The sequence below is a fragment of the Mangifera indica genome, unplaced genomic scaffold, assembly GCF_011075055.1.
Source record: "Mangifera indica cultivar Alphonso unplaced genomic scaffold, CATAS_Mindica_2.1 Un_0017, whole genome shotgun sequence".
Lineage (NCBI taxonomy): Eukaryota > Viridiplantae > Streptophyta > Magnoliopsida > Sapindales > Anacardiaceae > Mangifera > Mangifera indica.
Genome location: NW_025401109.1, coordinates 5,277 through 77,365, shown reverse-complemented (window position 1 = coordinate 77,365; position 72,089 = coordinate 5,277). Strand labels below are relative to the sequence as shown.

The window sequence follows — 72,089 nt, the reverse complement described above, 5'->3', positions numbered from 1 at the left end:
TTAGCAGTAAACTTCTGTTGATTCAAGAGAAGTTCATAAACATGTGATTCCAATTATCATTTTAGTTTTCATAGTCAACCCTTGAAGATCTACCTGACCGTTTTTGGAATACAAACAGCGTTTAAAAGAAAAAAAATGAAAGAAAATAAACCCTGTAGTTCTTTGAATGTGTTTCATACGAGCTTTATGCGCATTGCATTGCTTGCTCTGGAACTTGTAGCTGATACAACTCTGCATTGTCAATAACTTCCTTCAGAGCATCTCGACCCAAAAACATGAGAACCTATCGCCACAAACCAAACAGTGTCATAAAAACGTATGCAGATCATCATTTAGAAACAAAACTTTTCTGGGTTTTGATGGAAAACTAAATGAAAATGTTTCAATTATAATTTTGTCCAGCTGTTTCAATCCAAGGCCTCGTATTCCAAGCCCTCAAAACAAACAATGAGTAAATTCCATTCATGCACGAATTAAAAATTATGAGAGAAGGAAATGCACTTAAGAACTGTTACCGATTCTTTTATACTGGTTGGAGAAAGTGCAGAATAAAACATTAAAACCCAGATGGCAAAGGCATTGATTAGTGGATATAACCAAATACTGTAAAACTGCTTCATCATCTCTCGTGGCCAAAGAAAAACAGGAAATGAAAGGAGGAAATAAGAATCAAACCTCATTCGCATCCTTGAAGCAACAGAACTCGTCCTTCTTCGGCCACTGGACACGCCAGCATCTGAAAACCGACAAACAAACAACGTAAAGAGATAACTCTTAAGTATTTGGATACTACTTTGTGGGAATAGAATTCGGTCTCAAAACCTTAAAGATGATGATTATAATGAGACTCTGTAATATTGTAGTAAATATTTAAGGTTTCACCGGGTCAAGATTTTGCACTGTCAATTTGATGATTCAGTGCCAATTAAAGCAAAAGCTTTGAACTCTAGACTATTGATAATAAGTTTGTGTGAGGAGGTGATATACTCTGATGTCAATAACTATGCGGCAGCACTAAATAAAACAAATATCATAAATGAATTTAATAATTGAAAGTCTTTGTGAAACAGATGATTTGCATGTATAAGTTTTCTAGAAGGATGTACATGTTACCGAAGTACGTGAAAGGAATAAATTTATAATTGGAACCTCTCTTTTCCAAGACGGCGTGCTAGCTCTTCAGCCAAGGCTTGGCCTGGTATATCACCATCAGTAGCCAGGATAATGCGAGAAACCTACATGATTTATTCACACATAAAAAATAAGATCAACCAATGAAAAGAGTATGACCAAATTTGCACATCAGCTCTATCACTCAAGCATGCATACGCATTAAGTTTACCTTATCCAAGTGCTCTTTGCAGTTCCATACATACTGATATCCAGTATCCTATGCTCCCAAACAACATGCACAAAAGAAAATGTAAATGCATATTCAGAAAGAAAAATCTACAACAGACAACAAAAAATGACTTTAAATTCAGCACAGAAGATGCTAATTGCAAGCCAAAAAAAATCAATGAATGATTTGTTACTCTTTTGTAAGAAAGATGCAATGAAACCTCATATAAAAAGGAAGAACTATTTTTTATTGAACACTTACATTATGCAAGATTTCTTGGTATGAACACAATACAAAACATACATCGGTTCAAAACAAATTTGGAAAACTTAAATGGGCTACAAATAGAATGGAATTGATCCTTGTGAAAGAGAAGATAAATCCAATTCAATATGATATCTTAATTCAAATCAATACCTTATTTGATACTTAAGAAATTGAGTTGAATGTCGGGATGTATTTACGTTCACAGAATATCAAAGTTCTTTCATATTTTCCAAATAATAAAAGGCCCTTTTACTGATGCACCAAATAAAATTCTAGCACTTAAGCTTTTTTGGTCAAATTATTTATAACATATGACTTCTTTGCATAAAGGAAAGGAATACATTTATACTAATCATCATCATGGGCAAAAAAATTTCCAAGGCCAAACCAAACCTTTTCCTGTGGTGGTAATTCTTTGGCAGAAACCTTTTGTGGTGCTCCACAGGGAACACTTACACAGTTAAGGAAACCAGCTTCCTCCATTGCAAGCTTATCTATTTCACCTTCAACCTTTGATCAGCAACAATTAATATAATTCAGAAGAGAAAGAAATTTAAATTACAGGATAAAAGAAACCAAAATATGAAGCAGTGGTACTTACAATGATGATTTCATCAGCATCCTTTATGTCATCAAGTCCAAATAACCATTTCTGTGTGCCCTTCACCTAAATTGAAAGGAAAACCATCTCAAGCCCAATGTTTGGTGGTTGGTACTTAAAACATTCCACTGCCTCAACATGAAAATTTTTAACAAGTGATTCTTTTACCATAACATTTGCACAAAAAGATAAAGTCAACCAAAAGCCTGTACTCGGAGGGGTTGGCCCTCTAAAAGGTAAGTTTAAGTCACTTCCAAACATTTGATCAACAAGATTGTGAGGATATTAGCATTTGTAATCTCTTCAATCCAACTAAGGCATCGTTCTATCAAGGTTCTTGGTCTATCTATCTAAGACTTGAGAGTAAGTTGTACTGCATGTGTTCTTAATCACCACTGTGGAATTCCTTTTCTAAGAGCCAAAATACATTAATTATAGCATTTTATGTGGTTGTGCTATAATCAAAAAATACTTCCCACTTATATTTCTGTTCATCCATTGGTTTATCAAACTATATTACCTATTCAACAATCCAAGGAAAGGATGAGCACAAATACCTGCCAAAATTTTTTCTCCCTGCAAGTTCGGTACTTGCAACCAACTAGCACCCCATTTTGTTTGAAAGGTAAAGCTATGACATCCTGTTGACAAAGATTATAAAAGTGGTTAGGCGCAAACTTCAAGATGTGGGCAAGTTCCATCATACATGTAGATATATTTTCTGAGGTCACAGCACCTGCCATGTGCTTGGTTGATAATATAAATATAAATTGCTAGATGTACATATACTACACTAGTAACTAACCACAGCCAATAACTCAACAGATTGATCAAAACTGTGACCAAAGAAAACTTTAAGCTGCCAACATACAGGAGCCAATAGGAGTAGAGAGGAAACTGAATGTAGTGACGAGTAAGGTAGATTAATTGTTACGTACATAGTTGATCAAATCCATAGTTATCATAAACTCATATAGCCTATCAGTTCTATCATTCACCTGGGCTTCTGCGAGGACCACATGGCCAATTGGCTACTTCAAATGAGAACTGAACCTTTTAACAGGCAAAAGTTTACTCATCAAATCAATTATAGCAAAATCCAGTGTCTTGTGCTCATCAAATTTTAGGTATTCTAACAATCGATTTTGCATAAAGGATCCATAGTACCCGATATTAGATTAGGGTTGTTTCAATGCATTCCACTTAACAAGAATTCTAATAAACATTACCTCAACTATAATCTATTTTCACTCATCCATGGTATCTTTTTTAAAAAATGTCTAAACTCAAAATTACTGATCGTAAGATTAATGATAAGAACTTAGTAGCTAATGCTAAGAAGGGACCTGATCACCAGATAATTGCATAACAGAATTTCTCCGCAGAGTTCCCTCAGATATCATCCGCCCGGCAAAATATGCAATTACCTGAAAGAAAGAAAGAATATGAAATACTGAATTCTTATCATGCCCAACAAAGATTTAGACTCTTGCAAAGTATATAGTATGTAACTTGGCTATTCCTTCAATATAGCATGCTTCAACAAGGAAAGAAAGAAAGAATCACAAAAAATCAATAGTATAAGAAAAAGAGTCAGCATACATGCCTTGTCACCCAGCGGTTCTAATCCTAAGCTCTTTTCTGTGATTTCTCTCGATGACATAACTTTTCTAATGTTGTTGCTGTCTGCAAACGCCTAAAATTGAAGTTATCAATTGACCAAGAAATTGCATACACCTAATTCAGGTCAGAGAAAAGCACATAACAATATAACACACGGAAACTTGAATCTAGATTAGTGAAATGGTTTAGCAAATGAATTATGAACTTATAAGAAGGAAAACTTGGCATAGAAGGTTTGAAACTTTCAATTTTTCTTTTTGATAGTCAAAAGCAGAACCACTTCAACAAGACGCAAGACGCAGAACCACTTCTACGAGAAGCAGAACCACTTCTACAAGACGCAGAACCACTTCTACAAGAAGCAGAACCACTTCTACGAGAAGCAGAACCACTTCTACAAGACGCAGAACCACTTCTACAAGAAGCAGAAACACTTCTACAAGAAGCAGAACCACTTCTACAAGAAGGTATCACCAGGCCAGCCCATCCAAAATTACCCCGGAAACACCTCCACATTGCAAAATCCCTACAAGTAAAACCAACCCGGTCAACCACCAACAACAAAAGATTCTACACAAACAAGTCAAATTAAAATTAAGGGAAAAAACAACCGCTTTCTGCTTAATCATCTTGGATTATATGAAAAGACAAACTTCTCTCCATTGATTGACCACCTTTACACTAAAGTCACAAAACCACTCAACATTCAAACCAAAATCAAAACAATAACATATAAAGATAACAATGAAGCTGCAAAGAGTACACACCTTTGGACAAAACCAGCGAGTATACTGTCCGGAAATGCAAGGATCGTTGCAAATTATCCCAACAAGCTGCAGTTCGGCATCGCATTCTTAAGTTTTGAGTTAATATCAACGTTATTATGTTTTTCTGTGAGATACACCTTATCATCTTGAACAACAAGAACCCATCAAAATTATGAAACTAATGAGAGCAAAGAATGCAAATTTTTTGGGGAAAAGGAATTACTAGGAACATAGGCTTGGCTACACAAAACCCTGTTTATTCCTCTTCTGGGTAATCTTAGATATGAAAAGAAACACCTGTGAATCATACCAAAGGGCATATTTTTATCGTTCCACTGAGTTTAAAGCGTCAATTTTTACCTCAACTCTCTCAAATGAAAATGAGAAATCCCTTCATGAGATATGAATAGCCATGATAATTTTGTGGTGTTACTGTCCTGGTGGTTTGTTTGGCTGCCCTGCGACCACAGGCTCTGGCAGAGTGATGGGCGCAATAAAATGAAGTTGATAATATTTATAGGATATCCATTTGCCACCCAAGGTTTGTAGAAATTACCGCTCACGCTCGTTCGATTCCTAAACTATAATTTCTACCCAAAACTTGGTTCAGTCAATTATATCTGATAACCTAACCCAACTGATTTTTGAACCGAAAATTGAATAGAATAATGGGTTATTTGAAAAACCAGTTTTGATACTAATTCAAAAAATATAAAAACTGATTTTTGATTTGATTACTAATTTATCTAATTTTCAAAATTAGTTAACTAAACCGAATAGGTTTTTAAACAATTAAATAAAATATTGAATATATTTCAAAAAAAGGAAAAAAATAAAATATGATAATTTTTTAAATTTAATTCAAAAACCGATTAACTAAAAATTTGTTTCAGTTAATTGATATTTTCATTTCTGTTTAAAACTAGTAAATCTTTAAATCAATTCAATTTTTTTCAAACTCAAAATTTGATTTAGTTCAAAAAATTGATAAACCAGTTTGATTAAACAATTTTGAACACCCTTACAGTCAATTAAAAAATACATTGGCATGGTATTATAAAGAAAATGATCATATCACCCTTAACTATTTAACTTTTGTGCAATTAACATATTGCTTATAATTATATTCATCGATGATCTAGTTAGATCAGTAATTGGAATCCCACCAAGAAGGTGAGATTTTGTTGGATTTAATTTGATCTCATTTGGAGAGCCCTGAGCTGATGACCAAATTTGCATCTAAGGTATAGTATGATGGATGGAATCATTTGCATCATACCAAACATACATGATCTTGCGAGATTGCACCTCCTTATGTGCAATTTTGCCAAAATTATATCAAAAAATGTGTAATTCATGTGGAAATCCAACATTTTTAGGTTCAGTTTTATCGAAATCACATCGGGAATAATGCAATCTTGTTAGATCATATGTTTAGGTTCATTCTAATTTGATCATATCTTAATTGGAACGGTTTAGTTTCAAATTTTTGGAAGGAAATGACGGTTACGGCCTTGTACCATTAGAAATTTTCTTATGGAGTTGGGTTTGACTTGGTGATCAAAATCATACATCTTTTTTTTTTTTGTGCAGTTATATCAAAATCACACAAGGAAATATGCAATCTTGTTAAATCACATATGTTTGGTGTGATTCGGTGAACTACGCTAGCAAATTTCATTTTTTGTTCATTTTGTATATGGTTAAAATTTTCCATAAGGGAAAAATAATGGTTATACACTTATGCCCTTCTACCATTAGCATTTTTCTATTGAAATAGGGTTTTAGGTAAATGCCTGTAGTCTAAATAGGTGAAAACATTGGGTTCCGAAAATAAGTCACTAGATCTGTTAATCAAGCCTACTAAATTGAGTTTAATTTGTTTGAATTTAACCATTAAATAAAAATTGAACCTTGGGCTTTGGGTTTGCCATTTGAGAATCATATTTTTTTTATTTAGACTCCGTTCATTGCTAATATTTAGGTTTCAAACCTGTTTCAAATTTATTTCAAGTCTATCATTGTAATTTTAAAAATCGACATATTTGAAAACCTGCAAATACACTTATACCCACAATAAATTTTTTACCTTATTGGTCTCACACTTGAACAACATTTGTTGAAGCTCGAGCTCGATAACGTAATAGACAAAATTTTTTAGCTAGGCTTGCTGGAATTCTATTTAGCCTAAAACTAATTTTTTTGGCCAAATAATCAAGTTTTGACTTTATTTGACCAAATTTATTGGGTGTTATTTTATTTTTTATTTAAAATCACTTAAATATATTATGATACATAATTTAAATACTTAATTCAATATTTAAAATAAATACACATAATTCTATAACTAGAACGTATATTATTATAAATTAATGAATATTACAAAATTGTCCATTATCCTTCATTTTAATACCTAAAATTTGAAGTCAAAAATTTGTAAATGAATCATAAATTTGGCAAAAAAATGCCTTTAACTCTGTGTTCGAGCTCTTATTATAATTTATTATTTTCTTTTACACAAGAGAAATCAATTTTGATTAATTCATTTACAATATTATGTACATTAATAACAAGCACAAATATAAATAAAATAATGACAAATTATTATATAATTGAGTATTATATATATCTCTAATTCAAACGATAATTATTATTATTATTATTAAAAATAACTCTTTTAATTATATTTAGAACAAAATTAGCTATTAATTAACAGTAACGGTTGCTTAATTACAAGGAAGGTTAAACACAAGAACTAGAAAGGCAGCCGCCATAACCCAAAACGGTTTCTTAATTGACCCACCAACAACCAGTAAAACCTCTCCACGTGTCCCTTTTAACCCAACTAATCAGGAGTTAGTTACTCCTCAATCACCTCATTTCTCTCCGCAAAAACCCTAGTACTCATCCCCCCCCACTTTCTTCTCTAATTCGTTAGTCAATTTTATAAATAAATATTTTATATATATATATTAAATAAATTCTCCTTTCAATTCCAATTCAACAGACAAAAAGACAATATCTTCAAATTAAACTTTCATTTTCAGCTATTATTCTAAACTTCTCTCCTCGGTCTTCTTCGTTCTTTTGACTTCATTCTTGCAAAATTTTTCCTCATGGCTTTGAGCTTTTGGGATAATGGCTTCTCTCTTCAGCATTATTTCAACCAGGAAATGCTGAGCTTCCCTCCTCCGGAAGCTGAAAACATCAACAACAACAACGACTTGGACTTGGATTCTTATTTCAACTGGTTCAGTTTCAGCAACAATAATGGCTTCGGTTTCGATAATGATTATGTTCCAGATGACTTCCCTTCTTCTCTTTCCGATAATTTCATCTTCCCTGTAGAAGATTTTCAGCTAATTTATCAGAACTATTCGAAGCGCCAGAGGAGTTGCTACTATGGAGATGGGCTTGACGTTGATCATCATGATTCGGTTGCTTTTTTGCCTGAATCCTTTTCCGGGTGTATCACAAATGTTGTTCCTCCTCCACCGCCACCACAGCCCCTTTCTGAGTTCCTGCCAGATATTCCGCCTCCTCCTCTGGCAGGTTTCAGCTTTGGAAAGAATAGTACGAAGAAACCGAACAGCGTAAGCTTGAAGGCGCAAAGCGTTGCGGCGAGAGAGAGAAGAAGGAAGATTACGGAGAAGACTCAAGAGCTAGGAAAGCTGATTCCAGGCAGCCATAGATTGAACACTGCTGAAATGTTTCAAGCTGCTTCAAAATATGTCAAGTTCTTGCAGGCTCAAGTCAAACTTCTTCAACTCATGCAGCCAATAATTGCGGAAAAAGAAGAATTTTTTCCATTTCAAGAGCTTCAAACTCTTCTCGAGTCTCCAATAATTCAAGAAAAATTATATTCAGAAGAGAAGTGTTTGGTTCCAAAGAAAATTCTGCAAACCCTAAAAAAGGATCCTGAAATCCAATCAAAACCAGCCATTTTTGGGAGCATCGATGAATTGCTGGAGACAAGTAATGGCTGATTATTTTTATTATTAAATATCAAATTAATTTTTTCTGTTTATTTATTTATTTATTTATTGTTGTAGATTTTGAGATAGATGGTAGTTAATTAAGTTGATTAACCTTTGATTTGAGCTATCAATCTGACCATTTTCTTGTAAAATTTTCTTTTCCGAGAAATGGAAAATTAGTGCTCTTTTGTATCCAAAGTTTAGTTTGATTATTTATTGCCTTAATTTAGACATTAATATGTTTTGATTTTTGTAATTATATAATGAGATAAGAAATACTAATATGTATTAATTTATGTAATTATATATTTAATGAGATTATTAATATTATTGGAGGTTTGTAATTAATTTCTTGGTGGCTACTCGAAGATTAAGTTGTAAGCCAGAATTTGATTCCTAATTTTATGGGTTTATTTTTGTAATTATGTTATTGGCAGTTAAACATAAATGAATTAAAATCTTAAATAATATCTTAATATATGTATCAATAAAATTATGTGTATAAACAATGATATGTTATCGTGTGATTACATTATCTCTAATTTAAATAACTTAATCATATAGTAATATATCATTATTTGTATATAAAATTATGCACATAGTACTACTTTATATATACATATAAGGAAAGATATTAAAATAACGTTAACAGAGTAGTGTCCATTAGTTTGGTACATAGGGTTGAATTTGATTTGAGTTATTTGAATTCGAATAAATCGAGTTTAAGTTAAGGATTGAGTTCATTTAAAATTATTTTTTATTCAAGCTCAAATCTCAGCTCGTCAATCTCAAATTGATTCATTTATATTTAAACCTATCTCTAACTGAACTTTATTTATACTTGACCCAAATAAAATTCAACTCTAAGTAAACAAATTCATACATAAAAATTGTGGATCATTTTAGGATTCATGGTTGGGGATGAATTGATTTGTAACATTGTTAAAAAACAAATTATTAGATTTAAGATCCACCCATGATAGGTTGACCCAATCTGATTATATTAACTATTAATGGACAATTAGAGGAATTTGGATAGTTAGATAGTTACTTGGTAATTGGACATATAAAATATCTCAAAAATGTCATATTCCTACCTACACAAAAGTATAGAAAGCATATTTCTTCCTCTCTTTTTTTAAGAACACATAAATGCAGCGGTCTCCCTCCTTTCACTAAACTCGAACTAGAGAGTATTTAAGCTCGGTTAGGTTTACATCCACCCTTACGAATTTGAGCCAGAGGTTTTGTCTTGTGTAATTATGAGAGATGCGAAAGTTAGTATCATGATAAATCATTGTAACAGTGGGGTAGTGGAGAAAGTAATTATAAAGAAAACACATTCTCATAATTGAAGTGTCTTTCTAATAAACCCTAAAAAATCATTGGTCCAGTGATTTAAATTGAAAGAACTACCGATCATTGTGAAAGCTCAAATGATGAGACAAAGACAAGCACTGACGGAAAAGAAAATTAAAATGAATGGAAAATGAGGTCAATCAACAATTTGAATAGCTTCAAGACGACCCCATAATTTAACTTTACGGCTTTCGAGACTGGAAGTGCATGGCCCTTTTGCATGGAAACAATATCTATAATAATAATGAATTTTGGTTTAAAATGTTCAAAACAAAAGAAAAGAAATGCAAAAATAAAGTCTTTCAAGTGGCAAAGGGGAGAGATTCCAACATAAAGCAAGAGTTTAAATAAAATTTATAACATACCAAGATTAAACTTTTAACTTATTTAATGTAATAGTTACAGGATTGATTACTAGACTCAAGATTTTATTTGTTTGACTAGCAAATTCAATATTAAAAAAATAATCTAACCCAAATAAGATTTTCTTGTTATTAAAAAAAAAAAAAAAAAAACCAAAACAAAAGCTGACCATCAATTTTAGTTGAGAACGTGACTGACAGGGCTTCCCTGTGGAGTGTGTGGCTCTTCTTTAGGCTTTTAATTGCTGGAGCTTCCATCACTGTAGGATCTGCAATTCTCTACCAACCAGTTCAAAACATAATTCTGACCACGATGTTTTCTTTTTCTCTTTTGCTTTTTATCTTCTTCCTCACTCTCATATTGTTACATTACTTTGAGGAGTCTCAGGCCTACATGGGTTGTTGTCAATGACAATATTCACTCAAGTCGTCAAGCGAGTGAACTCTGCCATTGACAATAGCTCATATTAAAATGACAACGAAGGTGACGAGGATTGAAAGCGATAAAATTGTTGCAATGGTGAAAGAGGGTCATTGGTAATTAGGGTTTATTATGGGCATAATTAACCAATGAATTAAAATCTATATACATATAACTTAGAGCAAGATACATGAGAGAACCCAGATTATGTGCTCTAATTTTGTTGCGTTAATTCAATCCCCGAGTTCGCCGGTGTTGTAATCCCAAAGGCATTATCATTTACAAATATTTAGAATTTAATAATAGAATAAAGATATGTGTATTTAGTTTTGAATATTTAATTAGATACTCAAGATAGATGAGTAAAGGACTATTTCTCATTCAAGTTTTAGCTTGATCTCAAAAATATACTAGCGGCAGTTGAAAAATCTAAACACACACCCATAACCCAATTGTTGTTAAATTTTTCTGTTAGAGATAAGAGTAAAATCGTCATTTTACTGTTAATATTAAAAAGATATAAAATTATTATATTTTTCCTCAAGGTTTTAAAAACTAACAATTTTATCCTTACTTAAACTTTTTAAACTTTGAAAAGTAACATTCCCCCCCCCCCCCAAACCTAAGGTTTTCATATTTTTCAAACTATGCTACCCCCTAAAACTTTCAAAAACAGTAATTTCACCCTAATTTTTGAACTTTAGCTTCTAGCATCTCTTCCGGCGTCCTCTCCAATAATCTTCTCTTGATAGTTTTGCATTTTGTCTCATCTTATTGGAATCATAAAAATAGGCCCTAACAATTGCACTGTGACTTGCTAGTAAAAATAAATCCAATCCGTTTGAAAACATTTTCAGAGTTAGACTGAATCAATATAAATAATCAAATTTTTTAATCATTATTGAGATTTGAACCTAAAATCTCACTTATCAATTTTAAACAAATATATTATCAAATTATGTTTATTCTAATAATAAAATAACTCTGAGTATAAATTCAATGTAAATTATACATAATTTTTTAATATTATTTTTAAATAGTTTATCGATTTGATCACCAATCAATATGTCTAATTATCGGTTGGATCAAACCAATCCCTCCACCAGGTTAATGTTAGATTTAATTTCAAAAACATTGGTTTTAAGTATTGAAAATGATTTGAAATTGAATTTTAATTGAATGAGATATAGAAATTTCAATTGAGTGGGTGAATAGATGGACAAAAATTTCACTACTCTCCTATGAAATTTTAGTGAAAAAAGCTCTTGTTTTCATTACCAATGGATGCATCATCTTTTCAATCTTTAATCATCTCAGCAGTTATATATGTGTGTGTGTGTGTGTGTGTGTGTGAATTCCATTGTGTTACAGTCATATAAATATGTAATTTATTGAAATTTTATCTTTAATTTAAAATTAATTAATCACATAATAATACGTCAATATTTGAACTATATCTTCATTTATACTCATTGTAATTACATCAAGTATAACTGTTTCATTTATTATATCCAATCATGTGGTGACACATCATTATTTGTGTATATAGTTTTATTGTTTATTATTTAGGCCAAAGGACTTATTCTCACCCAAAAATTAGTCTTTTTTCAAGTTTTCACCTATTAGCATTATAAAACTCAAACACTTACTCATCTATTAATTTTTACAATTAATGTCAAGAGTAAAATTATCGTTTAGTAAAAATATTTAAAAAAATAAAAATTTATCACACTTCTCTCCATTTAAAAATCTAACAATTTTTCCCTTACCCCCACCCAAGGTTTGAAAAGTGACAAATTTCCCCCTAGGGTTTGAATTTTTTTGCAAGTGCTTCTACAATGATTGGAGCTGACCTTCCCCACCCATCTTCTGTCGTTGGCTTAAGCAGAAGAAAGGGTGACCACTTTTATCTTCGTCCAACGCTTGAAGGGGGATGTCATATGATTCATCGATATCAGCCATGGTGCTTGATTCGACTACAACGATGACCATATGATGCTCAAGTGACAATGGGGATGGTTGGATAATGTTGGGACGACAACGAAAGATGCTCGGATGACATCGGAGAGATGAATCATGGGACTAAGATCTAAGCATTGCCCTAATTTTATTTTTTATATAAACTCCTTTCAAAAAATTATTTCTAACAAACCGAGGCAACAAATATACTTGTTTAATGCAATCTCTCTAATTTTTTTTTTTTTAATCTCTAATATGAGGTGAAATATTCATTTTACAAAATTAATTTATATAAAAAATTATAAATAAAATATTTGTACATAAAATATTGTGGCTAAAAAAATTTGATATCAAACATGTAAACTTATTCTTGAATAGTTTACATTATTCAAGATTTTAATCCATTATTCAGTAGCATGTTAGGAATACAGTGGAATGATTATAAATAATGTTCTATTTTATTTGTAGGCTAAATGACTATTTCCCACCCAAGTTTAAGTGCTATAGCAAAGACACACCCATGAGGTTTGAAAAACCCAAAATTTTACCCATCCTTTAAAAATCTCAGTTAGGGTTAAGGGTAAAACAATCTTTTAACGAAAAAACTAAAGTTTTATTACTTTGGTCCCCCTCAACTTGAAAATCTCATAATTCCCCCATCTGAAGTTTGAAAAATCAAAATTTCCACCCTAGGGTTTGCAAATCATGGTCAAAGTCACCGAAGATAGTCTTCTCCAGTGGCATTGGCTCTCCATTCGGGCTCAACTATCCTTGCCGATCACTTTCCAACCATTGGCGTAGGCTATTTCCTCCGACAAAAACGAAATTATCTTTGTCGGATTGTCTTCATTTGAGACGAAAATGACCCTCAAAGGTCTCAGATGGAGATGATGTGACCGTCGAAGACTACCAACGATCGTCTTTGTCTCTGACAAAAACGAAATCATCTTTGTCCCAGACAAAAACACCCCGATTTTGTATTTGTCGAAGGAAATAGCCTACACCGGTGGCTAGAAAGTGATCGGCAAGGAGAGTTGAGCTTGGATGGAGAGCCAACGCCATCGGAGACGGCCATCTCCGACGACTCCGACCATGAATTGCAACCCTAAGGAGGAAATTTTGATTTTTCAAACTTCAGGTGGGGAGAATTGTGAGATTTTCAAGCTAATGGGGCTCAAAGTAATAAAACTTTAGTTTTTGTTAAAAGACGATTTTGCCCTTTACCATAACTGTGATTTTTAACTAATAGATGAGATTTTGGGTTTTTCAAACCTCATTGGTGTGACTTTGGGGTAGCACTTAAACTTGGGGGGTGAAATAGTCCTTTGGCTTTTATTTGTATATAGTTAGTTTTTTTAATATAAAGGGAGAGGTAATAAGAAAATGAGGTGTGTTACACTGAAAACATTTTAAAATTAAACTTTTGACTAAGTTGCACTTACAGTTTTTGCCTTAAGCTTGTTAGGTAATGCTTCGATCTAATGTAAGTTTCTCTGAAACAGATACAGAATGATAAAACCAGAATTACAAAAGCCATGAACAAGAAAACTAAAGAAGTTTCAATATACTAAGAATCAAAACAAGAATTAAACTTCATAGTGGCAGTAGGCTCAATTTACACACCTCCATAAAATTAACAAAAGAAAGAAAGAAAAAAAAAACAATTAGCCCACACATTTCTTTAGAGAAACCTGAATACTAGTTCTAAACTTCGTAATTTACAAGCTTTGGCGCTATTGATTCTCAGCATTTTCTCAGAAACCAACAAATGATAAATGTAAGTCAAGCCAAGAGACATAAACATGTTAGCTTATTCACTTTCCATTTCCCCACGATTGCACATGCAAAAAGGATAATTCAAGCTAAAATTAGTTAATTTTATCCTCATACTTTCCTTTCCAATACAAAATTTTCTCGAGAACCAAACAGCACAGCATTAAGTAAAGACCTCAAAAACTAGAGACTTTCATTCTTTACTTCTTAGTAATTCTCGGAAAGCAGAGAGTACGACAATGTGCAAACCCTAACATTTTAACTTAATTCTCTGGAGAGAAGGGAAAAGAAGCCACTTGTTTGAGAAGTTTCAAAAAGGAATGAAGAAGATCAACTGTACAATTTTCCAGTTATGATATATGATAAGTATCATATGATAAAATACAATACAGGTAAAAATAATATGTATAATAAATTGTATTGTATTAATACAGTATGGTAGATATATCGTACAATACAAGATATAGTACCAATACATATTAATATATTTTTTTAGAGAAATGATGATATAATCAGAATGTATCTAAAAAATTTTTAATTTTAGGGATTGTTTGTGATGTTTTCCGAAATGATGATATGTTAATTATTTTTTATTACCTTATTTTCAAAAAAACATATTTTGCAATATATGATACACAAAATTAAGTTTTTGATACATAATACTATACGTGTTTCAACTACTATGATAACAATGTTTCCTAACCAAACCTAGATCAGGCCTTAATCTGATTCAATGACCTAGCTGTGGGTCAATCGGACATACAAATCAATGATTTTAGTATCGAATATAATTAAAATTTGAAAAGAAGATTTGGTCATATTAATGTTATGTTGATGTTATCATATTAGTCAAACCAAACTGACTTAGCAGTTAAATTGTGACCCATCATGATTACTTAGTTTAACCGTAGCCAATCCAGATTGATAGCTTAAACTTTTACCAGTATTCGATCAAACTTGTCAATCCAATCTAGGTTTTATAATACTATTTCATAAGTCCAATACGGCTAACCAAGTCAAGTTTACGAAAGGTCACGTATACGTATGCCACCCCTAAGGTTTGATGTTAGAACTTCCCCCTCTTAAGGCTATGCACAATTCGATTTAGAAAATTTTTTAAATTAAATTGAAAAAAAGAAAAAAGAAAAAAAGGGTTTGACAAAATCTCAAATCAAATGAAATCATTTTATAATTAGAACTAGAAAATTACTATTTTGTCCAATATGGTTTATGGTTTAGGTATATAAAAAGAAAATACAATATTATAAATCAAGGATGTGTGACCAATCACATTTTCAACATTTTTTTTTCTCTATCTATCAATCTATAAAGTTTTTGATTAATAACAAAAAAAAAAAAAACATTTCCTCCTTTTCCTTTGATAACTTTTTTCCCTATGGTTTATGCATTTCCCTACAAAGGACTTTTTGAATATGAATAGATTAGGAAATATGAATAAAAAGGCCACCGAGGCCCAACTGGTCTTGTCGTGGGCTATATCACAGGTCTTAGGCTTTGGTGGGCCTACATTTTTCTGAGGCTTTGTCATGGCACAACCCATGACACGTCAAATATTGCCATTTTCGGCCTTCCATTGCCACCTTTAAAGGGGTGCATGGCTAAAGGCGTGTGTCTGTAGCAAATTATACGTAATTATTTCAAATTTCAACTTCTGTTAAAACCATTGTTTTAAAACTTGAATTTATCATTGTCAAACGTTGTAATATATTAAATATAATTTTAATTATATCATATTAAAGTTATTAGTCTCATTGACCAGACGGATTAGTCGATCTGCAAACCAATCCTTCCGGCGGTTGAAGGCATGATTCTGGCCTAAAAATTTTGATGGAACCAGTCACAAAATTCATACAATAATATCAATAGAAGATGAAACTCCAACCCATGGGCCAATTTTAATTTTGGGCTTTTAATTCCTTCTTAGCCCGTCCGAATAATCTTTTGATAGATTTGTCCTTAAGAATTAAGTTGAAGATGGTTGCTGGTTGGATTGTAAATTGGGTTAGATAAGCCCGAAGCCGGATTTTTAGGCCCAACAAAATAAATTTCAAGCGCAACAAAATTCTGGCCGCAAACAAGCTTGGATAAAATATTTTTTTAATTAAATTATCAGGTTTGAGTTTAAATAACCAGACACAAAAATTTATTATAAATAGGATTGTATTTATCAGATTTTCAAACTTACAACTTTACAAGAGTGTTTTTGCAGGTTTTTTAAAATTACAAATTGGCCCATAATAAGCTCGAAGTCCAAAATTTTTAATGACCTAGATCTAAACAAAAAAATATGAAACCAAAATAGAAGGTCCTAAATTTTAGTCTAAAATTTTTTATGGGCTTAACTTCAACAATCAAACCAGATTTAATCACCCTGGTGTGGTGTCGGAGACCCACATAGGTTGTACCACAAGGCTGAGCCAGTGTTCCGATTGCATAGATATTGTTAGCATCAATCACCATTTGACAACATCATAATTTAATTTCAATCTCATTCTCATTTTTAAGGTCTCACAATATTAATCTCTAATTAAAATCATTTTTTAATTATGAATAACTATCATAAAAATAAACAAAAGGGTATTCAAGAATGCAAAAGGAGATCTATATTTCACTGTGTGACATTTTGTTGTCGATAAAATTAAGTTGAACTGTTGAACATTTTTGCTGAGCTAGGGGTCAACCCCAGAAACTTTAACTAGCGTAAATCAATTCATTCTAAAGACGAATTTGTAGGGCTTGACTCGAACAAGCTAACTAAGTTTCAAAAGTTGGTTGGCTCATCTCAACTTATCTCGAATTCATTTACATCGTATTCAAATCGAGTTTGAGTTAAAAGGTTTAACATATTTATCATGAATACAAGTTAAACTCAAGATAGAGAGAGTTCGGTTCAGTCTAATTTATAAGTCGAATGATAATTTGATTTGGTTTGAATTTGATTCACTATTTGATTCGAGATATATCAAATAATTATCAAAACAATATTGTTTTACTCATTATTGGATAAAATGATATTGTTTGTCAACAAGTCATAAATTTAAGCTATAAATTCAAGTTATAAATTCGAATAATAAACTCAAATCGAGTTTTAAACTTCGAACTTAAAGATTGAGTTAAACTTTAACTATATTATTGACTCAATGAACTTAAACCGAACACAAATTACCCTATTTTTTTATTTATACTAATCTTGAACTAAAAAATATTCAAACTCGGCTAAGTGTACATCCACCCTTATGAATTTCAGCCACAAATTGATGAAGAGAGGTTTTGTCTTGTGTTATTATAAGAGATGCGAAAGTTAGTATCATGGTATATTATTGTAATAGGGGGGTAGTGGGGAAACAAATTATAAAGAAAGCACATTCTCATAATTGAAGTGTCTTTCTTATCAACCCTAAAAAATCATTGGTTCAGTGATTTAAATTGAAAGAACTACTGATCATTGTGAAAGCTCAAATGATGAGACAAAGACAAGCACTAATGGAAAAGAAAATTAAAATGAATAGAAAATGAGGTCAATCAACAATTTGAATAGCTTCAAGACGAGACGACCCCATGCCCATAATTTAACTTTACGGCTTTCGAGACTGAAAGTGCATGGCCTTTTGCATGGAAACAATATTTATAATAATAATGAATTTTGGTTTAAAATGTTTAAATCAAAAGAAAAGAAATGCAGAAAAAAAAGTTTTTCAAATGGTAAAGAAGAGAGATTCTAATATAAGAGTAAGAATTCAAATTTAGCCAACGATATATCAAAACTTAAGATTTTATTTGCTTGGTTGATAGGTTCAACCTTAAAATGATAATTCAATTCAAGTAAAGCTTCCTTGTTACTAAAAATAAGAGAAAAATAAAAACAAAAACTGATCACCAATTTTAGTTGAGAAAGTGACTCACAAGGCTTCCCTATGGAGTGTGTGGCTCTTCTTTAGGCTTTTTGGTGCTGGAGCTTCCATCACTATGGGATCTGCAATTCTCTGCTAACCAGTTCAAAACATAATTCTGACCATGATGTTTTCTTTTTCTCTTTTGCTTTTCATCTTCTTCCTCACTTTCATATTGTTACATCACTTTGAGGAGTCCCTGGTCTATATGGGTTGTTGCCAATAACTTATATAAGATGGTGGGATTGAAAGTGATAAGATTGTGACAATGGTAAAGAAGGGTCATTGGTAATTAGGGTTTCCAAATAAGGGGGTAAGCATGAAAAGAAAGAAAAATAAGAGGGTTTCCATATAATTTTGATTTTTAATTATTTGTTAATTTACAGTTATATGGTAATTTTAAAAAATAAAATCGTAGGTATATATAGTAATTTCACTTTATGGTACTGTGTTAAGATTTTTTTAATTAATTAAATTGATTTTCAGTTAAAAAGTATTATTTATATCCTATAAGGGTTAAAATGTGTTTACAAATCGTGCCACACAATTTTCTTTTTCTTTTTTGTTTTTGTTTTTACTACCTTTAATTTAAAATCACTCAATCACATAATAATATATCATCATTGATATTCAAATTAATAATCATTATAAATATCATTATTTTACTGTTAATGTTAAAAAGATATAAAATTTATTAATTTTCTCCCCAAAGTTTTAAAAACTAACAATTTCATCCTTACTTAAACTTTTTAAACTTTGAAAAGTAACATTCCCCTCCCCTAAACACAGGGTTTCCATATTTTTCAAACTGCAGCAACCCTCTAGAATTTTCAAAAATAGTAGTTTTACCCTCCATTCTTAAACTTTAGCTTTCAATATTCTCTCTGATGTTCTCCTCTTGATAGTTTTGTAGTTTATCTTATCTTGTTGGAATCATAAAAATAGGCCCTAACAGTTGCACTATCACTTGTTAGTAAAAATATATCCAGTCCATTTGAAAACGTTTTCAGAGTTAGACTAGGTCAATATAAGAAATCAAATTTTTTAATCATTATTGAGATTTGAACCTAAAATCTCACTTATCAGTTTTAAACAAATATATTATCAAATTAAGTTTATTAATAAAATAACTCTAAGTATAAATTCAATGATAAATTATACAAAAAAATTTTAATATTATTTTTAAACAGTTAACCGAATTGATCACCAATCAATTAGTCTGATTATCGGTTGGATAATACCAGTCCCTCCACCAGGTTCATGTCTAATTTAGTTTCAAAAACATTGGTTTTATGTATTGAAAATGATTTGAAATTGAATTCTAATTGAATGAGATATAGAAATTTCAATAGAGTGGATGAATAGATGGACAAAAATTTCACTATTCTCCTATGAAATTTGAGTGAAAAATGCTCTTGTTTTCATTGCCAATGGATGCATCATCTTTTCAATCTTTAATCATCTCAACAGATATAGATATATATATATATATATATAAATTCAATTCTGTTACATTCATATAAATATAATTTATTGATATTTTTTCTTTAATTTAAAAAGATTAATCATATAATAATATGTCAATATTTGCATTATATCTTCATTTGTACTCATTGTAATTTCATTAAGTATTATTATTTCAGTTATTATATACAATCACATGATGACACATCAATATTTGTGTACATAATTTTATTATTTATTATAATGGCCAAGGGACTTATTTTCACCCAAAAGATTAGTCTTTTCTCAAGTTTTTACCCATTAATATTATCAAACTCAAACACTCATCTATCTGTTAATTTTTATAATTACTACAAGGGTAAAATCATTATTTAGTAAAAATCTATCACATTTCTTCTTATTTAAAAATCTAATAATTTTCTCTCATCCCCCACTTAAGGTTTGAAAAATAACGAATCCCCTCTTAGGGTTTGAAATTTTTTACAGGTGCTTCTCCAATTATCGAAGCTGACCTTCCCCACCCATCTTTTGTGGATGGCATAAGAAGAAGAAATAGCGACCGCTTTTATCTTTGTCCTACGCTCAAAGGGGGATGTCCTATGATTCATCGATCTCAATCACAATGCTCGATTTGATCATGACGACGACCATATGATGCTCAAGCGAAAATGAGGACATTTAGACAATGTTGGGACGACAACAAAAGACACTTGGATGACGTTGGGGAGACGAATCGTATGATTAAGATCTAAGCATTGTCCTAATTTTAATTTTTTTTATAAACTCCTTTCAAAAAATTATTTCTAACAAACGGATGGAACAAATATAATTGTTTAATGCAATCTCTCTAAGTTTTTTTTTTTAATCTCTAATTTGAAGTGAAATAATTATTTTAATAAATTAATTTATATAAAAAAATTATAAATAAAATATTTGTACATAAAATATTATTGTTAAAAAAAGTTTTCTGTTTCTCTTGGCATTGATTAGACTAGACATGCCCAAGGCCAATGGCCGAACCTGGCTCCCTCAGGAAAGCACAACCCGTAAAAAATAAAAGAAATTAAAAATACCTCTCTCTCTCTCTCTCTCTCTCTCTCTCTCTCTCTCTCTCTCTCTCTCTCTCTCTATATATATATATATATATATATATATATATATATATATATATATCAAACTGACCCATAAGGCATACGAATAGACCTGCCAAAGCCCATAGAGGCACGACCTAGGACCCTAGGGCATACTTGGGCCTTGTCATGCCGCAGACCTTGGCAAGATATAACAGACAGCACCAAATATAGTCTGATACAACCCACAACCATGTCAAGATTACACTACACTTGAAGCTTGCCATACTGTAAATGATTCGACTCATAACCCAAAAAAAAAAAAAAAACCAAAGAATGTATAGTCTGCGCAATTGTTGGAATTTGAACCTAACAGCACCTTGCCAATACAGATTATATGTGTGCCTCAGGTCAAATTAAGTAAATATAATTTAGAATATATATGATTAAATAAACAATTATTTTAAAGATTATTTTTTATGTTGATCTAAATAGTAATCTACCTCACCGGCCCTTAATCGAGTCAATGTGTGGACCAAGTCTGAAAACATTGTAGCTTGGCACGGCTATACATCAGGTGTAAAGCTCAGATCGAGAGACTTATTTCAAGAACATTTTGGTAGCATGCACCTTTACTTGGCAACTGCTCATTGCAATTCTATTTGTTAACAGCTTCCTACTTCCTCCTGTGTTTCCAGAAAAAATTGCAATAACTACCAGGGAATTTCTAGACCATCCCAGGCAAAGAACTTGCCATTGTCATGCTTCTTTGTGTTGTCAATGATGCTTAAAAGCTTCTGCACTGAGAACTCCTTGGTGAACAGCTTGCCTGCAGGAACATTTCTCTGAAATGGCCTGGAGAGATCAGTGTCCACTGTGCCTGGATGCAACAGAATGCATATAACTGGATCTTTCCTTTGAGCAAACTCCACCGACACAGTTTTTGTCACTGCAAACATCAGTCAACAGATTAATAAACAAGAATTGCACAAAGGAATCGTACATTCATTGCTAGAAACACTTGAAAGAAGAATCAAATGTTGATAGAATTCGGCATTACAATCAATAATTCATAGCAAAGATCTTACACTGATTAAGGGCAGCCTTCGATGCACGATAGGAGTGCCAACCTGCCATGCGATTGTCCCCGATGGATCCTACTCTGGCACTTATATTAGCCACAACTGCTACTTCCCTTTCAGTCCCAGTCCCTCCTCCAGCCTTAAGAAGAGGCCACATATGCTGAAAAAGCAAGCACATAATGATAATATTAATTGATGACACAAATCCACAAACTCAAAAGTAAATTAAAACAAAAAAGCTGAGCATTGATAATGTCATCAGGAGGAGCTGGGATTCAACAGCGAAGAAAAATCCACGAAAAACAGGATTCTTTCTCTTCTTTTTTTCATCATACCATTTCCATTACAAAATAGCCAAAGATTTTTAAGTAACAAGTGAGCACACCTTCATCACCAGAATAGGACCCACTGCATTAACCTCATAAGCAAGCATCAAAGATGATCTTTCTACTTTTTTCAATGTTGTTTCTGTACTGAGAAACAAAGAAAATAAGTTATAAGCCCTAATAATAAATAGAAAAAGGTAAACTAGTTCAACTATACATTAAGGTTTTACTTGATTCATCAAAACTACCTGGTTGCAATACATTCGTTATTGAAAGAATGCCAGATGCATTAATCAGAAGGTTTAAGGAGCCATATCTCTCTGTAATAGACTTTGCTGATGCCTGAAATATAATGCTAAATCAGACGACACAAATTTAATCAATTCTTTCCAATTGTTAAAATAGGAAGCCAAAGAGAACAAAATTCCATAGAACATCTTGTTTCCCAGAAGAAAAGAGGAATATGATTAATGGTAAAGACACACAGTCGCATTCTCAATAAAAAATACAGGTGTGAATTTTCATGATCTTTTGAAAAACAAAGGAAAGAAAGAAAGAAAAGAAATTTCCATAAATTAGGCTAGTAAAGGTAGTTGAAGGGAAACATTTAGCCAGAGGAATCATAGAAGAAAAGCACAACACAAAAGATATAGGCAAAGCATAAGAATGAGAGCAATCCAACCTCTATGGTGCTTTCAACTGTCAGATCCAACTGTAAAATGTCAAGTCTTTCAGCAAACTTATTTTTTAAATCAAGAAGCCCTGTTGCCACATTTGGATTACGGCAGGTGGCAATAACATGCCCTCGATCATTTTTCTCTAGCAGTTGCTTAACCTATATCAGACAAAAAAATAGACAAGTCAACAATGCATTGCCTTGCTTCAGTGGTGATTTTTACATCATTCAAGGGGAGCATATTCGTAAGAATGAGATAAATGTTTTCAGATAGCAAATTTTTGACACCAAGAAACTAAACCAAGGTACCAATACAACTACAGGTTGCTTTCTGAACAGTTGCATATAGTCAAATGGTGTATGCTACTACTATCTTATAATGATAAAAGAGGCTTGCCAAGAACACACTATCCCTAAGAATGCTATGTAAGATATCAAATTTAACCTATTTTTCATCTTAAATAAGATGAAATTGCCTGGCTGTGCACCATATAACAGAACCTCTGACACAAAAAACCAGCAGGCACAAAAGCAACACATAAGCAAAAAGATCCCAGAGAGGTGAATCAGAAAAGGTCCATGGAAGAGCCTGTGGGTGGTAATTGATAAAACACAATTCAAATTTACCATCTTCACAATAACTCTTAAGCTGTCAAAGATACCCACTGAACGATTGCACAAGATTAAATTTTAGAAACCACAAGCCTAATATCACAAATTTATTATCCAACTGTCAAGATTTTAACTTTAAGCTCCATAAGAATTGTGACCATCATATTCCCTTGCCAAAGCAACTGACTTTTCTACCAAGACTGTTTAGCAACACCAGAAATTCAATAAGTTAACTATGACTAAAGTTAGATAAAACATAGCACATAAATTGGCCTTCAACTTTACCATCCAGATTACATGTCGAGCCATAACGAAAGTGGCAAAATTTCAGTAAGGAACAAAACACATATGAACATTCCACGAGCACCATATCTAACATAAACTCCACTTTATGAACTCCATTCTAACTGTAACTCAACCCATTTCAAGAAAATGTCTAAGCATGTACAAACCAAGAGGAAATTTAACCATTTCAAGCCATGCTATTATACACCTTGAAGGGTCCAATCACATGTGTCAATAAGCCAAGTATGAACAAGAATTTGATCAAAAAGTGATATAATCTGAAAAGGTTGATTATAAGACAAGGTAATACTCACAAATTCAAGGCCAATTCCTCTCGAAGCTCCTTGTACCATTGAAACCCCACCATCCCATTTCACAGAACCAGAAGCAGAACTAAAACTAGCCCTTGGAATTGATCTGAGAGCTCCAGCCAGTGATGTTGTAGCCATGAATGCCCGTTGGCTCATACTGAAAAGTTGCATTTTTCCAGCTTTTACCGGAAAAAAAATTGGATCTTTACCTCTCAAAACGTGCGGCATTCATCTTATCTATCTACTCTGTTGGCTTATTAATGCTATTAAACATTATTTAACCTAATTTTACCTTCATTTCTTCGTGTTATTATCAATAATTAATTAGAACGACCACAAATTCAGGATAAGTATAAATGACCAACCCTTTAGGGATTATACGGACATGATCACAGATTATGGTTAGAAGAAATTATCTTGTAAATGAAAAAATAAGATAACATTGCTAGGTGTGTTTAAAAATAGGGAAATTAATATAATTACCCATTTTGCCCCCATTTTAAGCAAAAATATCCACTTTTCAAACTTTCAAACAAAAATACCCCAAATATTTTTTAAAATATCACAACTACCATTCGTCACTTCTATATGAACCCTCACTCACATATTTTTCTTATATCATTAAGCTACTTATTTTCATTTTTATTTTTACTCAATATTTGATACTGTAGATTCGTTCGAAAGAAAAAATTAGTATTTTTAAATTTGAGTCGGAAAAATCAATTCGTAAGAAAAAAGTATTTATACAAATCTTAACTCAAAGCTTAATTTTATTTATTAAATCTAGTTTGTATGTTATGTAAAAAAGGTATTTAGATATTTGATAATAATTTAGGGGTTAAACAAAATATTAGAAAAATATAGGGATATTAAACAATGTATAAAGGTTTTAAATAAAATGTTAAAAAAATATAGGGGTATTTTAATACAAGTCAACATATGAAGGTGTTAAAAAAAATTAGATAATTATAGGGACTTAAACAAAATTTTAGACAAATATGGGGGTATGATAATATTAAACATTATAAGAAGGTTTTAAATGAAATGTTAGAAATATATAGATGCATTTCGATATAAGAAAACATATAAAGATGTTAACTGAAATGTTAGCAAATTATAGGGGTTAAATGAAATATTAGAAAAATATTGGAGTATTTTGATATTAAACAGTATAAAAAGGTTTTAACTAAAATATTAGTAATATACAGATGTATTTCGATACAAAACAACATATGAGGGTAATAAATGAAATGTTAGATAATTATAACGCATTAAATAAAATTTTAGGCAAATATGGCAGACATTATAATGTTAAACAATGTAAAAATGTTTTAATTGAAATGTTAGTAATATATAGATGCATTTTGATATAAGTCAACATATGAGAGCGTTAAATAAAATTTTAGGTAATTATAGAGAGTTAAATAAAATTTTAGAAAAATCTAAGGGTCATTTGGATATTAACCAAGATATGAAATTAACATTTTGGTTTCAAATAATATATCGGGGCATTTAATGACATGTTGGGAATTTAAAGGTGGCATATATATTAATAAATGGTTATTATGAAAAAAAAATTTATAAATGTTTAATTTTTCTCTGAAATTTTTCATTGTATGATTAATAATTAAAATGACTGGTTATGCTGTTATTTGTTTCTAAGGAGAATGGATCCAACGTTATGAGAACACAAATAAGTATGTTGAAGGTTGTAAACAATTGGTTAAAACTCCCTCTAGAACAATTTTTGAGGGATTTATCCAACTTTTAAGTGAACATTGCGATATTGATCCAATCAAAAACTACATTCAACTATGTATAAAACCAAGAAGAATTGAGCTTGAATGTCCTATACAAATCGAAAATAATGAAGACGTCCAAGGCTTTATCAGTATGTCTCAATACTTTAAGGAATTTATTCTTGTTTTTGTTACATATACCCCGATCAAAAGACAAGAAGAAGAAGAGGCAGAAGAAACAGAAGAAATCGGTGAAGTGAAAAAAGAATCTGATTGGAAAAAGTTGATTGATTTCAATAATGATGCATTTTATATTGCTGACGAATGGGCTCGTGGAGACAAAGAAAGGGTTCCAAACTAAGGTGACTTCGATGGGAACGAGATGATTGATATTCCTTTTGATAAGGCAATTGTGATATAAATAGTCTACATCTTGAAGATCTTATTATGAGTGGTGAAAATTGTTCAAGACCGTTTTTTGACAATGCCCCTACTGATCCATTTAAATGGCTTCTCGATTTTTCTCCACAACTTTTAACATCATCAAGTGGTGCAAGATCGATCCAAGAGGGAAATGATGTAAAATTTGGTGACATTTTTCATGACTAAAAACACTTTAAATATGTTGTGGACCAATTTGCCCTTGAGACAAGATTTTAATACAGAGTGCTTAAGTTTGACACAGGGAGATGGAAGATTAAGTGTTATAATGAAAAATGCCAATGGTATCTAACGGAAAGTATAGTCAAATCTAGTCAAGTCTTCTGAATTAATAAAATGAATCCAACTCATATATGTTCAATTAATCAGATAATGTCACATCATAAACAAGTTAGGATCTAAGATTTAGGTTAATTAATGAGGTCAAAGTATGTGTTAATTGATCAAATTTATCGGTCTAAAAAAATCATTATCGACATTACTAAGCTAGGGATCTCAGTAATTAACATAACTGCTTATCTTTAAAAAAAGAAAAAAAATTAAATATACATAATAATATTAATAACAAATTGATTAATGACATTTTATAAATAAATAAATAAATATATATATATATATATATATATATATATTACCTCCACAGTCTAAGAAGGTGTACGGGGAGAACTCTCAATCAATACCTCTTCATGGGTAGTACTTTATATGAATATTAATAACAAATTAATCAATGACATTTCATATAAAATATAATAATAACAATAATTTACAAACATTAGGTAGGGGAGATGATGCAACTGAAGGGCCAACCAAAACCTCGTCATGACCAATACTCTATTCGAATATTTAAACAAATTGATCAATTACAATTCAAAAAAATATAGTAACAACAATAAATGACAACCTTCAGATGGGGGAGGTGATGTAACCAAATGACCAACCAATACCCCTTCATGGCTAGTACTCTATACAAATAATAATAACAATTTGTCAATGATATTTCATATAAAATATAGTAACAATATTTCATATAAAATATTGTAAAAAACAATTAATTGTAGATCTCATGTGGGAGACATAATAAAATCAAAGGGTCAATGGGTGAGGCCCTACCAATACCGTTGTGAGCACCCTGCATGAAGTTAATATGCATGTTAGGGAAACAAGTAAATGCAATTTATAAGAGGAATAAATGAGATGTGGCTTTGTTAGATGGTCAATTAGAGATAGTCGTGTACACATGACAATATCATCCAAATGAGTCATACGATCCTCTAATTGGGATATCTGAGAAGATATCTACTTTCGCATGATAGACATCTGATCTTGTAAATAGAAAATCTCACGTAATACATATTGCCTTATCGGGCCAACACAACATCTAATGGGGATAGAATAGGTGTAGCTAATGGACACTCATATGTGCGGTAATTAAGAGCATACTCCTGAACCCCAAGAAGATAAATGGTCTAGGTGATTAGGGTCTCAACAACAGGACATGTAGTATGCTCTGTAACAAGGGGCTGAATAGGCTCATCAAGTGTCTCAAGACTAATAGCTTGTATATCAATAGGTGGCATCATCGAAGATGCTTTATCTCTTGCCAATAAGGGTACCGAAGAGGATGAGGAGGAATATGGATCCAATATACCCGTGTACATAACAATGTTCATATACCATGGTCTAACCTCCTCAATCGGTAACAGTTAGAGAGAGAAAGTAATATCATCCTATTTATTCAGATATATAGTTCAACTTATTTGCAATGATCCTAGTATCAATTAACTAATTAATTAGCAATTACATATCTTATCATCAGTGAAAACAATTCTCATATGACTCCAACCAGGAACATTCATAAAGACGCATAGACATTAACCAAGTCCACCCAATTATACAGGGTGTCGATCGTCTCATATATTTAATACTGCAATATAAACATTAATGGTTAAATTTAATTAATTTTTCCCTTGCCAATCAATATAGATAATCAACAAATATACACTTACTTGAGATGCAAAAGGGAATCCATAGATGTCATATTTACGCATGTTAGACATTTGATCGGAGCAAATTCTATCATTCGTTTGAGACATTGACTCAGATGTTATTTTCCATATCGAAACACCCCACGAATAGGAATTAAACCCATCCAAATGATCAACCAACTAGAGATACTCTACAAATACCTTCTTTTGTTAGTTATTCCTCAATAACACTATATGTAAATAATACAGCAAGGCTATTTTGACGACGTTGATATCGTCATTCTCTTATAGCCTAGTCAAGAAAACACACTCTATATCATGATACTACACCTTTTGACATCCCCGAAAATAGGTATCTTTAATCCTATGTTCAAATCCATTTGAAATATATAATGAAAGTGCAGTGATTTGGTTGAATAATAGCCCAATCATAAGAGTAAACTCGAATGAGCTGAATCTCATGTCAACCCTATTTATCTTGAACCAAAGCTCATTCTTGCCTAAGCCCTGACATAACTGTCGTAGCAGAATTGAGTGCACCAACACTCCACTACACCTAGTGTTTGGAAGTCAAAGGCGATACACAAAGCATGTCTTCTCAAACAACCGCAACTGCTCTGTTATCAATGTAGATCAAATCTTTGATACTACGATTCACTGGACACAACATGTCACATTTGCTTGAAAGTGTCGTGACTCATCTGGGATTTTTAATACACCATTGTCACATTTTCTGTTATGAGAAATATCTTATCAAAAAATTTAAAATTTATAAGAATATCATAAAAAACATATATAAAAATAGACATAAAATTTGAAAACTACATGTTAAAATACCCTAAAATGACAAAAACTAAAAAAATCGAATGAAAATTCAAACATTCATGTGAAAAGACATTAGATTTGAAAAAATAAAAAAACTATATTAAAATTTAAAAACTGCACGTCCAAAAAGCTTAAAATGATAAATATCAAAAAACAAAAGTAAAATTGAAAATTGGATGTTAAAATACCTTAGAATGTCAAAAACTAGAAAAATCGCTCGAAAATTCAAAAATTACAAGTTGAAATACCCTAGAATGAAAAAAATAAAAATAAAACTTGAATTTTGAAAACTAAACGTTGAAATACTTTAGAACAATAAAAACCAAAAACTCGACCTGAAATTAAAAAATTATATGTTGAAATACCTTAGAATGACAACAATCAAAAAACAAAACTAAAATTTAAAAACTATAAATCTAAAAACTTTAAAATGATAAATATTGAAAAACAGAATTAAAATTCAAAAATTACACATTAAAATATCTTAAAATGTCAAAAATTAAAAAATTGCTCAGAAATTCAAAAGTACGAGTCGAAATATCCTAAAATGACAAAAAAAACCTAAATTTCAAAAACTAAATGTTGAAATTCCCGAGAATGGAAAAAATCAAAAAATCGATATGAAATTCGAAAAGTATATGTCAAAATACCCTAGAATGACAACAAGCAAAATATTGGACTAAAATTTGAAAACTAGACGTCTAAAAACCTTGAAATAACAAAGGCCAAAGGACTTATTCACCCCCTAAAGTATGTTGATTTCCTAAGTTTCCCCTTGTTAACTTTGAAAATCTCATTTACCCAGCCATTGACGGTTAAAATTAACTGAGTCTGTTAATTATATCATTTCCCTCCCCCCAAACCTTAAAAACTAACAATTTTTCTCTAACCTAAGTTTTCAAAAACAACATTTCTCTCTTAGGGTTTCCAAACTTTTAGACTGAATTTTTCAACAACAACCAATAATCTCCAAACTATGTCTCTTGCTCCCCAGCATCTCCTCCTTCTGGTTGTGCGACATCTCCTCCATCTCGGTGTCGTCGTCAATGAAGACAAATCGTCTTCATCCAGAGACAAAGATGATTCATCTTTGTCAACAATGACGTCGAGGAGGAAGAGACATCACACGACCGAAAGGAGAAGACATTGGAGAAGAAGAAATGTCGCCTAAAAATTTAATCTGAAAGTTTGAAAACCTTAGGGGGGAATATGTTGTTTTTAAAAAACTTGCATTGGAAAAAATTGTTAGTTTTTAGGGTTTGAGGGGAAAATAAAATCAAATTTAAGTTTATTTTTAATATTACAGCTAAAATAACAATTTTGTCCTTGAAAACATTAAGTTTAACCATGCGTGGGTGGTTAAATGTGATTTTCAAAATTAACGGAGGGAAACTTGAGAAATTAGCATACTTTGGGTGGGAAATAGTCATTTGGCCAATGACAAAAGTTGAAAAATGGAACTGAAATTCGAAAACTACATATTAAAATACCTTAGAATGTTAAAAATCAAAAAATTGTTTGGAAATTTAAAAAGTATAAGTCAAAATATCATAAAATGATAAAAAATAAAAAAATGAATTTGAATTTTGAAAACTAAACGTTCAATTAGCTTAGAAATGAAAATTTTGAAATATTGATCTGGAATTCAAAAATCACATAAGAAAACAACCTAAAAAGCACAAAAATAAAGGAATGAACCTAAAATTCGAAAATTATACAGTGAAGAATCCTAAAATAGGAAAAATAGACATGAAATTCCAAAACTAAATGTTGAAATAACTTAATACGATAAAAATTAAAAAATCGATCTGAAATTTAAAAATTACATAAAAAAATGGGCTTAGAAAAACACAAAAATCAAGGAACAAACCCCAAATTCAAAAACTACTTGTTGAAGAGTCCTAAAACATGAAAAATGGATATAAAATTTGAAAACTACACATTAATAAACCCTATGATTGAAAAATATCAATTTGCCCCCTTAGATATTTTCTATTATCTCATAGGTCCTATAGTTTTCCTTGGCCCTTTTTATCAATTTTCTAATCTCTTATAGGTCATATAGTTTCCCTTGGCCCTTTTTATCAATTTTCTAATTTTCCTCAGTGCTCCCCATATCACCCCCAGATTACTGTTCAATTACCCTCTCCTCCTTAGGGGTTTTCCTCGCTCTTCCCTAGGTTCTAACTGTTTCAAAACTTACATTCTCTCTGCACTTGGGGGAGATTTTATTCATCCTAGGGAATCCCGGGGTCCCCTGGGGTGGATTTCCAACAAAACTAAGGTATTTTTTAACTAAAAATTGTCATTTCAACCTCCAATTTTAACACAAATCAAATTTATACATCCTATAATATAATACCCTTTAAAAAATTCAACAAAAACAAACAGGAATAAAAACATTTTATGTATTATTCAAAATGAAACCCCTAAATATTCAATGTTGAAAATCTTCATGAAATTGCAATGATCCTAAGAATAAAATGATTCAAACAAGAGTAAGGATAATATATTAACCTTTTTTGCTATTTTTGGTCGCCCAAAAACATGAAAAACTCTACGAAAACCTGAAGAAGTTGAACAACATTGAACCTATGGAAAGACCCGTGATTTTCTCTAGATTTCAGCTGTGATTATGAAGAAATTTGGGTGGGAATATGAATTATTTTTTGTTTATATAAAAAGGCATTTCGATTATTGTAGTTAAATAGGGCATTTTTGCTTAATTTTTAACTTTTGGGCAATCTCATTAGGCCTCTATTGTTTTGGTCAATTCATTTAATTTCCCTAAAAATATATGGTAATACAACCAAACTGATGTTTGAACAAAAAATTAAATCGAAAAATAAATTATTTGAAAAATCAGTTCGTATACCAATTCAAAAATATAGAGAAACTAGTGTTTCAGTTCGATTACCAGTTTATTTATTTTTACTAAACTAGTTTTTAAAAAATTAAAAATTTAACTTATTTAAAAAATTGTAAAAAGTAAAATAAAATAGGCTAACCTTTTAAAATTCGTTTCAAAACCAGTTAACCAAAAATTTCATTCAATTAATTAACATTTTCGATTTGGTTTTAAGTCGATTAATCTTTAAATCAGTTCGGTTTTGGTTAATGATTTTCTATGAACTGAAAATTTAATTCTATTCAAAAAATTTTCAAATCAGTTTTGAACATCCTAAATATTTTTGGGTAATTTTTTGGCATTTTCTGTCCATCATTCTTAAAATAATTGGGGGAAAGATTAGTAACATTAATGTTCATCTTCATTTTTTCATTCTTTAAAATGTTGAAATTTACTTTTTGTGCAATGGAAATAGAAATTTCACGGGTGCTAACTTTAAGGGAGTGTTAATTCAAATATTAAAATATTATTTTGGTAATCTATATTTTATTACTGACATTATTTTGCTTAGTTTGTCATGTAATAAAAAATTTTTATAATCTTTTATTACCAATAATGATATAATATGTAATATAAAAGATAATCTGATTATCAACTCAATATTAGATATTAAAAGATTAATAAGGTAATTTTGATTTTGTTACAATTATATTTCTAATTATTAATTTTTTTAAACAAAAACAACTTTATTTTCAATTAATATAGCCAATAATATAAAACATATTTCAGAAAAATTATACTCAAATACATTTAAATAAAATAATATCTTAATATTTTTTTATTACCTCCTATCAAATACAATAATTATTTATATTTACTAATTTTTTAAATTTTTTAGCAAATATAGAAATAATTTATGTATAATAATCTTTTAGATAATCTATCTTTGTGGTAATATTTCATTTTTAGTAATAAACATTTACGTAAACCAAATGCACCCGAAAAGATTTTCAATATACCCCTCATTAGTGTTAAAAAGGACATTACACCTTTAAACAATTAAATAAAACGTAATATTTTAATATTGGTTAAATTTTTTATATTTTCGAAGGTGTAAATGATAAATTTTTAAACTAGTAAGGATATATTAATAATTCGATAATTAAAAAGTTAGGTTCTTAAAGTAAAAAAGTGAAAATTTGGCATTTATGCATACCTTGGGTGAGAAATAGCAAATGCTAAGAATGCTAGCTAGGGCTAGCAATCCAACCACATCAAGAAACAAAATTAATTAAGAGCAATGCTATATTGTAACATCTTTAGTCTATAATTCGATCTATTGTTAAGATATTATTCACTTTTAAAAGAATTTATTATAGTTTTGCTTTTAAGTTTTACAATCTAATACGCATCTTGACAGCTTAAAGAACTCAAAGGTTATTTAGCTAGTATCATAATAACATTTTTAAACGATGTGAGATATATACACAAACTAGTAAGGATACACGAAACGACTATGATATCATTTGTAACATATTTGGTCCAATAGTCTAGCCCACTAACAAGATATTATTTACTTTAAACACAATTTATTATAGTCTTGCTTTTGAGGTTTACAACCTAAAATATATCTTAACATCTTAAGAAGCTTACATAATATTTAACCAGTTTCATCTTCTCATCCCATATCAACAAAACATGGGAGAAATGTTGGATTTGCTTTTGCATCCTACATCGATTAAAGATAAGAAGATGAAACTGGTTAAATAACCTATAAGTTTTTTAACTCATCAAGATACGTTTTATGTTGTAAAATTCAAAAGCAAAACTATGATAGATTGTGTGTCCAAAGTGGACAATTTCTTAATAATGGGTCGGGGTATTGAACTAGGAAGGTTACATATGTGTACACGCTTTGTATATACAATTTGGATACAATGTTGGATTTGTTTTTGCATCCCACATCGATTAAGGATAAGAAGATGAAACTGGTTAAATACCCTATGAGCTTTTTAACTTATCAAGATGTGTTTTATGTTGTAAAACTCAAAAGCAAAACCATGATGGATTGTGTATCCAAAGTGGATAATTTTTTAATAGTGGGTCGGGGTATTAAACTAGGAAGGTTACATATGTGTACATGCTTTGGATATACAATTTGGATATATAGATGATATGTTATCATATGATTAACTGTTATTTTATTTTTAATTCAAAATCATCTAATCACATAATGATACATCATTTGTATATTCAAATTATTTAAAAAAAATGTGTATGCATAATTTTATTAAATAATTAAATGATAGGACAACTTAGTATTTTGACCAAACATCAAAACATAGAAATGATATAAAATTTAATTTAGTTTTTATTTTGTAATTTACTTTTATTAATATGTATGTATGATCACATAACATTTCAAAACAAACTGAGTAATAAGTAATGTGTATGTTAGTGAATCATATCTCATATTGTGTATTAAAAATATAATTTTTTTATATAATATATCCTATTATATCATAAGATATATCTTTTTAAAAATAATAAAAATTCTATTGTCACGTGATCGCAAACATTCTATTAAAAATAATAATATTAAAAAAATATCGCAAATACCTTTTAAAATTTTAAAATTTCTCAAATATACCTTTATTATATTATCATTTTAAAAAATATATATATCGATTCATATTAATAATATACATTGTATCTTATAATACATATCGTATTATATGATACACTTATCATATCATATAATTTTTTATACACTATAAAATATCTATTATTTTTATTTGTATTATATCATATTATATAATACGTATTATATATAATAAAATATTAATAATTATTGTGTTGTGTAATACGTATCATATCATTTGCGTTTCTATCTTTTCAAAATCATGAGGCATGCATCCTAATTACCTTTTTCTTGATCTTACTCATGTTAATCAAAGAATAGAAGCAATGCATACGGTAGTGTTATCCACTGAAAATGGTATGAAAATAAATTCGAATTGAATGGGATATGGAAATTTTATTAAAATTATGTATATAGATGGACGGATTTGACAAAACTTATGTCACTATTCTCCTATGAAATATGAGTTAATAGGGAAAAAAAAAAGGCTAATGCTTACGAGTAATGTTATGTACATTTAGTTTTTATTTTATTATCTAATTAAATATTTAAATAATATTTTATCATATAATTAAATATTCTTTTATCTTAATTTAAAATCATTTAATCACATAATAATATATTATTTTAGTACTCAATAGTTTTATTGATCTTTTATTATCTCAATAGTTTGACATGCGTGTAGATTCAACCTTGTTGCTCTTCTTTTCATCTAGAGTAATATTATGTGCATGTTGTAATATAAATATGAATATAAATATTAATATGTCATTATGTGATTGAATTATACTTTAATTTTAATTGAAAATCACTTAATTATCTATCGTTAATACATGAAGTAAGAGTGAGCAAAAGTCCTAAGAGAAACTATAACTGTCGAATATTTGATATTTCAGTTTCGATTTTTACCTAAAACTAACCTATTCCAAATAAATTCTGGTTTCAGTTTTATGAAATTGACCGATTTCGACTCTCGCTTTTCTAGTAAAGTTCTTGAACCCGCTCAACCATGTAGCACGAAGGATTATTGTTTCCTCTTCTGTAAATTTATTTTCAATATCGAAAATTAATATACAAATTTTTTATATAAACTCTTTCCTATAAATTATTTCTAACAAATCGATGCAAGAAAAATACTTGTTTAAAGTAATCTCTTTCATATATTTTTAATCTTTAATTTAAATATTGAAAATAGATATGTATATTGTGAATTTATTTAATTCATGAAACAATTAACTTGCATTAAAATCTTGAAGTTTGATTAATTGTTGTATTAATACCAAACAAAATTATTTAAAATAAAAAGAAATATTGTATGCATTAATGATGGGCATTAATGGTTTATTAATGGTTTATGTGTTATTATGTAATTAAGTAATTTAATTATTTATTTATCTCTAATTTAAAATTATTCAATTATATAAAGATATTTTAATAATTTTCATCAATGAATACATGACGTATGTTGGGCTTTTTAGGCATAGAGAAAACCAAATTTGTTTTATGTGAAAAGCCTAATCCGCTATTTTCATGAATTAGGGTAAATTAAAATTCAATATAATAAAACAATGCACACACATAGACATATTAATTAAGTCAGGCCAAATGGAGGCCCAACCCAAAACATGGAAAAAAAAGTCCAACACGAGAAGACCCAACCTAGCACTGTAGTATATTGAGTCAGGCCTATGGGTTTGTCATATCGAGCTTAGGGCTTTAATATTAAGCGAATGGGTAGTATACTGGGCTAGGCCTATGGGTTTGTCATGCCGAGCTTGGGGCTTTAATATTAAGCCAATGAGTTGGCCCAACCCAGCCTGACACTGTATAAAAAATAAAAAAAAATAAAAATTTTCTTTTGCCACTTGGCGACAGAAGTCATTGCCTAATTTTTTAATTAATTTATTTTTTTGACATAAACCATTCAATTTTTTTTTATTTTCATTTTCATTTACAAATCTCTCAATCTCTCATTCTCAATTATTTCATTATATTCTCAATCTCATTTTCTCTCATTAACTCTTTTTCAAAAAATATCTGAATTTGTAAATAATAATTCTTTGTATTTATAATTTCATTTTTATTTTAATTTTATCATTATAAAATATTACAAATGGATTTAATATCAAATGAATTTAATCTATTTGAATATTATCATTACAAAATATTAAATGTTATATGGTAGATATATTTTGTTTATGTTTTATAATTTATACAGTATGTAAATTAATTTATTTGTATTATGTTATTAATTTATAATATTTTTCATTATGTAACTATTGTATTCTTCTACCACAAGTGAGAGATTATAAATAAAATATTTGGGGTACTGTCCTCGATTTTAATAATTGAAAAATAATTTGTATTTAAAAATTTTAATTAAATTTTTTTAAAAATTTTTTATTAAATAGCTTAGGTCGGCCTACCCAATTAAGACTCATTATTATATGGGTTGGGTCTTGGGCCCATATATAGTAATGGGTTGGCCTTGCTCGAAGGCCTATTACTATTTGGGCTTCGGGCCCAACCTGACCTATTAGCTCGATGGGCCAAGTTGAAGCTAACCTAACCCAGCCCAACCCAAGTCATTGACACCTCTACGCACACACACATAACACACAAAATGTCAAAAAAATGAGAGAATATGATAAAAAAACATTGTTTTAGATTTTTAGTGCGCATCTGTGAGAAATTTTTATGTTCTTTCAATTGTAATGTTGGATTGCTCTTAATTTTAAATTATTAATAGAAGATTCATTGTGTTTTATTCTAAACAGTAGAGATCGTGTTTTGTTTCTCAGGGAACTTGTTATCTATATTGAAATGTGATTAATTTTACGTTACAATTCAATTTAGATAGCTTTTAGAAAAAACATCATGTTCTTGTTTGTCTACTATTGGATTACTCTCAAATTTTAAATGAATTTTCTACATATCTAGTGCTATATTTTGGATAGTGATGATGTGTTTTTTATGATTGTAACATGATTTTTGTTATTGTTGTAATTTATTGGTTGAAAACTATGTACCATTATTTTAGATATAGTGAATTGCTTTATTTGAACTATATCTCGTGGTTTTATTTTTCACATTTTACATTAAATTGCAGTGTTCATTTTAATTATACTTGCTTTTGTTTATTTAGTGTGATAAAATCATTTTTTAATTAATTAATTATTTGTTGTCACATAATTTAATCAAGAGAGGGAGAGTTTGTTTTTCATCTTGTTAATTTGATTGTTTTCTTCCTAACAAAGTATTACTCTACAAAAAAATTTGTATCTTAATGGTGTTGTTTGCACACAATAAATTATGTGCAACAACCAAATTAAATGAAATGTTTATAGCTTAAAATATAAAGAACAATACTATATATACATTTTTTTGAATATATAAATAAATATCATCATCTGATTCGATATTATTTTATATTTAATTCAAAATCATTCAATCACATAATGACTCATTATTTTTTTATTCAAAATTGTATTCACATAGTTTATTCGAATACTACTACAAATATAAATATATCTTACTAATATATCCGTATAATCTTATATAATAATACATGATTAAATTATTTTAAAATAAAAAATAATAATAATCATTTCATTCAAACGTATGCTACTACATCCATTTTTATAAATTTATTAATAAGAATTTTTTATACACAAAATTTTATGATAAATATTTTATTACAAGTGAGACACATGGCAATGGACCTAGAATTTATGAATTTTTTTCTCTTTCTGCAACTTCAAAAGAGAAAAAAGTTAACAAATGGATCGGTTAATGATTAATTAATCAAGGTAAAAATTTAATTAAGTAGCCAAATAGGTGCATGCTATCCATTCACGTGATAAAATGACAAACTTCGTTTATATCTAATTAGATTAGACATCACATTCATCAGCTAATCAATGACTTAGAGAGAAGTCAATGATTAGAGATAAGATTAGACAGTATTTTTTCTTAATTAATAACTATCTGCAATAATTAATAATTAAATTATTTAAATAATAATAATAATAATAATAAACACAAGTTGGATGGATAATAAAAGAAATTAAATCAAGAGAAATCTGAGAAACCCAAAGCACCTTTTCCATCTCTCTCTTTCTCCTTTCCATGTCCCTAGAAATTATGAAAACTAATATATATATATATATGTTTTCTCATTGAGACATGAGTTTATAATAATATGTTAAATTATAAAGTAATAGAAAGAGATTTTTTTTCTAAAAAATTTGTATGTGATATATTGTGAAATGAGTAATATTATATGTATTTATTTTAAATATATATATAAATATTTATTTATATATATTATTATATGATAAAATATTATTTTATTTTTAATTCAAAATCAATGACACATATTAAATATAAATTTATTTATATAATTTTATAGAAAATTTAAATTTTTGCCACTCTATGGGTTTAACTATACAAATTTATCATACTTTTTATATTTTAAACATTTATACTTCAAAATTTGAACACTTCCTAAAGTATCTTTGCATTTGACCAAAATATGGAATACGTACAAAAACTCCTGCATTTCTATCATATCTCATAAGCAACTTTTTTTTGTCCATGCAAAAACATCAAAAATGAACTCAAATTCTGAATTATTTATTGCTAATCATTGAATTTTTTAGTTAGATATAAAGTTTAAAAGGTTTTTAGTAGAAAAAAAAAAAGAGAATAAATTCAAATTCTGAATTATGGATATATAAAAAAATATATTGACAAGGTTGGAGACTTTGTCAACACTACCTTGACCTAAATTAAAGATAAAAATAGTTTTTATAATATAAATATTCAATTTAAAAAAAATATATATTTGTACAAACAGATTCATTTAATAATAAAAATTTCAATTTTCATAATTTCATTATTGTGAAATTAATATGTTCTTCCCACCGGATGGAAAGAGCAAGAGGAAGGGCAAGTCCCATCCCATCGAAAATCAGTCTACTCACTGAGTTAGCCAGTCATGTCTGATGGATTTACTTTACTTGTTTCAACTGTGGAACCTTCTGTTTCTCAGCTTTCTGTCCCATCCACCTATATTCCAACAGGATTGTGGGACTCATCTGCCTCTGCTCCCAATCAACCAGCACTCTCTTTTTTTACCATCTTCCTTTCTTTTTTCTAATTTCTGACTGTCCTGGTAAATTACAAGAAAAAACATGGAAAATGGAAAAAAAGAGAATCTGAAATTTAATCCAGAATGCAAGCTAAAGGTTTAAAACATGACCTTGAATGAAATTTTGCACCACAAAAACTTGCATAAAAATCGAATTTAATTTCTTTGTTGTTTTGTTTAATTTGTTCTTGTTTGTGCTTCAAGGTCTTGCTATAAACCCCTCTTGGATTCTCCAAATGAATTGTTATTGTTGTCCCCTGACCAATCAAAGAGGTTAAATGGATCCAAAACCTTGTTTTCTTTAGGTATATCTGCACTGAATCCATGGCTAAATAAGAGGTTTAGAGGGTCGGCTTCTATCTCTCCCAAATCGGCGAAGAAATCTTCCTGAGATTGGTCTGACAGTGGCGGTTTGTATATCTGGGAAAACCCTTCACTGAATTGATCTCTATTTGGATCCATCTTTAATGGCTTTTCCATTTCCTCCATCTCCTCTTTAACTGAAGCGCTTGAATTACCGGCTCCAACGACCGGCGAGATCGTGTCGTCGTTACTATTCTCCTTCACTTCTTCCTTTGTGTTGTTTGTTGAAGTCTGAGGCTGAGAGCCGGCGCTTGGTGAGCTCTTCGTCGCGTTGTTTTTAGACGGCTGAGACCTCGTTGAGCCAGCTAGAGCGTTTCTCTGTGTCGGCCATGGATGATTATGTTCAGAAGTGTAAGTTATCACCAACATATTCGGATCCGTTCGGCTCCTCTCAACTTGTTTCCTCGCTGAACATCCCTTTGAACTACTGCATCTGTAATAGCCCCTGGAAAATCCACAGGTAATCATTCCAACTTGTCAAGTTTAGAGCCTGATTTTATGTCAGTTTTGAGACTGGTTTACCTTGGATAAGGCGAACCTTTGATGGGTTTCTGCCCATATTTTCTCCATGCCCAGAGATCAGAAGGAACAACTTCTCCACTTGACCTGCTATTTGGTGCAGCCGGCGCCGGGATACAAACCACCTTCTTTGCTTGACTCTTTCTGGAATTCAGTTTGAGAAACTTTCAGTAATATAGAGCAAGAAATGTTTTCCTAAAGAAAGAAGAAAGAAAAGTTCCAAGTTTTTTCTGAATTAACTCACCTGAAACCATACAATACTAATACAAAACCCTAATTTCAGATCATCATTAGTATGATTTTATGGTAATTATAATCTAAGTTACATTAGATACATGTAATTTCCAATATTAAATTCAATTAGTTATTAATAATATTAAACTATTATGACCTTCTTTTGATGCCCAGATTCCTCGGGGATGAGATCTGCAAAGGTCCAGATGTGTTATCAAGTAAAGAACTTTTCGAGCTGGTGGCATTGATCATGTTGCTCGGAAGCATAGCAGCCACCTTAGGTCCCCTCGGTGGCGAATCACCAGGCGAAACCGTCAGCTGCTTCGGGCTTTGTGAGATCTGAATCCGAGAGAAAATGTTGCAAGGCATCCTGAATTCATCTTCAAAAGCCCTTTGCTGATGATGAGGATAGCTGGCTGAACAAGTACTGCCACTTTCATCAACCGAATTTGGAGTGGTGTAATAGCAGGCAGCGGCCGAATCCGCCATGTTGAGCTCGTGGAGAAGCGGATCTCCAATGGAAGAGAAGGGATCACCGAAGGAGGAATCTCTATGATCGTCCGCAGTCAAAGTGAAATTCAACGGATCCGAAGAAGGGAATTGCCAGGTTGAAGAAGAAGAAGCAGTCGGATTGTTAACGTTACTATTAATATCAGACGGCGAGTTACCTGAGCTTGCTCGAAGAATATCTTCTAAATCGCCTTGGAAATTCTCCATTGGAAGGCTGAAGAAACTGCACATGCTAAAAATGAAACGACAAAGAACAAACCAGAGAAATCAAGATTAAAACTAGAACTGAAACTAACTCTTTCATTGAATATTATTACTAAACCTAGCTGAATTTTCAGCTATGCTGAGTCATGAACGTATGAAGAAAATACAAAAAATATGCAGAAATTTTCAATTCAAATCTTTTTGGGAGTAAAAAAACAAACAGGGTTTTGAATTTTAAAGAATGAAACAAAAGAAAACAGATTCTTTGAAGAGAAAGCGAAAGAGAGAAGGAAGGACTCGCTGACTTTTCACACAAGAACACAGGCTATGAAGAATACGGAACCCTTTTTTTTAAGGATTTTTTTAAACTTTTGATTTAATGTTATTATTACTATTATTATTAAAATGGTTTTTTCTTATTAAATTAAGAAAAACAGTTGCCAATACAGACCGAACTGTCTCAAGCTTAATTGTCAATTCGGATTGAACAAGTTGGGTTTAGGGAATCTAAAGCTTGAATATAAGAATTTTGTACTATTAAGCATGAATCTAAGGGTGTTCAGTTTTCGTAAGCTAAAAAAGTTCCGATTCAAAATAATTAAAACAATATTGTTTTAATTTATAACATCACAGCTACATTGTTTTAGAATAATATCATTTTAGCTAATTTTAACTCGATTATTGTACAAAAATAATATTATTTTAATTAATTTTAAATCAATTATAATACTAAAACGATATTATTTTGATTAATTTTGACTCAACTATAATACCAAAAAGATATTATTTTAATCAATTTTGATTTAATACATTTTAATCTATTATATCAAAACAATATTATTTTAACTAAACTACAATACTGCATTGACCTTAATTCAATAATGTAATCAAACTCGAGTCAAATTCAAGCTTGACTCTCTTTAAGCTTAACTAAACTCAAATTGATTTGAGGTAAACTCAATTCTTTAACCCAATTCAATTTCAAATTAACCCAAACACTAGCTTAACTCAAATTTACTGAACTAAATGGTTAAAAAATTTTGATTTTTCGGAAAAATAAAAATAGAAGGGAAAGTAAACAGGCGGCAAGAAGCCGCATTTGTAGGAAAACGTTTCGATATAATTTTATGCCGTTTCTTTTTTTAATACATTAGTTTTTTGAACGGAAGAATGATTGCTTGCCCACCTCACAATGTGAAGCACTTTGTAAATTGAACTTTGTATATTATTTTCTTTTCTCAACACAAAGGTCGAAGAAATGCACCACCCCACATCCCCACCAAAGAAAAATATTCACTACAAATTTGTAATTATATAGTGCACCTTTCATGGCATATTTTTTTTGTGCAAAATCTAAATCAAATAAAGCAAGGGTTGAAGATAAAGATAGAAAGAAGGTTTGACAGGAGTGGCATTTGTATATATTCTTCTTTTTTAAATATTTTCTTGCCATCCAAATGCAATTTGCAATTTCATAGATTGGTTTTACAAATTGGTATGGAATGAAATTTTTTAGACTCTTGCTGAAAATAGAAAAAACAAAAGAAAATAGGAAAAATAATAATTTCATAGATTAGGTTTGAACTCAGATTCAAGATCCTATTGAACAAGTAAAGTTTGAGTCGATAAGAGCATTCAAGTTCAAGCTTGCTTGAATTAAATATAAAGTTAAATTAATTTTTAACTGATTTTAAATAATGATTTGTTCTGATGTGATCCGAATCGAATCAAACCCTAACTGTGAAAAACATTTTTTAGATTTTTCGTTTATAAATTAATAATATACCAACAATTTTTAATTGATTACCTACACATTGACTAATTAAATTCATATTTAATATCATATAAAACTATGGTTATGGTTTTGAACATATAAAAAACTAAAATTCAAATGGAATTTTTTAATTATTATTAGTGAAAAAAAAGAAAGAAAGATATATAGATACAAGCAAAGATTAATTTATTCTTAATCAGGACAAATATTTTATAAAGAAATAAGTGAAAAATAAAAGAAAACAAAAAGAAGTGGAAAGAATAATGAAGAAATTCATACAAGTTAAAAGAAAAAAAGACAATAAATTCCAAACAAAAAAGAAAAAAACAAAAACAAATAAAACAAATATGTAGAGAAGAAAAAAAAAAAAGATAAAAATAACAATATTAACAAATTTATAATCATCAGTTTGTGGCAGAATTACCTTTGCTTGTTGAAGTCTTGAATTTTTGAAAAGACGAAACTCCAGAAAAGTGAACACATCATTTTCTTTCAGGATTCTCGGAAATACAAGATAAAATGACATACAGTAAAAAATATAAATCAAATACTGTACATATTAGTCAGAGATTCAGAAATATTAAGAATTTTTATGGAATATTTTGGTAAATTTAAAGATGCCATATGTAAAGTTAACGTTTTGGTAAATTAGTAGCTCGGTTAAAGAAGGAAATGAATAACAGGCAACTAATTAAAATAATCTAAATTTATTGGGGTTAAATATATTAGTAAACATCCTATTTAATATACAGATTAGACTAAGAAAATACATTTGATTCAAAACGACCAATTCCAGAATATGTGATTTTAGCTCAAGAAGTAGTTTGAGTGATAAAAAAAAAAATTTTGAGAGCATGACTTCAAGTTTTTTCTCATAATATATCAAAATTAAACTTTTGATTTACCTGATTGAATAGCAATGTGGTTGGTTCGAATCCAAAGAAACAACCTGGTGCAAGATTTATATGATTTTATATTCATCAATCTTAACAATTAATTTTTAAAGGATAATTTTGTCAATATTTACATTATTTAGTATCAAGTCATTATCATATTTGGCACAGTTCTCCCAAAGTTCATTTTAGTGTTTGTATGAGTTGATTAAATTCAATCTTTAATTATAAGAAATCACTCAAAAACTTGAATTATATATTGTATGTCGGGATGATTAAGGACAAAGATTAGTTTAATATTTTTTTTTTATAATTAAGGTTTAATTGGTTTTGTTTTTTGGCAAAGTAAAAAGGTTAGCTACAGGCCAAATTCACAACATGCCTTTGGCCTTCAAGTGACCTTTTGCATTAGCAATGATGCTCAAACGTGCAAATTTTTGTTGGGTTTCTGAAGTGGGGTTTTCTTTTATCTGATTAAATTTAATTTTTATTTTGATTTATAATAGGCCAAATTTCTATGTCCTACCCAATAATTGATGAAATGACAAATTTTCATTTTGAGTTTCAAAAATCAAATTTTCACCCATTATCCACTTCCATTCTTGAATTTTATTTGGTTTTCCTGCAAATGAATATTTTATCCTTTATTAAAATTACAAAAATATTATTAATATTTGATATAAATATCAATTTATCAATTTATCTTTACCAGGCCAATTAAAAAAATCTACCATTTAAGAATTCTAAAAATATAAAAACTTTAACAAATTTTAAAATGGTATGTGTTTGTTTAGTTCTTTGGAGTTTTAAAACTATTGAGGGTCAGAGATAAATTTTGAAAACACCCCAAAAATCTTCCCAATTTTCAAAGCCTCTTAAAAATATTCATTAACCCCCTAAAATTTTTAAAAATTAAATTCACTCTAAAGCATTAGTATTTTGAAAAAAAAAAAAAAATAATCTATGTAAAATAATCCTTTCTATTCTTTTATTTATGAAATTCACTAACATAAAAAGATGATGCATGAGTATTTAATTTTTTTAAATTTAAATAGTATAAATTTATCATTTGTTAGTTCCAACAAATATAGGGTGGAAAAAGTCATCTGGTGTGGCCTTTTTATTAAGTTCATATAAGGGAAGAAACGTTTCTAAAGCTCAAACTTATCTTATGATTATGTGTACATGTACAAGATAAGATCACTGGGAAATACAAGTGTAAAGAAATGACATGAAAGACACACATTTGAGGTGGATGTGGGGCTTTCATTTGTTTTATATGTAGAAAATGAAGCTACAAACAGGGATTGAAGTTTTCAATGGGCCAATCACCCACCCCTCATGTTTGATGTGACATTTTGAGAATATAATATTGTTCATCGCAAACACTCTCTCTCTTAATTGTTTTTGCTTTTATAAGGGGGAATCTGATCTAGATCAGGGTATTTATTCAAGACGAAACTAATTACATACAAAAAATTAAAATTTAGATCATTCAAAATACCATTAAATAAAAATAAATGATTATTCTCTATATACAAACAACTATGCAAAAAATATAAAAAAAATTCTATTTAAACCTAATTTTGAGTATTTAATTAAGAATTTATATTATATATTATTATAGATTGTATATTACTTTATATTTAATTTAAATTTATTTAATCACATAATAATACATAATAAAATATTAAAAAATAGATATAAATAATTTTATTGATATAGATAAATACAATTACGAAAAACTCTTTTTAAGCAAAACATTTTTATTTTTCAAAAGACATGGATTTATGTAACTTTCTCCTTGGGTTAATTTGTAATATGACAATGAATCAATAGTTGGGGTGTATTCAAGTCAAGCCGATTGGGATTCAAATTTATATATAACTTAAACGATTTAAATTTGAGTTGAAGGTTCAATTCAATTTGAATTTTTCTTGTTGATCCTTTTAACTATATTTCTCATCGTTGGCATATTGTTAACTCTTTTAACAACACTCACCTTTATGAGGATACTATTATCTTGTTCGTAATATTGTTCACTCTAGTAATAATCTTTTAGTGACATTATATATCAATTCGAATAATATACTCAGATTGAGAATCATAAATTTAAATTAAATTTAAGTTAATATTTGTTCTGATTTAACTCAATTTAAATCCATACTTTACTAGGACATAAAAGGGATGGCAAGATAAATATATAATTCATATACATTAGATAATCTCTTAATTAATCTCTTAATTAATATAAACAATAAACAAAGTCAGCAACTTGACGTTTCCTTGCTTGTCCTTATTCTATGATGTTATTAATTTCCTCTCCTTTGTCTCCTTCGATCAATAAATTAATTAACAAATTAATTATTTTATCACTAAGATTTTCGTGGTCCATCTATTAACGTTTAAAAAATGCAAACCCTAATTGGCTTCCCCTTCATCTTCCCACGTTCTTCCATGATAACAAAACAAATTTCAACTGGGATTCTCTGACCTTAATGTGATTTCCAATCACAATTTCCCTAATTTTCTCCCCCATTTTTCTGTAAATAAAACTTGCCCATCTGCCATGTGAAGCACCTCGATCACTTGGTTTATTTAATCAACCACCATTGTCTTGTTCATTAATATGTCAGCGCATTATGATTGGATTTGAATTGAGACGCTGAGCTAAAATATAAGTGGTTTGAGTTCAATTTAAATCCATTATAGCAAATTCAAATTAAATTTGAATTAGTTAATTAAAAATATTGCCAAAAAAATTATCAATGAAATAAATAACATTATCAACGAATGTACAATGTTAGTGTTGTCAATGAGATAAATAGTATTATCGATAAAATTAAGAATAATATCAAAAAAATTTCAAACTGGTCTTAATTTCAACTATCAAACTAAAATTTTGATTTGAATTTGATTCAAATTAAGTTGAACACTAATTTGACTCAAGTTTAATTCGAATTTATTATAATAAATACAAATTGAATTTGAATAATATTATTAATAAAATAAATGTTATTATTGACTTGATAAATAATATCAACAACATAATGAATAATATTATTAAAAAGAAATTTAAAATGAATTATCAAATTAAAATTTTATTTTAAAAACGAACTATGTTTGATTACAAACTTAGCTCCCATGCTCATTGCTAACAAATTCATCGCAACCTTCATTTAATTAAAATTAGGCCAAAGGACCTATTCTCACCCAAGTTTTGATATGTTTTTAAAGTCTCACTCACGAAGTTTCAAAAACTTAAATATTTATTTATAAACTATTAACCTTAATTAAAATAAGGGGCAAAATTATTATTTTATCACTAAACTCTAAAACCTAACCCTCCCCCCCCCCCCCCCCCATAGGTTGAAAAACAAACAATTTTCTTCTATCCAAAAATTTGAAAATTTTACTTTTCTCCCCAAAGTTTTTTCTTCATTCTCCGATGATGGAAATCAGTTGTCGCAGCCTATCAGCCATCCCAACATCTTCTTTTTTGGTCATCGGCCTTTCCACTAAAGCAGGTTTATCGGATGAAGACGAACCGTCTTCATCCGACAAAGAGATGAAGAGACGAGGTTGGACAAAGACGATTTGTATTCATCCAACAGAATTCTTCATCTCTTTGTCAGATGAAAACGGTTCGTCTTCTTCTTCTAATGAACTTGCTCCGATGGAAAAACTGATGATTAAACAAGAAGATGATGGGGTGGTCAACCAATAGCTGTAGTGGATTCCCATTGCTTGAAAATGAAGAAAAAAAACTTTAGGAGAAAAAATGAAATTTTCAACTTTTGAATGGAAAAAATATTAGTTTTCTAAACTGGGAAGGGGAGAAATGATATAAACTCATAAAGTTTTGAGTTTAGTAATAAAATAATAATTTTACCCTTTATAACAAACGATTTTAGTTAAAATTAATAACTTATAAATAAGTATTTGAGTTTTTAAAATCTTATAAATAAAACTCTATAAACACGTCAAAACTCGGGTGGAAAAAGGATCCTTTGGCCTTAGAATTACTTGGAAAGTTGTTTCGAGTTTAATATTCAATCTGTCTCACCTGTGACAACGCCGTTGACTTGCAGGCCAGACGCTTTCTGTATTACGTGGCCAAACTTCAGCCGTATACCGAAACATCACCAGTCACCTCCATCACCACCGTCTACTTGTACGGCCAGGATTCGCCTGCCACCTATAATATTTTTCATTCATCATCACATTCCAATGCCGTAAACAGGGTCAAAGTTGGACTTCATCCGCCTCACCATTCTAATATTAATCACCGTATTTTAGTATAAATTCAACCTATAATCCCAATTAATTTTTTAAACTATAATAATTTAAATAAGCATTAATTTATAGTTATCCTGGTTAGGTATCGAATTAAGCAAAGAGAACCGAAAATCCAAATTAATGATTAAAAAAGATAAATTTACATGATTCGATTAATATTGTATTTAAACATTGTCCCACCGAATTTTCTTATTAATTTTAAAGTTATAATATATAAGTCATTTAATCACGTATTGATAAAAGATTTTAAGATTAAGATAGCGGAACTTTGCAAGGGGACTCCCCTTGACCCTTAGATGTGGGATTATGTTTCTTAATGACTTTTCAATAACACTACAAAGATACCCTTTATGATTTTTTACTTTTAAAATAAAAAAAAATCTTATCTGAAGAAATTTTAAAAATATTAACCATTTTTATAGTTAAACAGATTTTGAATATGAAAATTGTTGTTTTTTTAATTAGATATGGTAAGGGGCTAAAATGACTCACAACCCACCCTAAACACTATGTTCTTGGCACGGTTTGAAGGGATACAACCCATAAAATTGTAGGTCGTGTCAGGACTATGAGTTGTATTAGGGCCTTGTGGTAAGGATTATGGGTAAACCAACATGGCTCGTTAAAAATAATAAAAATTAAAAAGCGTTAAAATTTTGAAAAAATATAAAATTATATAATTTTTGTAAATCAACTCGTTAAGGGTATATGAAAGCACGGCCCAGTGGCTTGAGTTGTGTTGTTAGCCTTGCCATGCTAGGGGACATAATTTGATCTCAATACATGGTAAACCATATCAGAGTCAACCCAGAATGGTCCATAGTCTGTCTACTTTTAATTAAAAAAAATGTTGATAATTTGGCTGGTCCCGAATACTAAAATGAAAATTGATACAAATTAACCTAATAATAAATAAAAGTTAATGTAATAATGTCACTTATAATTTCTATTAAGAATTTGAGCATATAGTTTTATTCAGTTATAATCTTTTATTTGAGTAAACTAGTTTGTAAAATAGGTTATTGACTTTAAATGATCTAGATTAATTTTCATTTGCAAGTATATAAGCAATCAGAAATATTATTGAAAATTGATTAGTCTACGAAGTGGAATAGAAATTAATTTATAATTTTAACATTCAGAGGGTATTTTAGTTATTTTATTAAATAGAGGGCAAAACAATCATTTTAATTATTACCTAATAGAAAATATTAAAATTATCCTCGACGGTTTTCAGGTTTTTAATAGTTAGAGAGTGAATATGTTGGAAAACATGAATCCTTACGTGGGAATAAGTCCATTATATTTTGAAAACAATGGTTTAAATAACCAATTCCCACCCAAAGTTTGATGAAACGAAAAATTTGCACTCTCTAAATTTTTAAAAAGCTAAATTTCTAGCCATCATTCACTTTTGTTAATAAAATTGTTTGGTTTCTTACCAATAGCTATTTTGCCCCTTTTTAATTGAAATTACAAAACTACTATTAACGCTCAATAGAAATATTAAATTATCAATACATTATTAGCATTTTAAAAATTATCACTTAAACTCCTAAAAATATTTAAACTTTAACTAACTTCAAAATATAGCGATTTGATCATTTCTTTGAGGGTATAATTATCTTTTCTGAAACTACAAATGACATATTAAAATATTAAAAAATTTCAAAAACACTCATGAACTTTTTTCAAACTCCCATAAACCTCTTTGAAAGATTTTATTAACACCCCTAATATTTAAAATAATATAGTTCATCTCTCAAACTTTCAAAAAGAGAATATATAAAAAATAACAAAGAAAATAAAAATAAAAAGAACAAGAGAAAAAAAGAAAATGGAAAGAACAAGAGAGCATAGAAAAAGTTCTTTTTGAATATTAAACTTCTTTGTTTATCTAGGCAACGAAGGATTCATCATTCAAATGAAGTTTCTCTAGATCTGATAGTGTTTTTCGTCGAAACAACTCTTGATGAAACTTTTATCATACGATTCATCTTCTCCCAAAGCCGAATAGACAAAAAACAAAGCCTATTCTCATCGTCTAGAGCCGATTTGACAAAGACAAAGACAAATCTCTTCGTCTTCAATTCCTCAGTCTTCGCAAATTGCTCATCTTTGTTTGTCGATCTTCAACTTTTATCGTTAGTGACAAAGAAAAAAGAGGAAGTCGCCTATGTCGGAAATGTTGGTTGAAGAGCGAAGAAAAAAAAACCTTATGGATGTGGAAAAAGTCATTTTTCAAACCTGTAAAAATTGAGGCTAAGATGAAATTGTTAGTTTTTAAAGTCTAAGAGAAAAATAGAATCAAATTATATATTTTTTAATATTATGATAAAATAACAAATTTACCCTTGTTAATATAAAATATAAATAAAAATTGAATGATGAGTAAATATTTGAGATTTTAAAACTTTGCGAGTGAGAGTTTGAGATTACATTCAACCATGGGTGGGAATAAGTCTTTTGGCCAAAAATAAATTATTAATTAGTGTTCATTATTGTGCATAATGTATCTACTAATGAAGCTTCTTCCTTAGTTAATAGTCAAGATTAAATTTACAAATTTGATTTGATAATTAAGACCTTAATTAATTACATTCTTTGGGAACACCAAAACCATATAATCTTTATACGTGATTAAAAAAATAATAAGATTTTGGGGAATTAAGCTCTTGGATTGTGTACCATGTGGAGGGTTTCCCATGTGATGATATAAATGAATAGAATGGAAAATGACTTTACTTCTAATGAGAACAACTTGAAAATATGTTTCACCCTTTTTTCCGCAACTTTATTTTGATAGGAATGATTTACATTTTTTTCTACCCAGGGATAACACTTTTTCAAATGCATAAATTACATTTTTTTAACCAAAACCTAACTTCTTTAATAGAAAAAAGATTCTAATACAATGTTCGTAAGTTAAATTATTATATTACCTATACCAATATCACTTTTCAAAATTGATATATCATCTCAAATTAACAAAATTTTGAAATATTCTTTTGTATATCAAATTTATTATCTACACTTTTCTTATCCTTTTACTATCGATCTCTTCTTCCTTGCAAATGGTTTTTGTGGGCTTAGGTTTGGATGAGTGACAACTTCGGTGGGTTTTTGCCTAGGAGAGTAGAGGTTTTGATGAGTTTGAGTTTGGATGAGTGTCAGTTATAGGAACTAAAGTTTCTAAAGTTAAATTGCATATATTGAATTGCAAGTTTTTCAAACTTGTAAAATGGTCAAATTGTCATGTTTGACGATTCTGATAAGTTTTATTACGTGATAATTCTAGTGGATTTAGGTTTGAATGAATGATAATTATGACGATTAGGGTTTTTAAACTTAATTACATGAGTTGAAATACATGGTTCTAAACTTGTAAAAAATGTTAAATTATCATATTTAAAATTTTAAGGTGAGATATATAAAAAAGACATCCTTTTTTATTTTATTTTTTCAAATAATTGTAAAAGTGTTGCAAAACCAAACCTTAAATGGCAACTAGTTTCTTTGATATTATTAAATTCTATTTATCATTAATTGATAATGCCTTCGGGATTACAGCACCGGGGGACTCGGGGACTTGAATTAATGCAACAAAATTAGGGCACATAATCTGGGTTCTGTCATGTACAGGCTTCTTAATTCTTGTGCTATGTCTCACTTTAAGTTAAAATCTATCATGATTTGGAAATTGAAGGAGGAGAAATGAAAATAATATTAATTTGAATAGTAATAATTTATCATATAATTAAATAATTTTAAATTATAAAAAAAATGTGATTTACATTATTAGAATATATTATATTTTTCTATCTATGGTTCATTTATAGATATTTTTTCATTCCTAACTGACATAAATAATATTTCTTTACTTAAAAACAAACCTTGTTGATAAAGAAAATATTAACACAATACCAAAAAGTGAAATTACTATGTAATCCCTACTATATATTTTACTTTTTAAAATTACTATATAATTAAATTTAAAAAAAAAAAACATTAGAACTCATTCATTTCATTTTCCTTTCACCTTCACCTCATTTTTTGAAGCCCTAATTGTTGATAACTCTCGTTCATCATTGTCACGATCTTATCATTAGCAACCCCTATCACCTTCATTGTTGATGTGATATGAGTTGTTGTTGATGATAGTTTTCTCTCGACCAACGATTCGAGTGAAGATTGTCGTCGACAATAGCCCATATAAGCCTATGACTTCCTGTAGTAATTTAACAATATCAAAATGAGGAGAATGGAAAGGAAAAAAGAAAGGAAATGGTGTGGTCAGAATTATGTTTTGAACTAATTAGCAGATAATTGCATATCCCACATTGATGGAAGCCCCAACACTAGAAAACCTGAAAAAGAAAAGCCACACATGCTACAAGAGGATGCCTTCTAAGTCACTTTCTCAACTAAAATTGATGGTTGGTTCTTTCTTATTTGAGTTTAATCTTATAATAAAATTATGTACATAATTTTTGTGTATAAATAATGATATATCACTATATAATTTGATATTGATTTATTTTTAATTTTTAATTATCTAGTCATATAGTAACACAATATTATTTATGTATAAAGTTATATACATAATATTACTCTTAATCTTAATAAGTCATCAGGAAAATTTGGAACCCTTGGAATCTCTCCTTCATTATTCAATCTACTCTTTAAAGGCTTTTCCACTTTTATTTTCTTTTGCTTTTAGCATTTTAAACCAAAATTCATTATTATTGTAAATATTGTTTCCATGCAAAATGGCCATACACTAAGCCTTGAATACCCAAAGTCAAATTATGCGTCGTGTTGAAACTATTCAAAGTGTTGATTGGCCTCATTTCCCATTCATTTTAATTTTCTTTTTTCCATCAGTGCTTGTCTTTGTCTCATCATTTGGGCTTTCACAATGATCATAAGTCCTTTCAATTCACAATGATTTTTTAGAGTTCATAAGAAAAAAACTTATTAATTATGAGAATGTGTTTTCATTTATGATTTGTTTCTCCACTAGCCCTGGTTACAATAATATATGATGATAATAACTATCGCCTTTCTCATGATAATAATAAAAGACAAGACCCCAAGACTCTTAAATAATTTGTGGCTCAAATTCACAGGGTAAGACTCAAACTCAACCTAGTCTGAACATCTTTTACCTCAAATTTAGTTTAAATAAAAAATAAGATTGTTTGAGTTTGATTTGACTTTATTAAGTTAAAGTTAAGTATAATTCGAGTTCAACTTAGTCTTTAAGTTCGAATTTCAAAACTTGACTTAGGTTTATGATTTAAATTTGTGAGACGGATTTGTAGCTTGAGTTTACGATGCATTGACAAAATGATGTTGTTTTACTCAATAATGGATAAAATGATATCGTTTTATTAATTGTTTGATATAACTTGAATTGAATAGTGAGTCAAACTTGAATCAAATCAAGTCATCATCCAGCTTATAAGTCGAATCGAGCCAAACTTTTTCTAACTCAAATTTAACTTGTATTCATAAGCTCACCAACCCTTTTAACTCAAACTCCATTCAAATTTAATATAAACAAATTTAAGAGAAGTTGAACTAAGTCAAACCAATTTTTGAAACCAAACTAATTCGATTCAAAACCAAGCCTACAAATTCATCTTTAGAATAAATCCGTCTAAACTGGTTAAGGTCACTAGGATTGACCCTAGCTCATCAAAAATATTCAACTTTTCGACTTTTATCCACAACAAAATATGTCACACGGTTAAATACAGATCATCACCTTGCACTCCTGAGTACCCTCTTCTTTGTTTTTATGATAATTAGTCATAATTAAAAAAAATGATTTTAACTAGAGATTAGTATAGTGAGACCTTAAAAATGAGATTATAACCAGAGATTATAATGAGATCGAGATTAATATATTTAAGATTAGATTCAAATCAAGTTTGTTTGAACTCAAAAACAAGTTTAAGCTCGAGCTTGAGTGTTAACTATTTTGAGCTCGAACTCTAGTTTTATAAGTATTCAATTTGTCAAGCTCACGAATACATGTAAATTTTGATACGAATCAACTAAACTTATATCAGTTTGATCAGTACGCATAAAAACAATGTCATTTTAGTTATTTTTTATTTAGCTACAATATTGAGCAGAATTCAAAGCTCGGCTAGAACTCGACTCCCCTCAAGCGAGCCAAACTTGAGCAATTTTAAGACAAACTTGGCGAATTTGAGCTTGAGCCTAAGCTTAGCTCCACTCAAGTGATGTCGAGAGCTCGATTTAGTTTGAATCTAATTTTAATTATATCATTTGAATTTATAGAATTCTTGAAATTCATCTTAATGTAGTTACCGGTCTTCGTCTCCTTAAACCATTTTAAATATGGGTAAAACTATTTGCATTAGGTTGTAGAGATAAATTTTAGTCAATATATAATAAATTATTAAACCCATCAAATATTCAATAAATGTACACTTACATGTTTACACAAATCATAGTGATAAAGTGTACTGGCTATTATTATTGATGACATTAATTCAATCCCTAAATTTTATCGGAATGTTGATTTGATTACACTATTTCATTAAATTAAATTACAATTAATATTAATTATTTAACACTGGAATCATCTTTTGATTTGAACTCTTATAGCTTTTAAAGATCGACTGGTACCACATTATTTATAGATAATATTATTACACTGATATGATAATTCTAAACCCTAATTTCTCCATATATATATATATATATATATATATATATATATATATATTACTTTTTAGTTATATAATTATTCTGATCATATATCGAAGTATTGATGAAAGAGTTTGAGTTAATTTAGTTATCGATTTTCTTACTGTAACGAACACATTAAACTGATATTATAACAAATTTTCATTTCAGAAAGTCAGAAAAAAAGTAAAAAATTCTTTCTAAAAATTAATTTAGGATGAAAGATCAAATAATTAAAAAAGACTCGTTAGCAATAGGTAATGTCCATGAAAAAAGATATCATCTTTAATAATTAGTTGTATTGAGAACTATATTTTGTCCCAAAAAAAAAACACATTTAATGACAAAATTTTTTCATTTCTAATTGTGTGGAGGATGCGAGACAAATTTTTTTATCTTTGATTATATTGTGAATTAAAGGGAAAAAATTTCGTTGTATAGTAAATTTGGGAAAAGAATTTCGATATTAAATGAAATTAATAATTATATTAACCATTGAAATCCAATAATTCATCTGAAATATCTTTTCAGCAAAGTAAAAAGAGAACAAATAATATCAAATTGTTCTACTACAATACAAATCAATTAATAACTAAATAATTATCTTATAACTATATGTTAAAATAAATCTAATTAATTTATCTACATAAACTAACATGATAGTATTTAATTAAGTGAAATAATTGTTTATTTTTACTATTACTTTAAAATTATTCAATAAAAAATTATCACGTTAGTTTATATGAATAAATTTATATGATTTGTTAGTATATATAATTTTACTCATATTATATATATAAAACAATTATACTAGACTCAGTGGTAGACTCAATACGGGTCAAGAAGGGTTGCCTGCCTCAACCCCCCCTCCCCCTCCTTTATATATCTAAATAACCTCTAAAATTTACATGGAATTTTTTTAGATTTCATTATTTCTTAATTGACTCTATATTTTTACTTTATTAAATTTTAATCCTTATATTGTCGAGGTGGCAAATTGGGTGGGTCACCCACTTAACTCACAGATAATCCATTTAAATACGAGTACGAGTTTTAAATTTTTTGACCTATACCTATGGGTAATTATTTTTTGTGGGTGGATCAGGTATGCCCGTGGGTACCCGTGAGTCACCCTTTTTCTTTATTCATTTTTTTTCACTTCAACATCAAACTTACAGTACACCTAACATAAATTTTATATATTTTCCTTTCTTTTGACAAAAAATAAACTGAAATCCACTCTAAAATTAAAAAAATTGTTGTGTTGAAAACAAATTTAAAAAATATCAGATTAAACATTTTGTTATAAATATTTATTTCATGTTTAATGTTAAAATTCTTCAAATCTATAAGAAAAAACATTTTTATAATTTGAGGTAAATTTTTGTTCCTCCAAGGAATACTTATGTATTTGAAGACATAAATATTAAAAATTAAGAAAATAAAACATTAAAATAATAAAAATAAAAGAGAAATAGTGAGATAACTGCTACCTTGTGGGTTGACCCGTATCCTTTGGATTAGGTACGAGTTTAGAAATCATCATCTGTATAATTCAACCCGTTTTTGATTTGTATCATATTGAGCCGAGTCACAACTAGTCCGCCCATTTGCCAAATTGATTATATTGTATCTCTAAGTCTATCACTAACCAAACCTGTCGGTCAAGTTTCAATTTAATGTATTGTACCATATTTACATGCGATCACAATATGCACCAAACCAGAATGCCACAATGATGTTTGGTCATGCATTGTTCTAATTTTTATGTCAAAAATATTGATGCCCTGGTCGGTACGGGAAAAACCCGAACTGACCCTTATAAAAATGTTGTAGTATAATCCTCTCATTTCGTCTCAAAACCATTTTAATTTGTTGACAAAGTTAAACAGTTTGCAAGCAGTTATATCCAATTTACCAAAGGCTTTTGCATCCAACTTTGTGAATTTTTTCTTCCACTAAAAAAATTAATAGTTTCTAAATATGTACAAGTTTGTGTTTTCCTTTTTGTGTGAAATACCGAATAAAGACTTATTTAATTCGTACGAAATTGCAAAACTGGAACACTGACTCAGCCTCATGGGACGACCTATTTGGGCCTTAGACACCACACCAGGCCTAGAGAACCATGTTTGGGTCGCTCAAGTTCAGGCCTATAAAAATTTTGGGTTTTGGCTTGCTCATTTGAGTGCTATAATTTTTATTCAGATCTAGTTCATTAAATTTTTGAAGTTTCAAACCTATTTCGAGCTTATTTCACTCCCATTTAGTAACTTTAAAAGACCTATAAAAACACCTCTAAAATCCTTTACAAATTTGAAAACCTCACAAATACACCTTTACCTAAATGTGTTTTTGGATTTATTAGGTGTTGGGTTTGAATAACCTTTGTTTTAGCTCAAGCTAGATAACTTAATGAACAAATTTTTTATCCAATTCTGTTCGAGACCCGAATTTTGTTTGGTCTTAAAACTTTTTTTATTCCGAACAACCAAGCCCCAAGCTTATCTAACCCAATTGACAGTCTTACCAACAACAATCCTCAACTTGATTATTAGGGACAAATGAATTAGAAGATTATTCGGACAGGCTAGGAAGGAATTAAAAGCCCAAAAAAATTAGCCCGTGGGCCAAAGCTTCATCTTTTATTGATATTATTGAATGAATTTTGTGACTCTGACTCCATCAGGCTAGGAAGGAATCATGCTTTCAATCGGGCGAAGGATCGGTTTGCAGGTAGGCTAATCCGTCCAGTCAATTAAACAAATAACTTCGTTATGATATAATTAAAATTATATATTAAATATATTTATTGGATAATGAACAATTAAGATTTCAAAACAATTGTTTTGATAGGGATTTAAATGTGAACTCAACTATTCTAACTTTAAAACAATGGTTTTGATTGATGGAATTGTAACAAAAACATCATCTGTTCATGATCTTTATGAAAAGGAAGGTTAGATCCCTTGGTATGAAATATCAATCTAATTGTGCCGCAAACACACTAAATTAATCATATGAAATGTTAATTACATGCAAGAAATAAAATAAATCAACCATAACAAGAATACAAGATTTATGTGAAAAACCCTACAATATAAAGAGAAAAAACCATAGATCAAATTTTGAATTAAATCCATTATAAAGGAAAGCGAGGTATAATCACTCTCAAATTTATTATAAACTTAAGATCAACAGTAAAAAATTATCTAAATTATTTCTCTAGCTAAAATTTTACAGTACTTAATGATTAAAAATCAATATAAAAGAAATAATTTTTTAAATAATCCTTGAAATAAACCTTGATACCCAAGATCAAGGAAAAATCTAACTTTTTCTTTTTTTTATTTGCATAGATGAGAAAAACAAATTCTCTAATATGTAATCATTGCTTTGTCTTTGTGTGTCACACTAAAAAATCCAAAAGAGACATTTATATCTCTTTATAACAAGTATGTCAACGTAAAATCGTCTCATTTTTTTAATTATTATTATTTTATAACATGGGTTGTACCTTCAAGGCTATTTTTTGTTGGGAAGAAAGCATTTTAAATAACAAGAACAAAGTCAAACTCCCGCCCTCTTGGTTAAATTATATGATAACAAACAATCAATCAAAATATAATTTTATTATATTAAACAATCAAAAACTAACAAAAATAACAAAACAGAACACCACAATTTAACTTAGAAATTTTTTAATATAAAGAGTAAAACTATGAGACATAGTCTAAATAAACCAATCCACTATATACAAAATAATAGTACACAATTCTCAACTTAAGAGTGGGTACACAACTCTTCAAAGCAACAAAACACAGTAATAACACAACTACAAAAAAATAAAAAATATCATAGCAAACTTGTAAGTTTATATCTCATGTTACAAGATACAAAAACAAATCTTCACCGTCCAAAATATAACACTAGATGTGTTTAAAATACTGTAAAAATTTAACAGCAATCCAACGGCATAAGAAAGAGAAGACAACTATTTTCTAAGAGCTATCTAAATTGAATTATACAATATAACTAGTTACGTTCTAACATAAAAAACAACTTACCTGAAAAATAAAACGTGTTCTCCACCATTCAAAATAAGAATAATGAGTCTTCTATTAAAAGTCTAAAAATCAAAGTAATCCAACAGTAAAGTTGAGAGAAAGCGAAAATATGCCACAGACGCGCAGACAACGTTTTTGTCTCCTCTTCTCTCTTCTTTTACTAAGTTTTGTGTGTTATTTATATGTATAAGCTAAACCGTATTTTGCTCTAATTCATAAATATAGTAGGCCAAGCTTTTTACATAAACTAAATATGGGTTTCTCCACATTAGAAGGGACCCAAAAGTCCAACATTTTTTGCTTACTCATTACGCATTACACCATTTTCTAGCATAGTTACTATAGCGTAAGCTAAATATGAGCATGAATGTTAGAATTTTAAGGGCCGAGTCTTTTTAATCAGAGTTTGTTATATTAATTTACGTATCAAAGAACTTGGCTTTGAGTATGTGCTTTTGATATTTTTTTAGATGAAGATTAATTGGAATCACTTGCTGTGTTAGGAAGTCATTCGGGACTAGTGATCTTTTTTGATATTTTTAATCAGGGCTGAGTCTTGATATTTTTTTTTTAGATGATGATTTTAGGAAGTTTTGTAGCTATATTTCACAAATTGCGTAAGCCATTCGGGACTAGTGATCTTTCCCGACTCTTGGACTGGATGGAAACAAATATTTGCCACCTTTTTGTATTTGTCTGTACAGAACGGTATAAAGTAAATTTTCACAGGCTTCAACTGTTGAAATAAACGAAAGCCTTCTATATTGTCTTGTGGGCTATTCTGCCATTTTAATATCAACTATCTTTTTGTTTTGGATGATAAGTGTAGCATGTTGCACAAAATTCCTTTTCATTTCCATATTATTATCGAATTTTATAGCATAAAGATTCGATGATGCATGACTGCTCTTCTAGTGTTGTTGGCTTCCAGGTTTCTCTTCTAATGCCCTCACTCCAGGACATGATATGGGTATAATCTCAGAGCTCCCAGCTACTTTGGCAGCTGTGAAGAACCCAACTTTAAAAATTACCTCTGATGAGTACAATCATGAGCGTTACCCACCTGGTGATCCGACCAAGCGCGCATTTGCATATTTTGTCTTGACAGGTGGTAGGTTTGTGTATTCCTCCTTCGTCTCTGGATCCTCAAGTTGGTTCTAAGCATGTCTGCAAGCAAAGATGTTGTTGCCCTTGCTTCTCTTGAAGTTGACCTCTCCAGCATTGAGCCTGGGACAACTGTTACTGTCAAGTGGCGTGGGAAGCCAGTGTTCATCAGGCGTCGGAATAAAGAGGACATTAGCTTGGCTAACTGTGTTGATGTTGCCTCCCTTCGTGACCCACAGGAAGATTCTGCCAGGGTTAAGAATCCAGACTGGCTTGTTGTTATTGGGGTATGCACCCACTTGGGTTGCATTCCCTCACCAAATGCTGGGGATTTTAATTGATGGTTCTGCCCTGCCATTGTTCACACTACGAAGTCTCTAGCAGGATTCGCAAGGGACCATTTTGGAGCGGTAGTAATTACTGCAAGATATCGTAATAGATATTTTTCTCCACACAAGGGAATTCTGATTTTGCATATTTATTTTGCTTCCTTTTATTATTATTATTTTTTAAGGAATTAAGTTTTATAAAACAAAGATAAAGTACAAGAATAGAAACGGCATACCCCAAGCAAATGTCAAAAGAGTCTCATAATAGAAACAAAGTAAACATACAGACTCCCAAAACAAACCTAGGAAAAATCATAATGACAAAATAAGCAAGCAGGCAGGCTCTAAACAAAGCTAAATCGAAAGCTGCCACATAGCTCGAAACTAGGTGAGATCTCACACCTCGGCTCCAATGCAACGATCCTAGAATGAACCACATCATAAATATAAGAGACAATCCCTTTTGGTTATTCTATTATGCTTTACACATATAGATATTCTATCTGCCGCAAAATTTGGACAGGAAACTGAGATTTTGAATAAAACAACAGGAATTTTCTCAAGCATTGTCAGTTTTATGAGTACTCAAAGTAGATTCCATTAAATATCAGAATTGTTTTTTGATGGTCATTGCTTTTTTGAAGATTTCTTAAAGTCATTGCAGCTGCTGAGTGAATAAATTTTTACAGTGGGGATTTTGATTTTGTAAGGTAATATCAAGGAAGAAATTGCCTTGCACTAGCCAAATCATGCTTAACTGAAACTTTGGATTAAAGTAGAAGGTAAATCATGGTGAGTTAATAATTTTCAAAGTTCAATATCAAAGTCATCAAAAAAAAAAAAAATAATGAAAAAATAAAAGAAATAGTAAAATATTTATTGTTTTCTATTCGATCATTCTCTTTATCCACTGTCATTAGCATCTTCAAAAAAAAAAAAAAGACAAACTCAAATTCTAGTTCATCTAATGAGAGGTTAGCTAACTAAAGAACTCTCACATCTTTTATACTCCCAAAGTCATCTCCACCAAAATCTCACATCTTTTCCTTATTATCATAATACTTTGAGCTGACCTTTGACAACAAATGAAAATTGTTATAAATAAAAATCAAGTCTTATGCATGTTTTGGAATTAATTTATTCCTCCTAATCGAATGAATGAACGAATAAGTACTCAAATTCCTTTCACAACAAGAGGAATTAGGTTGTTCAAATACTCTGAATGTCAACTTTTGAAGCAATGGAGCATTTGAACCAAAACATGCCCATCACTTCATCGGTTCTATATCAACTATAACACCAACTGAGTTAGGATCCTTAAACAGCCCACTTTTAAGGAAAAAATTAGCACACTCGTCTAATACTTTAACACGCTCATCTTTAGAAAAGATTTTTTAAAATATTTATTCCTCTGGATAGATACTTCCTCGTCCATATGAGGAGGTACTTTATCTTCACCTCCTTGAAGCCATTGTTCACTATTAAACTTCACAAATAATAAATATATCAAATAGTTAACAAATTAATACACAATTTAATAAATAAATATAAATTGAGAATGAAAGAAATATACAATTCGATTAGATATTTACCTTGGATTCAATGAATGAGCTAGACAATGGAGTGGAAGTATTACTCTTTGCCTAACGATCATAAAAAATACTGCAGACCACTGAATAAAAAAGAGAATCTTAGGTTGAAAACTTTCTTTTATATTCATAAATAACTAGTTTGACTTTTTCAATCATAGAATCTTAATACTCATAAACCATATGAAGACATGACTTATTTGTATCACACACTTGAATCATATCATAAATTGGTGCAGTAAAAGCAAGAATGTAATTGACCTTCGTCCACCAATTCTCATCTAACACCTTATGACGAACAAATCTTGTTTTGCCTTGATCGTCTTCTCTATTTTGTCTCTAATGTTCACTTACAATCATTGATTCCAGAGCATGCTTAATTAACTTAAATTTTTTGAGCATAACAACAACATAAGCAAAACGAGTATCTATGACTAAAAGTAATTTTAAAGGACTAAATTAGTTAAACATAGCTAATTGCATTGAATGGTTTATTATGAAATTCTTAATTACCACGACATCACCATGAGCTTTAGTTATCCAATGACATTCATCATATATCTTTTGATTGGATTCCACATTTTTACCTGCACAGATATTTTTCAAAGCTAGATTTAAAGTATCCACAACACATGGAGTCTAATAAATATGTGGAAACATGTCTTCAATGATTTCATTAGCACATTTATAATTTTTATCATTGTCGATTATTACTTAAACTACTTTTTTATGGCCAATCTCATCAATTATCTTCTTCAACAAATTAGCAATGAAATATTTGTTTTTAATTTCACCTGAACAATTAACAACCTTAATAAACATCGGGTCAAATTAAAAAACAAACATGAAATTAATTAAAGGCTTTCTTTATGGGTCACTTCATCTATCACTAACAATACTAATACTTTTTTTCATTCAAATGCTTTTGATAAGTTCCAACAACCTCTCCATATTTGTTTTCTCTTGTTGAAGTAATGCAGTTTTTAATTTATGGTACCTAGTAGGCACATAACCACCCAATGAATAATTAGCTGCAAATAAAAAAGCATTAATGTAGTTTGGATTCCTACCAAAATTAAAAGGAAGACCACCAATGTAAAACATTCTAACAATTTTCTCATCTAATTAAGCTTTAATTTGTATGTCAAAAAATTTAACAATAGGAGAATCATCAACTTTTCTTTGCTTTAAAAAAAAAAATTTAACCCACTCAATGACAATAAGGATAAAAACAATTATTGACTTACATTGGTAGTACTACTAGAAAATTACACTTGTTTAAGTTGAGAATTATAAATCTAATTGGTAGTTTCATGATTTAATTTTCTCATTTCTACTAAATCTTCAAATTTCACTTTAGAACAAACAACAATTCCTTTCTCCATAATTTTTAATAGGTAAGTTTTAACTCTAGTATATGTCCCTTGTCTTTCTTGATGACAAAAATTACAAAGTCATTTGCATGTACCCCTGATTCTCCAAGTTTCTCAATTTTGGTTATATATTTCCATAATGGATTTTGGTCTTCATCATCATTATTTTTTTTTATGGAACCCACACTAGTATTACTACTTTTATAAATCAAATGAGGAACTTTCCCTATCAGTAACATAATTGTAACATCCCCCCCGCTAGAAGTACTACCCACCGAAGGAGAAATATTCCGAATTAATATCCGAAGCGTCTATTTTTTTTTTAAAATACCTTAAAATGAACACATCACTAAAAGTGTTTAGAAATTATTTTAAGAAAACTAAAAATCTGGAAGTAAATAAAAGATGTATATACTCATATGAAAACTCATCTGAAAGCATCAGAAAACATGGAGTAATCATATACAACTGTACAATCATCTCAAAAATGTCAAAAGTCAACAAGAACATATGACTGTATGCATATAATATAAACCAGAGATAACCTACTCCAGCCGGATCTATCTTCGCTGACCTGACCCTGCCTCGCAGCTATCTCGATCACCTGTACCTGTAATCATAAAAGAAAAGGAAGTGAGAGATAAGAACACTCAATAAGGGGAAATAATTAAGTAAACTATCTCCTTTCTTGTTCTAACTCACTCTCGGGACTCAACCTCATTCATAACCTTTATAAGAAATCAAGAGGATAATCTAGTTTATTCTTTACTATTTGAGTCATATTTTGCCCCATCTGGTGTCTATTTGATACTTTCTGGAAGCTGACTATAGAGATTTGGCACTTTTCTAAGCTTGAGCTCTCTTTCTTTCACTCACTACACCATTTTGAATCTGAATTGAGCTTTACTATGAGCATGCTCTACTGCGAGCGAACCCTACTAGGGGTTTATGTCCTACTATGGACATGTCCTATTATAGACGTGCCCTACTGCTAGTAGTGTAGTGTAAAATGCCCCCTCATAGTTCATAGCATGCATGCGAGTCTTATATCTTACTAATTTTGCTTTTATCTAAATCTATTCATAACTCACTATATCATACTCTTGGGACAACCCCTGAATCTTGAGCCCCAAATTCCTTTTCTTGCTTTTCTTCTTTTTTTCTTTTTCTCTCATTTCTTTCTTTTCCTTTCTTTTCTTTCTTTCTTTCCAAAAATTGTGAAATACTGTTCACAAACCTATTCATTCGACAGGGTAGCCTACTTTTTCATACAATTTAACAGTATAACGGTTTCTAATTTATACAAGCTATATATCGTTGAAAAGAGGATTCAAAGAGCTTTCCAACAAACTATAATAACACTCATAATTCATTAGATAAGGTAGTCAAAACATAAGATGAAATCAATGACAAAAAACTGTCTTCTCTGTTTATGTGATAAGATAGGTTTTTTGTTCATGTCATTTAACAGTCTAAACGATCTTTAATTCATACAAGTTATATATCACTGAAAAGATAATTCAAAGAGCTTTCCAACAAGATATAATAGCACTCATAATTCATTAGATAAAATAGTCAAAATGTAGGACGAAATCAATGGTAAAAATATAAATATTATCCAACTTTCTGTCATCAACAAAATCACACACATAAATACCCCAAATGGCAAAACAACATTTCTCAACTTCAAAATCATCATTTATAACATAGATCCAAGGAGCCAAAAGCCTAAAACATGCAACATATCAAGGATGATACTTTTTACTTTGTTTCAAGTCAATCTTTGTAAATTGACTTTCTCTTCCTTGACTTGCTTCCTTTATCACCAAAATCACCTTAAATCAATACCAAAACACACTAACATATTCATATAACATGCACCAAATTTATATAATCATAGGTAAAGGGAAAGGAAAAAGATATTTTGGTTACCAAAGCTTCCAAAGTGCTTCTTTTTTTTTTTCTCTTCTTATTTTATCTTCCAAAATCCTTACAATTCCTTCCTTTTACTTTACAAAACAAAAGAAAACTGTAAATTTTATCTTCCAAAACTATAAATATTATCTAACTCTCTGCCATCAACAAAATCACACACATAAATATCCTAAATGGCAAAACAACATTTCTCAGCTTCAAAATCATCATTTATAACATAGATCCAAATAACCAAAAGCCTAAAACATGCAACATATCAAGGATGATACTCTTTACCTTGTTTCAAGTCAAACTTTGTAAGTTGACTTCCTCTTCCTTGACTTGCTTCCTTTATCACCAAAATCACCTTAAATCAATATCAAAACACACTAACATATTCATATAACATGCATCAAATATATATAATCATAGGTAAAGGAAAAGGAAGGAGATATTTTGGTTACCAAAGCTTCCAAAGTGCTTCTTTTTTTTTCTCTTCTTATTTTATCTTCCAAAATCCTTACAATTCCTTCCTTTTGCTTTACAAAACAAAAGAAAACTGTAAATTTTATCTTTTCCAACTGTAAATATTATCCAACTCTTTGTCATCAACAAAATCACACACATAAATACCCTAAATGGCAAAACAACATTTTTCAACTTCAAAATCATCATTTATAATATAGATCCAAATAACCAAAAGCCTAAAACATGTAACATATCAAGGATGATACTTTTTACCTTATTTCAAGTCAATCTTTATAAGTTGACTTCCTCTTCCTTGACTTGCTTCCTTTATCACTAAAATCACCTTAAATCAATACCAAAACACAGTAACATATTCATATAACATGCATCAAATATATATAATCATAGGTAAAGGGAAAGGAATGAGATATTTTGGTTACCAAAGCTTTCAAAGTGCTTCTTTTTTTTTCTCTTCTTATTTTATCTTCCAAAATCCATACAATTCCTTTCTTTTGCTTTACAAAACAAAAGAAAACTGTAAATTTTATCTTCCCCAACTGTAAATATTATCCAACTCTTTGTCATCAACAAAATCACACACATAAATACCCTAAATGGCAAAACAACATTTTTCAACTTCAAAATCATCATTTATAACATAGATCTAAGGAACCAAAAGCCTAAAACATGCAACATATTAAAGATGATACTTCTTACCTTGTTTCAAGTCAATCTTTATAAGTTGACTTCCTCTTCCTTGACTTGCTTCCTTTATCACCAAAATCACCTTAAATCAATACCAAAACACACTAACATATTCATATAACATGCATCATATATATATAATCATAGGTAAAGGGAAAGGAAGGAGATATTTTGGTTATCAAAGCTTCCAAAGTGCTTCTTTTTTTTTTATCTTCTTATTTTATCTTCCAAAATCCTTACAATTCCTTCCTTTTGCTTCACAAAACAAAAGAAAACAACATGAAGGAGGCTGGCTGCTAAAGTGGACGGGAGAAGATGATAGAAAATGCTTGAAGCTTCCTTTATTTTTTATTTTTTGTCTTTTCTCTCTTTATATACATATTTATCTCTTTCTCTTTATCTCTTTTTGTTTTTGTATTTATATATATCTATATAGTTATTTATACATATATATATATATATAAACACATTCATACATGTAAATATATATATATATATATATATATTTAAAATGTGAAATATCTCAAAACAGGGTCAAAAGACATAATTGTCATTGAAATATACTTGAGGGTATTACAATAATCCATTAATGATTAACCTAAATTCAATCAAATAAAATTACCAACAATTTGTCAAAATTCATCCAAAAAAATAAATCAAATCACCAACTATTCTTCTTGGGAGCTTACTACACAATAAAAATAAAATCACAAATTAAAAACGTAAATAAATCAATTTAATTATAAAGAAACTTTCATCTGAAAAAAACATTCAAATCAAACTAGAAAAACTAAATTATAGATTATAGAATTATTACGTTAAATTGTGTGAAATCAAATATTCAAAATTTTAATTAGTTAGAATCTCAAAAATGATTAATAAAAAAAATTACAAATTATATTCACAGATATATATATATATATATATATATATATGTATATATGTATATATATTCAACAAATTAGAAATCATGGGAAGGGAGAATGCCATTATTATTTCTTTTCACTTTCAGATATGAACTAACAAGAGGGAGAAAAAATATAGAGTTTATGCACAGCCAATCAGCCACCGTTCAAAGATGAAGAGGATGTGTGATAGATTCAGTGCGAAGGAGAGGAGATATTAGGTTTAAGGTTATTCAATTTCATAATAAAAGGGGAACAAATTCATTCCCCTTTTATGCACAGAAAACGCATTTTCTTTTTATTTTAAATTATTGCGTTTTGGAAACTGAAATGTTTCGGATTTGTAAAAATGTACTTTTCTGTACGTTTTCGTGCTTATAGAATATCGTATAATAAAATATAAATATAATAATAAAATTTTCTAATTGTCATATCAATCATATTGGATGGTGTGCAAATTGAGGCTGCTGCCACTATGAAGTTTAATTCTAATTTTGATGCTTAGTATATTGAAACTTGTTTGGTTTTCTTGTTTGGCTGCCTTAAAGTTAAAACAGTGGAGAGTGCTAAAATAAAAACTAGTTGATTTAAAGATGACTCTGTTATGTTTGAATGCATGTGCATGGCTTTTGTAATTCTGGGTTTATCATTCTGTATGTGTTTCAGAGAAACTTAGATGAGTTGGAAGCCTAAGATATTGTTTGCTTCTGTTTTCCCGATTCTGTTAATCATTTGTAAAATGGCAAACTTCAAGCGTAAGAGTCTAATCAAGGCAGAAGATCCACAAAAAATAAACAAAGAGAATTGCATTATTATTAAGACCAGAAAATGGCAAGCTTCAACTGTTTAATTTATTGTAACTCCTTCCTAATATTCTTTATGATGTCTTTCTCAACGGATCGCTGCCTCAACTCCTTAGCAATTCAGTGAATGCTGCAAAATCATACAAACCAGAATCAGTACACCTCGAACCCGTTTAATATTATAATTCACTGGTTAGTCATCTCAACACATATAGAGATGGATTTATCCTAATCAAACCATAGATTTGATCCAAGCTAGCCCCGATCAGATCCGCCCCTAAATGCATGCCCTATTGAACATATAAATGAAATTGCAAATGTCAAGGAAAGTAAATACTCACGTACCACAATTCATTTTTGAGGAGATAGGGAAACCAACATCGATCTGGCAACGGCCAGGAAGCTGGCTCAGTAACTCATCGTTTATCGGCAAGGACTTGGCAGCATCCTTCATGCAGCGGCAGAGAACTCTCTTATCATCAACACTTTTCACTTCTTCAAGAAGCTCTTTCAGCCCACTGCAGCAGGCAGGGGCAGGGTCTTTCGCCTTGCCGGTGACAAATGGCACACACCCAGCCGTTTTTGTGCCCACAAAGTCGCAATCGATCGCCGCCTCGCCAACTTTGGCAAGGAAGAAAAGGACTGCGAGGAGAGCCAGCATGGAGAGAAGGAGGCTCTTCATGGTTAAATATGGCACTGTAACAAGATGATCCTAATAGTACTAAGATGACGAGCTTGTTTTGTTGATGAGAAAATGAAGTGGGGACGAAGGTTTTATATAGGGAAGCTCAGGGGTAAGCTTAGTCATGTTTATGATTTTTGCAAACTAAATTAAAAAAAAAAAAATAGACGAAATTAAACTAAAAAAATAAAGCTTAATTTGATTTGAATTTATTAAAAATTATTAATAAATATGTAAAATTAATCGAAAATATATATACAATAAAAATTACTATAAATATATAATAAACAAATTATATATTTAATTATTGAGAAAAATTTTTGTTAAATATGATTTTACATATATATATATATATATATATATATATATATATAGTTTGATTCAGTTTTGAAACCATCCAATCTGTAGTTTAAATTGAGTTTGATTCGAATAAAAATAGTTTGTTTTGATTCGGTTTGAATCAACATTTCAAATTCTTGATTAATCGAGAAAACAACATTATTTTATCTAATAATGCATAAAACATTATTGTTCTGTAAATAAGTATCAAATTTGAGTTGAGCTTAAATTAAAAATCTTAACTATGGATTCAAACGAAGAATTTGAGTCAAACTCAAACTGAATACTCTCATACTAGAGTTCAGTTCGATTTTAAAAATAAGTTAAATCTTTTAACTCAAATTTAAAATGAGTTGAATCAACTTTTAAGATCGAACCAACGCATTTTGGATTCAGCCCAAATCGCAATAAGCGACCATGCTTCCAGTGTCCGAATGAGGAAAATTATGAGAGAAGTATTTCAAACGAAATAAAATTATATAAAAATGGCATCTTTGAATAATGATCGATTGCAAGGAATATAAAGAAATACCAAAATTAAATGATACGGGGTAGGTACCATTTTGATAATGAATCCAAATTTTTCCGATCCAGCTGTAGAATTTTACTCAAGATTGAAAGACTTGTTCACTTGACCTTCTGATTTTCAGTTTCAGACAAATTATAGCCTTGATTATTAATGTATTCACATTATTTATAGACCTAATTAATGTTGTTTGTTTGGCTCTCGAAATAGAACTCTGCTCTCTGGGTCACCAAATTCAGCCTTGATAACCACAAGTCAGAAACTAATGTCACGATTTTAAAAATTGGATCGAACCAACCAGTTTGATCAATTGAACCATCATCCATCAATACGGGTTTGGTTTGCTTGAAAATCATTTTTTGAATTAGATTGGATTGAACCAAACAGTTTGATTGGTTAAATTGGGTTAAGACATCCACAATAATGAAGCGAATAAAAAAAAATTAATAAACCAACTGAAAATGCCTACCATCAAATTAAATTTATTTTGATCTTTAAATAATTCAGATTATATATATAATATGATAAATTATATAAAATTATTTTGAACATTATTTTTAAACAATTAATTAGTCGGACTGCCAATTGGACTTGACTGCCCCCTCCACCGACTCAACATCCAAAAACATTGACGTTGCAATTAATCAACAATCAAGATTAAAATATAATTTAATTTTTTCATGAATTAAAAATAAGTTCATAATACACATATTTATTTTCAATATTTACATTTCAAGAGACCAAAAAAAAAAAAACTCATTGTATGATTTTCTCATTCAATAAAATTATATATACTCAATTTTAAATATCTAATTAAGTATTCAAATAATATATCATAATGTAATTGAGTGACTTTAAATTAAGGATAAAGTGATACTTAATCATCTGATAACACATCATGTAAGTCACCAAACCATTAACACATCAATAGTACCTAATTGACTCGATGCAACACATAGATATACGTTATATAGATGTGTCAATCAAACTGATGCATCAAGAAGATTTCATATAAAGGATTGTCTTAGTGTTTATACAACATATCATTTAACAAACAATAATACATGTGATCCTTCGATTTGAGGTCACAAAGTTCTTTCGGGCTTGTTTTTTTTGATCTTCCTAACTACGTACGTATGTTGCACAGTTCAGGCCTAAATAATTTCGTAGTCTGTATTTGTCAATATCAATATGTCATATAAAGTTTACAAGATATTGAAGCATCTTATCTACCTTAAAACTTTACTTATAAAGAGGAGAAAGAGGGTAACCGATTTGTAACTCGATGAGAGCTCAAAGTGAGATCCACAGATATGAGCAAAACAACTCTTCAGGATTGCATGAATATTAATATATTGCAGCGATCTCTTCTCCCCTATACAGAAGAAAATGAAAAATTCAGCATAATTGAATTGTCACTCTAGTTTCTTCAAGTATACCTCGTCAGCATTGCAATCCACTTTTCCCAAATCAACACAAGAGATGATCACCGTCCAAAGGCTATTATTTCCTTCGATGAAAGTTGCAGAAGAAACCACTAGGAAGATGTAGCCTATTACCAATGCAGCTGTTGAATGTATTGAAACTTATAATGCAGACAAGAAGAAACCATGCTCTAGACATACACCTAGATTTCATCACATCAATACCACCATCCCACCTTGAAAATCTGTGTCACAAATAGAGTCCATGTAAACAACATATACAATAGTGAGAACACATAGAATCTACAAGGTGTTACAGGTCAGAGAGAGAAATTCACCAGATGTAACCAGAGGAAAGTCCAGTGCCAGTTCCTGTTAAGCTAATAATGTGATTTTGGATTTGATCACCCTTAGTCCTGTGCTCATGACCACAGTAAAGACTCACATCACATTCTTATTTAAATCCAGCTATATCCTGGATCCTTAATAGCATCAATTTCATTCATTAGCTCTCTCACAGCCC

At 29.8% G+C, this 72,089-nt stretch overlaps 5 protein-coding genes and 1 pseudogene across 7 annotated transcripts; 2 read left to right on the top strand and 4 right to left on the bottom strand.

Moving 5' to 3' along the window:
- Nucleotides 1-5,056, bottom strand: LOC123205854 (primase homolog protein-like). 3 transcript variants are annotated; one of them, XM_044622899.1, is made up of 11 exons: nucleotides 4,824-5,056; nucleotides 4,601-4,745; nucleotides 3,817-3,896; nucleotides 3,557-3,637; nucleotides 2,768-2,851; nucleotides 2,211-2,276; nucleotides 2,003-2,119; nucleotides 1,343-1,390; nucleotides 1,150-1,235; nucleotides 676-736; nucleotides 1-283 (listed from the first exon to the last, which is right to left on the bottom strand). In XM_044622899.1, exons 1-11 carry the CDS (start codon nucleotides 4,830-4,832, stop codon nucleotides 185-187), a joined length of 876 nt encoding a protein of 291 aa, XP_044478834.1. In that variant the 5' UTR covers nucleotides 4,833-5,056; the 3' UTR covers nucleotides 1-184. The 3 variants fall into 3 exon arrangements, with proteins under 3 accessions (XP_044478834.1, XP_044478836.1, XP_044478835.1); XM_044622901.1 differs by having other exon boundaries at nucleotides 3,817-4,514; nucleotides 4,601-4,666; nucleotides 4,961-5,052; XM_044622900.1 differs by having other exon boundaries at nucleotides 3,817-4,359; nucleotides 4,601-5,056.
- Nucleotides 5,057-7,716: 2,660 nt separating this feature from the next.
- LOC123205848 lies at nucleotides 7,717-8,586 on the top strand. Its single transcript, XM_044622894.1, has one exon. It carries the CDS (start codon nucleotides 7,717-7,719, stop codon nucleotides 8,584-8,586), a length of 870 nt encoding a protein of 289 aa, XP_044478829.1.
- A 12,726-nt stretch (nucleotides 8,587-21,312) lies between these two features.
- Nucleotides 21,313-24,594, bottom strand: LOC123205836 (uncharacterized oxidoreductase C663.09c-like). Its single transcript, XM_044622884.1, has 6 exons — nucleotides 24,192-24,594; nucleotides 22,987-23,139; nucleotides 22,553-22,646; nucleotides 22,364-22,446; nucleotides 21,985-22,138; nucleotides 21,313-21,845 (listed from the first exon to the last, which is right to left on the bottom strand). The coding sequence occupies exons 1-6, from the start codon at nucleotides 24,414-24,416 to the stop codon at nucleotides 21,610-21,612; spliced, it is 945 nt and encodes a 314-aa protein (XP_044478819.1). The 5' UTR covers nucleotides 24,417-24,594; the 3' UTR covers nucleotides 21,313-21,609.
- Nucleotides 24,595-39,536: 14,942 nt separating this feature from the next.
- On the bottom strand, nucleotides 39,537-42,145 carry LOC123205845 (probable WRKY transcription factor 14). Its single transcript, XM_044622893.1, has 3 exons — nucleotides 41,093-42,145; nucleotides 40,705-40,845; nucleotides 39,537-40,627 (listed from the first exon to the last, which is right to left on the bottom strand). Exons 1-3 carry the CDS (start codon nucleotides 41,674-41,676, stop codon nucleotides 40,030-40,032), a joined length of 1,323 nt encoding a protein of 440 aa, XP_044478828.1. The 5' UTR covers nucleotides 41,677-42,145; the 3' UTR covers nucleotides 39,537-40,029.
- A 5,622-nt stretch (nucleotides 42,146-47,767) lies between these two features.
- LOC123205847 lies at nucleotides 47,768-60,945 on the top strand (annotated as a pseudogene).
- A 7,641-nt stretch (nucleotides 60,946-68,586) lies between these two features.
- Nucleotides 68,587-69,323, bottom strand: LOC123205832 (non-specific lipid-transfer protein C, cotyledon-specific isoform-like). Its single transcript, XM_044622881.1, has 2 exons — nucleotides 68,941-69,323; nucleotides 68,587-68,725 (listed from the first exon to the last, which is right to left on the bottom strand). Exons 1-2 carry the CDS (start codon nucleotides 69,275-69,277, stop codon nucleotides 68,700-68,702), a joined length of 363 nt encoding a protein of 120 aa, XP_044478816.1. The 5' UTR covers nucleotides 69,278-69,323; the 3' UTR covers nucleotides 68,587-68,699.
- Nucleotides 69,324-72,089: the final 2,766 nt, after the last annotated feature.

Bases quoted from the DNA above. Each gene is read 5' to 3' on its own strand.
- LOC123205845 (XM_044622893.1), bottom strand. From the start codon at position 41,676: ATGTGCAGTTTCTTCAGCCTTCCAATGGAGAATTTCCAAGGCGATTTA. The intron at 40,846-41,092 runs GTCATAATAGTT...ACTGAATTCCAG, and splicing joins AATCTGGGCATCAAAAGAAG to AAAGAGTCAAGCAAAGAAGG. The intron at 40,628-40,704 runs GTAAACCAGTCT...TGGATTTTCCAG, and splicing joins AAAGGTTCGCCTTATCCAAG to GGGCTATTACAGATGCAGTA.
- LOC123205832 (XM_044622881.1), bottom strand. From the start codon at position 69,277: ATGAAGAGCCTCCTTCTCTCCATGCTGGCTCTCCTCGCAGTCCTTTTC. The intron at 68,726-68,940 runs GTACGTGAGTAT...ATGATTTTGCAG, and splicing joins CTCCTCAAAAATGAATTGTG to CATTCACTGAATTGCTAAGG.
- LOC123205836 (XM_044622884.1), bottom strand. From the start codon at position 24,416: ATGCCGCACGTTTTGAGAGGTAAAGATCCAATTTTTTTTCCGGTAAAA. The intron at 23,140-24,191 runs GTGAGTATTACC...TGTCTGATATAG, and splicing joins GAGGAATTGGCCTTGAATTT to GTTAAGCAACTGCTAGAGAA. The intron at 22,139-22,363 runs GTGTGCTCACTT...TTGCTTTTTCAG, and splicing joins GTCCTATTCTGGTGATGAAG to CATATGTGGCCTCTTCTTAA.
- LOC123205854 (XM_044622899.1), bottom strand. The intron at 1,391-2,002 runs GTTTGGTTTGGC...TTGGGAGCATAG, and splicing joins AATTACCACCACAGGAAAAG to GATACTGGATATCAGTATGT. The intron at 737-1,149 runs GTTCCAATTATA...GTCGGTTTTCAG, and splicing joins CGCCGTCTTGGAAAAGAGAG to ATGCTGGCGTGTCCAGTGGC.
- LOC123205848 (XM_044622894.1), top strand. From the start codon at position 7,717: ATGGCTTTGAGCTTTTGGGATAATGGCTTCTCTCTTCAGCATTATTTC.